This window comes from Hyperoodon ampullatus, assembly GCF_949752795.1.
Source record: "Hyperoodon ampullatus genome assembly, chromosome: 13".
NCBI classification, from domain to species: domain Eukaryota; kingdom Metazoa; phylum Chordata; class Mammalia; order Artiodactyla; family Ziphiidae; genus Hyperoodon; species Hyperoodon ampullatus.
This window is the reverse complement of record NC_136926.1, coordinates 73042835-73103782: the sequence shown is the minus strand read 5'-3', so window position 1 is coordinate 73103782 and position 60948 is coordinate 73042835. Positions and strand designations below refer to the sequence as shown.

Below are 60948 nucleotides of genomic sequence, written 5' to 3'. Positions count from 1 at the left end.
CTTTACAGCTGATTTTTAAAAAGCTAATAGAAAAGTAGAAACTGACAATTATTTTTACACGTTTTCCCCCACCCCCAATGAAGCCCTGTTAGGATGTAGCAATCACATGAAGACGAGGCTTGTCACTTCCTCTATAAATTCTTTGGTTCTGTGGCTTGGGAGAGGATGTGTCACCAAGACCCCTACCCCTGACCCTCACTCCCCTTCCCTCCCCTGATGATGAGACTCTGAACATAGAAGGAACCAAGACTAAGGATTAAGCATAACATTCAAGTGACAATATTATTCCCCACACTCTGCCGAGCAGAGAGGAGAACTGTTCAGTATCCCAACATCTTAAACTTGGATTCCATGGAACCTTTTGAGAGATTCCATGTTGGGTAGAAAGCCATAAAACAAAATGATAGGGAAACAATAAAATCAAACAAACGACCCTTTCCTTTCGTTGCTCAGAAACAAAATTGATTACCTTTACACAGATCAATGGCGCTATTAGTATTTAAGCCAGGCAAGAGGAGATAATGAACTGAAACAAAGGTGTGAGAAATCCTCATCTTTGGTATTGTAGCTGTTGAGGTTTCTGTTGCTCTGTTCCGTGTTCTTTTGAAAAACTGCATAGGCACAAATTAAAGACAATCTTCAACTTTAAGATTACCACATGAGTTGTCAAATGAAGCAGCAGCCACGGAGGCTTTTCCTTATTTCTCTTCCTGTCTCAACCCTTTCTTTAAAATCTGCTTCCAAAAAATGTCCCAAGAGGTCTGTTTGAACACAGTGTGTCTCGCTGTTTTTCTGTTTCTGTTTGTTTTTTTTTTTTCTTTTCTGGCGAGCTTCCTTCTCGTTGGTGGTGATTTTCGGTGATTTACGTTTTTATTTATTTATTCATTTTAATGGGACAGTTTTGTTTGTTGCAGAAGTAGGTGCAGAAAAAGTTTCTTTGGTTTCGATTAAGTAATTCATAAAAAAGTCAGTCTCAAGTGTCTGTAAAGAATCATTGCAGTGTTTGGCTTGCTTTGAACACCCCCGTGGTGCCCACCTGGGGCCATTCACTGGTAAATATGCACATGGTGACCTTTGCAATCTCCCAGGGTTCTGTGGGTGCTCTTCCATTTGCCGTGGGAAGGTGACAGCCAGGAACCAGAAAGCCACTCGTTGGGTGGCTTGGCTAACACCCTTGGCGTAGCCGGTCCACTCAGCCCAATGATGAACCAAATGCAAGAGCTGAATGCCATTCGGAGTTGCAGAGGTTTTCTGACTTCTAAGAAGTAATCACAGTATTTTTCAGGCTAGAAAATGGCAAGTAATAAATGTCTTTGGTTTGCAGTATTCTGCTTCTTTGGTGTGCTGTGTTTTCTCCAGATTTATTCAGCTGTTTTGCTAGATGATTCAACAATGGAAGAGATTCAGGACTAGATGACGGTTATGAGTAACATGTATGGTGGTTTGAATTATTTATTTTTCCCTTGCTATGAAACACTGAAAACATCCCTACCGATGGGATGGACAAGGGAACAACCCAAATCTGAAAGAGTGAGAATGTATTATGTGGTGGTCATAATGCACAACAGGAGGAACCAGGTGACAGATAACCAAGAAGGATACATTTATGATCTAAAAAAATCTAGATCTTTAAAAATGCTGCATTTGCTCCGTGTACTGTAACAGTTAAATTGGCCTCCTGAGTGTGCATCTGCATTATGTACAAACAGAATTTGTAGCAAACTGCAAAATGTGCTTGAAGCCATATTCCCAATGATTCCCTCATGACTTCCTAACTGGTGTCTTGAAAATCGAGATGCGGTGAATCCAGAACCTTCCTTACTTCTCTGTTTATCTTCGTTGTGCTTGATACTTTGAGCTCAAGTGAACTGATCTGGTTTTTTTTTTTTTTTTTGATGGATCCAAGACCACGTGAGATTTCCAGGAGGTAAGGAAAAGAAAACTGTAAACTGGATCAACTTAAAGCTTTCTAAACCATTCCATGAAAAAGATGCCTGAGTTGGAAAAACAGGTCCTCGGATTCTTTTTTAACTTCCGTATTTAAAACTTGTGCTCAGTAATTGTCATTCTGATGTTTTTTTATGTTATGGCTGTGAACGTTGGTGAACTATGGTATGATGAGGCTAAGCACTTGGAAAGCAAATGAGGTCATTCTTGTTGCTAGATTCTTCTCGTATTGTAGCATCTTGGGAACCCAAACTCAGAGTCCTTACACAGGCCAAAGTCCCGCTATTACTCATGGGAACTTTGACCGCAAGAGGTTGGCAGGACTCAAAGTGGGACCGTTGACATTCTAAGCAATCCTGAGCTTGATTGACACCACACTGAAACTGACTTGCTGCAGAAAGGCCCCATTTGGGTTTCTGAGGTGCTTAGCACACTCGCTCAGAACACAATGTCCGGTTCAAAGAGATTAGTTTTCAGCTTGCACTTGGACTCCATAGCCACTAAAAACCAATGAACAAAAAGAACACCTGGCCTATGATTACAGCTAGAATAGAATTTTCTTTTCAAGAGAATTGTGCTTTCAAATCACCAGTGAAGGGCCCCAGCTAAGAATCCAGCGTCTTTTTCCTTTGCATTTTCTTTTGGTATCTGTTGTCCTCATCTGGAGGTGACTTGTGCCCAACTGAGAGTCCTTCCATCACGCTTTGGTACAGGTGCCGGAGGTGGACGAGGAGCCCCCTGTGCTCAGATCGTCCTGCCACTTCTCCAGGCTGCGGCGCCGGGCATTCATGAAGAAGTTGCTGACGGTCGTAAGCTCCAGGCCCAGCTGCTGGGAAATGGTGATCTGCATCTCCTTGGATGGGCGTTTGTTCTCCTTGAAGATGGCGAAGAGTGTTCGGCGTTGGAGGTCGGTGAACACCAGGCGGGATTTCTTCTGGGAATTGTTCCTGTCTTTGTTTGGTTCTTGCTCTTTGCGTTTGCATGCTTGAAGGGGAAGAGAAGAAGGAGAGAGTCAGTGCGAGCGTGAGAACCGAGAACGGGATCCATTGAGAACACTGACAAAATCAATGGGGATGTAAAGTCAAAGGGGATGTAAACTGTTAAACTTTATCGTGCAAATTGGCCAGCTGTCAATAACCAGCCTTCCCAGTTCATCTACGGGTGATGGAAAGCATCGGTTAGTGGGGGAAGGGAGAAAGGAGAAAAGAGCAGCGCTGCCTACACAGTCTGGTTTTGAACCAAATGCTTTCTCTTTCACTCCCTACCGCCCACTGCCACCCCCTTAAAACTCTTTACCTGTGAAATCAGGTGCTCTGAAGGGATCGGTGACTTCCCCAGGGGGAAGCCTGGGTACTAAGTTCCTCTTTCATGGTCACCCTCTGGAATTGTTTACAGATGAGCCACAGTGACTTTCTGGAGTCAAAACTTAAAAGTGTGTAATTTCTCAGAATCAAAGCTTCCACCCTCGTGACTCAAAGAATTGTTAACAGAATGAAATTAGAAGTGACAGAATGATGGTATCATCCCGACCCCAAATCCCCTTCTTCTAGACTTTTGAAAAAAAATAAAATCAAATCAAACAGGGAGGGAAAGACTGTGAAAAAATTTGTTTAACCAGTTTTAATTTGGCTGGTCTGTACAAGAAGCCAGTACAAGAAGACCAAGGCTGAGGTTGGCAAAAGAACCCAAATTTACAGTGGATTATTTTAGGGCCCTAGATGTGTCAATTAGTAGATGCAGAGTCTCTGATTCAGTAGATGGGTATCCACATCTGGGGTGCCATATGCAGCCAGGACATTAATTTATGTGTCACTACCTCTGCCTTACCCTACAAGTTTCTAGAAGGCAGGGATCAGGTCTGTGTGATATTTCCGACTGGCTCTTTTTGGAGCCACGGACATAAATGAATGCTTGGGATGCTGATGACAAGTGGTGTCTTGACTCTTTCAGGAATTTGCACACTTCACAGACAGATTGGGTCTCAGAAAAGTAACTTTTAAGGGCTAAATAATATTGTGCATACAAATCACAAATTTAAACACGGGAATATGTGTTAAAATCACTGGACAGAAACCACAGCTCATCCAGGGGTTTTGTGCCTCCTCAACAGAGCTAATCCAGGAAAGGCGAGGAGGGAGCAGAGAGCCGGCTTTGAGCATCCTTCCCTGGATCAAATCCTACTGGATATTCTGGCTCCAGGTTGAGAATTTCTTTGTACTCAACTGACATTCCCCTAAGGCTAGCAGTCTTCTGGAGTGCTGTCTGGAAGCCTTTTCATACTTCTCAAAGCCCTGATTTGTGAGTTTTGCTTCTGAGCTTTAGGGTCAGGACATTTTCTACTCTTTGCATTCTGCAGGGAGCATTCAGTATAGTGGGGCCACTGGCTGCAGTTTGAGTATCAGGGGAACATCCTTCAAACTGATGGGTCTTTGGATTTAACTTAAGGACCAACACTCATAGAAAAGATATTCTGGAAGCTGAACTTCCCCCTACCCAACTGGCCATCCTCCCCGGTGGATGCTATCCGCCATGAAGGATCACTCCTGAAATAAGTGAAGAGCCATGATAAAAAGGGCAGGAACAGGAGAACCTTCGAAAAGGAACACTGTTGGGCTACGTCAGCTTTGCGGAACCCTCTCTTCCTAACTTTTCCTTCTCTCGTTTATCAAAGTAAACATATTACCTTTGAAAATTAAACACAACACACACATACACACCTATAAAAACAGTATGTTTCCACCCCAAACCCCATTCTCTTGGGAGGTTTGGACGTTTTCAGATAAGGGGCGCTTCCCCCGAAATGGGAACTCAGAGAGAAAGGGCTGAAACGGCTTACAGTCACCCGTCTCCCACAGGAATTTCCCGGTAATGATTTCTTCTTTGATTATCCCTGGGAGGATCTTACACTTTTGTTGGATTTTTGGATATTTACCATAACCTCCTCTGTAGACTTCCTCTCTCCAGTGCAATCCTCTACAACAGTGCTTCTAAAGTTCAAGGTACACAGGGATCATCTGGAAAGCTTGCTCAAATGCAGGTTCTGAGGCAGTCAAGCCAGGCGGGGCCTGAGAACCTGCATTTCTAATGAGCTCCCAGGTGATGCTGCTGCTGCTCGTCCATATGCCTCGGTTTGACTAGCGAGCATCTACCTGATTTCTAAAATCTCAGAGGAGAACCCTGATGGAATGGAATGTTCTGGAACCAGACGCCTGGATTCTCTCACCTGCACTCCTTCACCTACAAGACTTGGGACCTCGGTAAATGACTTAACCTTTCAGTGCCCGTCTTCTTCACCTGCATAATGGAAATAAGGTGCTCACCTCTGTAGAGGCGTACGTGAGGCAAAGTGTGTGAATGCTCCCTCCCCACCTTCCCTCTGGCTGCATCACCCCAGTAACCCTGAGGAAGATAAGCAGAGAATTATTCTCATTTTAAAATGAAATAAATGGAGACCTGAGGGTGTAAGCGATTGACCTGAGGCCACATTCCAAGTTGGCTGCAGACCCAGGGCAAGAATCCAGCCCTTGGGTCTGTCCATCTTTCTCCCCTACAGAAATGGCACCCCACGCCATTGGCACCCTAGAGGGACTCTATCTGCACGGCAGCCTTGGAGGTTCTACCCCCCAGAGATTCTGACTTTTACCTGGAGGGGCAGTGTTCTGGAATCTGGAGAGATATTGAATATAGTTCCCTGTGCTGTACAGTAGGTCCTTGTTCTTTATTTTATATACAGTAGTGTGCATATTAATTCCAAACTCCTAATTTATCTCTCCCTCCCCATCCCCTGCTATCCCCTTTGGTAACCATAAGTTTGTTTTCTACGTCTGTGATCTATTTTTTGTTTGTAAATAAGTTCATCTGTATCACTTTTTAGATTCCACATATAAGTGATATCATGTATTTGTCTTTCTCTGTCTGACTTACTTCACTTAATATGATAATCTCTAGGTCCATCCATGTTGCTGCAGATGGCATTATTTCATTCTTTTTATGGCTGAGTAGTATTCCATTGTGTGTGTGTGTGTGTGTGTGTGTACCACATCTTCTTTATCCATTAATCTGTCAATGGATATTTATGTTGCTTCCACGTCTTGGCTATGGTAAATAGTGCTGCTATGAACATTGGGGTGCATATATCTTTTCAAACTAAGAGTTTTCTCTGGATATATTCCCAGGAGTGGGGTTTCAGGGTCATATGGTAGCTCTATTTTTAGTTTTGTTTTTTTTAAAGTTTTTGGCATGGGGGATCCTAGGTTCCCGACCAGGGATCAAACCCACACCCCCCTGCATTGGAAGTGTGGAGTCTTAACCACTGGACTGCCAGGAAGTCCTATTTTTAGTTTTCTAAGGAACCTCCATACTGTTTGCCATAGAGGCTCCACCAATTTACATTCCCGGCAACAGTGTAGGAGGGTTCCCTTTTCTCCACACCTTCTCCAGCATTTATTATTTGTAGACTTTTTAATGATGGTCCTTCTGACTGGTGTGGTGGTGTATCTGCACTTTTAATAGGGAGTTTAGACAGTATTGATGCAGGTCCATGTTGGCCTGTCAGGTTATATCTGAAGATATATCTACATATGATTTAAGAAACAAATGTTAAAAGTTTAACGTTCAGCAACCTGCAGAGAGAGAACAGATCATCAGATCCTGTGTATGCTTTCCCGACAGCTCTCCAAAGCCAACAGACTCTACGCCAACAAATGCAAAGCTGCAGCCTGTGGTCTGCCAATGTACGGCAAGTCCAAAAGCCCAAAATAATGAGGCTGCAGGTACATAACCTGCCCCAAGTCCTCACAGCTGGCAGTTGCCACCTCACGATTCTTACAAAAGCAGTTGGTCAGGAGCTGAAGGAAAATACAAACAAGAGGGCAAACACCTGCTTTGAAAGTCTAAGAAAAAGTAGACAGATTGAATGATATCTGGAAGCTGGCAGGAAGGTGGGAACCTCAGAATTTCTCAGACAAGGTGTGAAGCCAGCTTTGCCCAGAGGCACAGTCAGAGTGTAAATGGTACTGGTGTTAGAACATTATACGCTACAAATGCCCATTTCAAAAGAGCTAGGGAGGGCTTCCCTGGTGGCGCAGTGGTTGAGAGTCCGCCTGCCGATGCAGCGGACACGGGTTCGTGCCCCGGTCCGGGAGGATCCTACATGCCGCGGAGCGGCTGGGCCCGTGAACCATGGCCGCTGAGCCTGCGCGTCTGGAGCCTGTGCTCCGCAACGGGAGAGGGGAGAGGCCACAACAGTGAGAGGCCCAAGTACCGCAAAAAAACAAACAAACAAACAAAAAAAACAGCTAGGGAAATGCCAAGTAGCTCCCTACGGCCCAGGAATGTTTGTTAGAAACCCAACAGACGGTGTTCATCAGTGGTGTGGATGGAGTGAGTTCCCGCCAATCACGATAAACTCCAGGAGGGTGAGAGGTCAGCCCAGACTCCTGCAGGCACTGGGATCTGCTTCTCCCCCTCCCTTCTAGGAAGGAAGCAGGGAGGGCGTACCATGGGGTGATGTGTATGTTGCCTGACGGGAAGATTCTCCATCTTCCTTCCTCTCCCGGGGAAGTGGTCCCTGTGTGGGTCCTGGAGGTTTGAGGGCTCATTTCTATTTCAAAGACAGTTTTTGCCCACAATGAGGCCACCTACTGGGGCTACAGTGCCTTTTCCCTCCTTTTGGGGGCAGGAACAATATCAGCTCATATGGAGAAGGCTGCCTGTCCCCCGTGGACCAGGACCTGAGACTGGCACGTATATACAGTTAGAGGTATCTGTGATTAGTAAAAGAGGTGACAGCTACTGCCTAAGTAGGGGCCTGGGTAGACACATTTTTCAAACCACTGGGTTCCCAGGGTGAAATAATAAGAAGGGAAGCCCTGGGCTTCCCTGGTGGCGCAGTGGTTGAGAGTCCGCCTGCCGATGCAGGGGACACGGGTTCGTGCCCCGGTCCGGGAAGATCCCACATGCCGCGAAGCGGCTGGGCCCGTGAGCCACGGAAAAAAAAAAAAAAAAAAAAAAAAAAAAGGGAAGCCCTGGTTCAAGGCACAAGCCCTCCCCGCCGAGATCGCGAGATGCGAATTCACCTTTTCCCAGGTGGCCACCCTCGGAGGGTCAGAGACGAAAGTGCATCTCCAAGCATGCGCCACTTCCCTGGAGCTGATCTTCCTAAACCAGGAGAGAAAGAAGAACTTCTCTCTACCACGGGCCCTTTCTCGCTGCTCCGCACACGGTCAGGCTGCTCCTGGGTATTCTCAGGAGCCCAGCTGTCCTCGGGCGTCCAGGGGAACTGGCCACAGCGCTGTCCAGCGCCCGCACATGGGCAGCACGAAGGCGCGCCCCGTCAGGCACGTGGCAAGGTTGTAAAGCCAGAAGACATTCCCATCAGGAGGGGGCTCACAGGCAGGTGAGGCAGGGTGAGGGGCGGTGAGAGACTCAAGAAATAATATTAAGGAGGCCACGGAAAGCAGTGCGTCACCCCGGGGAGGGCCCTGGCGCAGACCCCAGAGGGCAGTGACTGTGTCGTTTCTCTGATGGAAAAGCCTCATTTTCACCCACCCCTAATTTTCCTTCTTGGGACAAAGGTCTTTGTTATTTGCCTGCTAGGGGTGGAGAGCTGTGGGAAGCCAGGGCCGGAGCCGCGGGGAGGGGAAGGGAGGCAGGCGGGGAGGGAGGAGCAAAGCTGGGGAGGGCCGCCACCTCTGCGCCGCCCGCCTGGTTTTCGCCCTGGTCTCCTCTGGGAGGGCCCGTGCCTAGACGCGGGCGGGCGGAGCGACCTCGGCTGTGGGTGTCTGCAGGGTAAGGGGGGTGGTAAGGAGCTAGTTCTACGAGGCAGATCCAGGCCGGGGGTCATCGGAACCACGCTTCGCTTTAACGCCTGGTCCCACAGCCGCAGGGGCTTCAGCTCTTCAAGGCCCCTGCGCGTCTCCCTCCGCCCATAACTCCATCCTCACGCCTGAGTCACAGAACGTCGGCGCTCCTGTCGGGTCTGGGGCTGTCGGTTTCATGTGGGGTGCTAGAGGTCAGTGAGGTGAGCCTGAGAGGCACGCAAGGTCTGGACCCCCATGAGCACTTTCTCTATTTATTTTATTATTACTTTTCTGTGGTACGCGGGCCTCTCACTGTTGCGGCCTCTCCCGTTGCGGAGCACAGGCTCCGGACGCGCAGGCTCAGCAGCCATGGCTCACGGGCCCAGCCGCTCCGCGGCACGTGGGATCCTCCCGAACCGGGGCACGAACCCGTGTCCCCTGCAATGGCAGGCGGACTGGCAACCACTGCGCCACCAGGGAAGCCCTCTCTATTTTTTTATTTTTGGCCGTACCCCGTGGCATGCGGCATCTTAGTTCCCCGACCAGGGATCGAACCCGTGCCCCCTGCATTGGCGCGTCTTAACCACTGGACCGCCGGGGAAGTCCCAGCACTTTCCACAGGCTCTTTGACGGGAACGTGGGGCAGAGGTGTGGATCCCCATTTTGCAGTTGGTGAAGGTTCAGTGACTTGTATAGGGTGACACGACTAGCGTCGGGGCTGAGACGTTGGCCTGGAAACCCCTTCCCAGCCTCCCTCGGTCCTGAGGGGCCGGGGAAGTAAGAGGCACCCAACACCGGCCCGACTCCTCGGTTCTCCCTGCTCTGGAGCTGAAACTACCCACGCTACTGGGATTTTGCCCCAAGAACTCAGGTCCCTGTTGAACAACTTCTGCTGTATTGGGCTGAAACGCTCCCATTTGTTTTTGGAGAATCCGGCCCCATCTCATGATTTGCTACAGAGTTACGAGTACTGGAAGGGTCCCTCGGGCTCCTTCAACAAGCTGACAGGAAAGGAAAATGTCTCATGGAAATGAATTACAGACTTGAAAACAAAAGCCTTTGTAGTTTTATTTTTCTTGAGGCAACTGACGGGGGGGAGAAAACTAAAATGGACGAGGGCAGGGCAGTTTCCATCCAACCTAAGTTCAAATTCAGCTCTGCCATTCACTAGCCGTGTGACCTGGGTATGATCACTGGGCCTCCCTCTCCCTTGTGGTGACTGGACCAGAAATGATTTCCGGGTCTATTCCATAATTCGGATGGATTTGCCCTCCATGGTGCTCTCCCTCTGCCTGGTACCATACAAATGCTGTCTTCCTCAGTGACATCTCCCGGAGGGATCAGAAGAATTAAGGACATCGTTGGCTGTTAACCTGCGAGCTGTTATACACAATCCACTCTGACTCTCAAGTCCCATGTTGGGCAGGTGCCTCTTTGGGGGATACTTACCCCACCTGCCTTAGTGGGAAATGGAATCGGGGCTTTTCTTTCCTTCTGGGCTTGAAGCTTCTGGGCCTTTAACCTCCAGGACCGCCTCGCAGGGGTCATGAATGATCTGCTGGTGAAGGTGCTCTGAGTAGGTGCCGAGCGTGAGTTAGCGGCAGGGCCGTCGTGGTACAAGGTGGTGTCGAGGTCTGGAATCGTCGGCCCCCTTTGGCTTGTCCTCTCATCTCTGATCTTGCCGATTTGTTTGCTCTTCTCTGGCTGTCTCTTTCTCAAGAGCTTTCTGGCCCGTCCCAGTCCTCCAGGAATCCAGCAGCCCTTCCCTCTTCTGCCCCCGTGCTCCACGCTTCTCCTTCCTCACAGCCCAGCATCACCTCCCGTGTCGACCAGTTAGCCCTGGTGTCCTGCGGAAATGGACCTTTCCTTCCAACCCTCCTCCCTGGAAACCACAAACACACAGGCCGAAGAGAGGTCCTTGCAGAGGCCCGTGGGGAGGTGAGGGGCCGAGCCCCCGCAGAGGAGGGGAACTCTGGCTCCACGAACATGATACCATGTCCAGAGATGCTCGAGGATGGGCAACAGAAAGCCACCCTCCAAGAGGTATCTGGAAGAAGCACCAAAGTCTCAGGGGTAGGCCTAGAAGAATCTTTCTCAGTGTGGTTTCTGCCCTCAGGCTGGCTGCCCCGCCCCCAGGCTCCCCTCCTGTGCTGGCTGATGCTGAAAGCCTCCTGCTTCAGCTTAAACCAGTCAGTGGAAGGCTTAACCCCTGCCAGACTGACTGCACCCCTTCCCCTTTGGCCGTTTAAATCCCCCTCCGCAGTCATTCTGTACAGCGTCCTCAGTACAAATGAGAAAGGGCTCTGAGCACAGGCTTGGAGATGGGGCAGCTGAGGCTTCCAGGAAGCAGGTGCTCCCAAGGAAGCAAGGCAGCCCCACAGTGGGAAGTGAGGCTGACTAATTGCAAAATTGGCCCCAATTCTTCTCGTCCCACCATCCCTATCTCCTGCAATGTCACTCTGCAGCTCCCCTCCAGCACGGGATGGAGTTTGTCTGTCTTTCCTGGATCTGGGCTGGTCTGGCGATTTGCTTTGGCCAACTGGATGTGGCAGAAGGGATAGCCCAGGCCTCGAGAAGCCGAGTGCTTTGTTCACGCTCTTGGAGCTCTGGCCGCCACATGACAAGCCCAGGCCAGCCTGGGTCAGCCCACCCCAGCTGCCCCAGCAGCTGACTGCAGCGAGCCCAGCTGAGACCCCTCAAGCATGGCCTGGACCAGCAGAACTGCCCAGCTGACCCATAGACTCCTGAGCAAAAATAAACGTTCATGGCTTTATGCCACCGGTTTTGTGGTTCTGTGTTACGTGGCATTCCTGTGGTGATATACAGCCGACAAAGAAGCAAAGAACGGCTGTTGCCTTTCTGCCCAGGCAGGGAGTCAAATGTAGGGTAAGAAGTCTCAGCTTGAAGTCATGACCTGGTTTCAAATTCCACGTTAACCACTTATCAGCTGCATGACCTTGAGCCTCAGTTTCCTCATCTGTAAAGTGGGGATACTAATGCAAACCCCTCTGGACATCAAGGGGCTAGCTGTAATGTTGGTGTGCACAGTAGGTGCTCAGTAAATGTAAATCTCCTTCCTTCCATCATAGAGAAAGAAGAAAGAGGAAGGGGGGTGAGAAAGTGAGGTTAAGAATTCATCGTCTGAAATGATTTGCCAAGACCTACTCAACGGTAGATGAACTGTTCAGAGGGCTTATAGCAAACAAAAGGTTAAAGATTTTTGTTTTCCTTGTGAAGCTGTCTCAGAGCCAATTCCCAGCCTTGTAGAAAAGGTAAGACTGTGATGTGTTTTTACATACGTGTCAGAGATCCTAATAGGTTTTGGACCCCTGGCGTTTCCTAACATAACTAATTTATGTCCAAATACATTCTACATATGATGGGTATTGTTGGCCCCTAATAAATAATGCAGACATGCTCTACTGCCCTTGCGTTCAGTGAATACTTTCCCTGAATTGTTCAGTGTGATCTCGCCAGGGCACCGGGTGAGGTGGTGAAGGAAGTCATCGGGGTGTGCATTGTTCAGCGTGGTCACTTAACCTCCGAGTATATGGGTTTGAAAACGATGCCGAAGGAGAATCGTTTCCAGCTTTCAGCTGGAAAGCCTGAAGCTGCCGTCTTCCAAGGGCTGGGCAGAGCGGGAGAGTAACCCTCTCCAGCCACAAGGGCACACCCACAGGGGCTGGAGTCGGGTTGGAAAGATCAACTGAGGCAACCAACTGGGTTATGCTGGAAAAGTCAATGACAAAAGTAAGGTCGTATTTGTACCTCCAGCCTTGTTCGGAGCATTCTGTGGGGTTTTGAGGTAAGAAGAGGGGAATCAACTCCTTTCACTTCCCTTTGTTACTGTCAGGATGGGAGGAGTGATGGCGGCCAGGAAGGCTCCCTTCCTCTGGAACTAATTTGCATATTCAAGAGCTTTTAAAATAATAACAGCATCCCTTGCATTCAAATAGGGAAGCAAGAATAGAAGAGTTACATACTCTGATAGTACATACTTAATGTTCAGGAAGCCATGAGTGCTGAACAATGCCATCGATGCAGGCTTCTCGGGCCAGCAGAGAGGTGCTGGCACACTGCTATAGGGACCTGGAGAGGAGGAGTGTGACACACAGGACTTGGGGCTCAGGCTCTGAGCACTGGCCACTGAGGCCAGAAGGTGGCGCACCAATCACTCACCGGGGAGGCGGGAGGGCTTGATGAAGGGGGAGGGGCTGCAAAGGACACCATCTTTTCATCATCATTTGATTATCTTGTGCTCTTTAAAATTTGGAAACTATAAGTAGTTTGCAGTTAGATGCTTTACAGTTTTCCCTGCTTCTCTTTGATTCCTGACCTTATTATTGAACGCCACCTTGGTCCAGATGGTCACAGAGCCGGTAGGGTGAACTTGGCCCCTGAGAGCTAAACTCCAACTTCCCTCTTGTTTCTCCAAACATCCATGGCCTGAGTCAAATGGGAAACTTAATGGCTTTGTCTCCAGATTGGAGCTGGCTTTTCTCACAGACCAGATGCCCATCCGCTCAGGCAGCAGAGCCAGTGACATCCAGACCAGCGTCCATTTGGGTGGCCAAGAACAGAGACAGGGAAGTTGCACTGCGCAAATGGATTTGGAGTCATTCCTGGTCCCTGGGGTTTTATCCCTCCTTTCAGTCCCTTCTAACTCCCTTCCGTGGTGAGAAAAACCTCTAAACCATTTAGCAAATTGTCCTGGACAGCCAAGGCACTCTGGGCTGAACAACCCATGTGCCAGTGAGGTAGCTGCTGCCTGGCTTATTAGAGCAAATATTATGGGCGGGAGATGCCAGAGCAGGAGGGAAAGAGGAGAGAGGGCAAAGAGAGAGGAGGGAGAAAAAAACAAGAGAGCAGGGGACCACGCATGCGTGAGCACACACCCCTTATTCTGGAGGCTCTGGAAGGGGTCGCATCCAAAGTGCAGAAAAGTCAGGAACCCCAGGAAGCCTGGCATTGCCCGGAACGCTTGAGCCCCACCTTAAGCTTCACTTCTGACCTGGGGCACGTCTCTGCCCATCTGGGTATCCCTGTGGTACCCTCTTCCTCCCATTTGGAAATCATGGGTGATAAGTGCTAACTCTCTGCGCTCCCTCAAAACCCCGCCACCGGTGACTTCACTTGGGTTGGGTTATAGACACGTTGGTTGTGACAAACCAGCAACTGCCAGGTCTATTTATTGTCACAAGAGAGACAGCCATCTGGTCACCATTCGCAGTTCCCTTGCCTCAAAGACATCCTCTGAAGAAAACAAGTTTAATTTCCTATCCCTATTTTCCCTTCAATACAAAGCCACTGAAGGGGACTCAGCAAATGGGGTCCTTTGATGCCTGAAACTTGCTTATATACAGGCCCAGTGTGGCCACAGAGGGCGGATCTCCAGGGGAGGGTCACCAGTCCTCTACACCCGAGTTGCCCACTCCTCCTACTGTCCCTCCCAGCAGGTTCTGCCTGTAGCTGGGGCTTGCTCACCCAGCGTGGATGTGCCTTCTCCTCCTCGGCTTCCCTTTCAGCAGAAACTCTGGGAGTAAAAGGGGAGCCCCAAGGAACAGGTTTCTAACAGCAGATGTTCCAGGCCAGCTGGTAAAACCACCAAGTCCTAGAAGGGCAGGATGTTAGAGACCATTTGGTCCTATCCTTTATTTTAGATATAAGGAGTCTGGGGCTCTTAGAGGCGTCATGATTTGCCCAACGCTGACCACAGGGAGTCAGTGACCGAGCCCTGAGAACCCAGATTCCCTTATTACTAGTTCAGTGGTGTTTTTATTTCCCCCTTGGCTATTAGAATAAATCTTTAGGGGGCACTCAGCCTTTGAAATCACGATTCCTGGTCATCTATTCTGCCTACGAAGAAGCCTAGCAAAGACAGACCTTTAGATCTGCTGCATATCTGTACTTGGCAAGCTATCCAGGAGGTTGTGAGTTGCTAAAACAAATATTCAATTCTGGATAGAACATCTCACTAAAAGTGGTTAGGAGAACCCAGTATAGCCTCTCCTAACTTCCCACTAAAATGATCTCGAAGACCTAGAATGAAAGGTAAAACTCACCAAACTGAACACTAGGACTGCCGTCCACCTGCACAGGGGCGTTTCTGAGGAATTCTCATCTAAACACAAGGCCAGTGGAATTGGATTGAAAAAATAACACCTGAGTCCTCCAGCTGTTCAGAAATTCAAATTAAGCAGCCATCACTCAACTTGATAGGTGATGCCTTTTGAAACAGCCAGAGTGCTATCCACTCCTTTCTACCTACTAACTGAGAACTGCAACTCTCAGTAGACAACTGGGCAAAAAAATTGAGGGTGGGGTGGGTAGAAGAGGGACTCCAGTGGTAGATCGAACCCTGGGAGGTATAGTTTCCAAAGAGTGCTCCAGGTGAGCGTAAGGACAAGAGGAAGATTTGGCGCTTGGTATCTTGGGGATTGATGCACTTACACCATTTGACCAGCTTGTCAGCAGCTGAGGAATGGACGCAGGAGATGAATCCATGTCAGTCCAGCAGGGCCAAATTACAAGAAAACTGGTTAGACTGTAGGAGCTGGGTTAGGTATATCAATTGGCAATTTAGTGTAGGTCTACAAGGGTGAGGGCACCAACATGCAGAAAGGAGGCTGTGAGGACAACACACACCCTTCCTATGAACTAGATCAGGCCTGACTGGGTTTTTCTCATTTGAGTATGAATACATAGGACAAAAGGAAAGAGATGGAAAATATTGGAAAACAGACCACCAACTGAAATCAGAGAAAATTCATCTGAAAATATCTTATAGAAACTTAAAGAACATTTTAGAGAATCATTCAGTATCTCAAGATAATGCAAAAAGAGATGGCTTCTATGAAACAGGAACAGAAAATGATTAAGAAGAAAACAAGACAGAACTCTATAAATAATAGTAGGTAATAAAGAAAACACAATTAAGATAAGAGATGGGAAAGACAAAAAAAATTCTGCAGGAAAATAAGAAATACATAGCATTGGAGGAAATTAAGAGCAAAATTGATACCATAGTTGTAATGTTAGAATTTATGCAGTTCAGGTGGTCTTTGCTGCAGGGAAGCACTCTTAGTTATATAATGACTCAAAAAGTGTATCTGTATACTCTTTATGAAAAGAAAACTGAAGACATGCTCCAGCTTCCTTGGAATATAGCAAAATTAAAAGCTCAAGAATGTGATACTGTCCTAAAAAAGGACTGGCCAACAGCTCTGTGTGGCTATGAATACTCTTGAACATATCCCAAACGTCCAAAGGGGTATCATTACATTAACAATCAGCACCTTTTTGGAAAGGCTACACCAATGAATCTTCAGGAAGGTAGAAGGGTTGGTGCCTCCTTTTGTAACAGGATTTCAATGATGTTTAAAAAGAAATAATTCCATTATTAATGATTTTCATCATTATGTAAACAGCATAGTTTAAAAAAAGGAAATTCTACTGGAAAATATCTCCCCCTTGCAGAATTTAATACCAGATTCACAAGTGCAGTTAAAGATGATTACATATATGTCAAATTATGAAAAACAAAACAACTAAAAAAAAAAACCTAGAAGGAACATTTCAATGTGTTAAGTTTCAGGTGAGGCCTGAAATTACCAGTATCATTCAGTATTATCCTGGAAAAGTAGCCAATGCAATAAAATAAGAAAAAAACAATAAGAAGTGGGAATTTTAAAAGGAATGAAACTAATTGATAAAATGACAAAATTCGACATAAACTGAGTGCTCATGATTTGATGGGCATTTTTGAAGTTGTACTAACTCATTTAATTTTTAAAATCAACGTATGAGGTGGTTTACAATGAATTATCCTGAGTCACAGAGGATTAAGCAAATTACTTAAGATTACATAGGAAGTAACAGAGTTGGGTTTCAAACTCGGGTAGTCAGATTCCAAACTCCTTGGACCTAACAGCTACCCTATCTTGCTTCTCTAGGCAGAAACAGAACCCTCATAAAAATAAGTTAATATGATTTTTTAACCGAGAAAACCCAAAAGCTTCAATACTCAAATTATTAGAACTAATAAGAAAGCTCAATAAGGTGGTCAGTTTTAAGATGAACATACAAACATCAATATTGATTAACATCCATAGAAAATCCAAGATGATACACAGATAAACTATTAGAATGAATATGAGAATTTAGCAAGGTTCCTAGACTCAAGATCCATAGACAAAAATCAACTATATTTCTATATAACACAACAAACAGAAAACGAAGACGCTACCATTTATGATAGGATTAAAACATCAAGTACATAGAAATAAATCTAACAATAGGTATGTAAAACGTTGACAAAGACAACTATAAACTTTGTTAGAGAAATTAAAAAGTACTAAATAAATGGATTGGAAGACTCAATATTGTAAAAAGTTTAATTCTCTCCACGTTGATCTATAGATCCAACCAAATCTTTAATAAAAATCTCAGCAGATTTCTCTCCTTCCCTTTCTTTCTTCTTTCCTTTCAGTTTTTGGGATTTGACAAGCTGATTCTAAAATCTATGCGAGGACTTCCCTGGTGGCACAGTGGTTAAGAATCTGCCTGCCAATGCAGGGGACACAGGTTCGAGCCCTGGTCCGGGAAGACTCCACATGCCACAGAGCAACTAAGCCCGTGCGCCACAACTACTGAGCCTGCGCTCTAGAGCCTGCAAGACACAGCTACTGAGCCCATATGCCACAACTACTGAAGCCTGTGGGCTAAGAGCCTGTGCTCCACAACAAGAGAAGCCACCGCAATGAGAAGCCAACACACCACAATGAAGAGTAGCCCCCGCTTGCCCCAACTAGAGAAAGCCCGCGCACAGCAACAGAGACCCAAAGCAGCCAAAAGTAAATTAAAAAAAAAATACAATCAATGTGAGGATGCAAAAAATCAAAGAAGAGTCAAGCTATTCTTTCTGGGGTTTTGTTTGTTTGTTTTGGCCACACCGCATGGCTTGTGGGATCCTAGTTCCCCAACCAGGGATGGAACCTGGGTTTCCTGCAGTGGAAGTGCAGAGTCCTGACCCCTGGACTGCCAGGGAATTCCCTAGTCAAGCTATTCTTGATGAAGAAGAGCAGATGGAAGGACTTGCTGTATTAACTATCAAGACCTCTAATAAGACTCTAATTGTGTAGTATTGGGACAAGGATATACAACTAGACCAGTGTAACAGAACAGAAAGCCTACAAACAGATCTATACACCTATGGATATGGGATTTAATGAGAAGATTCGCACGTCAGAACATGAGGGAAGGTATTCTTTCTAATAATGGAGCTAGGGTAATTAGATAGGCATTGGGGCAGGGCTTAATTCTTGGCCCCCTACTTCATGTCATACATAAAAAAGAAGTTCTGTATGGGTCACAGACCTTAGTGTAAATGGCAAAACAATTAAGCTTTTAGAAAATAATATAGAGTAATATGTTCATAATCTCAAGAAAGATTTTTTTAAACAAGACTAAAAAAAATACTAACTCAAAGGAAAAAGACTGAAATATTAGAGCACATTACAATTAAGAACTTCTGTATATCAAAGGACACAAATAAGAGAGTGGAGAGAGGGAGAGAGAGAGAAAGGAGAGCCATGGATATTTGCAGCACATATGTTTGATAAAGGGCCTAAACTCGGAATATATAAAATCTTTTGGAAATCAACAAGAAGTCAAGACATCCCAATAGGAAAACAGGCAAAGACTTGAACAGGCACTTTACAGGAGAAGAAATCCAAATTTCCAACAATTATATAAAAAGACCCTCAAAGTTACTAGTAATCCAGAAATTATAAACTTAAAACAACAACATTATACATCTACCTAAATGGCTTAAATGTAAAAATCTCTCAATACCAACTGCTGGCAAAGATATGGGAACTCTCCCAGGCTGCCAGTGGGAGTGCAAATTCGCATAACAGGTTAGAAAACGGTTTGGCAGTATCTGATATAGTTGAATATATGCATGCGCTATGACTCAGAAATTCTGCTCCTAGATAGACTGCCTCGCTGCAGATGCTATCATAGGCTGGCACTCTCCCTGGGCTTTTTGATAGCTGCCCTCCCAATGGATGTGAGGACAAATAAACATTTTAAGAAGAGAACTGGCCGGCAGAGGTCTGAAAGAGAACCAGACTTCCAGAATCTAGCCCGTACCTAGCCACACGTCTGCTAAAACCGAAGAAAATTTGTTTTCCTTATTCCTTCCCAAGTACAAGTTCTCAGGGCAGATTTCTCTGAGCACTATCCTGTCCTTACCTCACGGTCCAGAAGAGGCTAAAGTGATGCTCACCTCCCACCGGGAACTCGGCCCCCTCTGCTGCCCTGGACCCCCTCCAGAGGACCAGTCCTGAGTGCAGGCTCCCTTCTCTCCCTGCATCCAAAGGGCAGGGGCAAGGGTGCAGCTGTAACCAGACCCCATCAGAGCCGCTGAAGATGTGCCTGTGGATCAGAACTAATGGCATTAGGCGAACACTCAGGGAATAGAGCTGCAATTACTCCTTGGATGCCTTCTCCAAGATGACCACATGCAGAACACCAAGAGGGGAGAGAGTAATGAATCACCAAGTGAATTAACCGGTAGCCGCTCTAATTAGTTTTATTATTTTTCATGAAAACACTAATGAATATGAAATAATGTGGCCATGAAACCACTAAGACAATTAATGCTTCGGAGTAATTTGGGGTCAGAAAAAGATTCTAGAGACAGTTTAAATAGTCTCAACAATCGTGTGTTGAGAATTCAGAGGAAGCCCACAGCTTCAAACTCTTCTATTAGCAGATAAGTTGCTACTTCAGGAAAAGCAACAGTGAGGTGTCTGTGGGTTTTCTTTCCTCCCTCTCTCCCTCCCTCCCTTCCTTCCTTCCTTTCCATGTTAAGGCTCCTGGTTTTGGGAATAAAGATGATAGCATGAACCAAACAGGAGCCTGCAGGGAGTTAGATGAGAACCAAATGAATGCACAGTGAGTGCTGGCTCTGGGCAACAAGAGAAAGAGGCAAGGTCCAGCCATACTGAAACCAGAAAAGAGGGAACAGTAGTCAGCACGTTTTGCCTCATCGCTACCTGGACGTGGGAGAAAACAGCTTTCTGAAAGGACTCCCAAACCTGCGATCATGATGCAGATATAAGATAAGCTGACGGCTTCCCTGGTGGCACCGTGGTTGAGAGTCCGCCTGCCGATGCAGGGGACACGGGTTCATGCCCCGGTCTGGGAAGATCCCACATGCCGCGGAGTGGCTGGGCCCGTGAGCCATGGCCGCTGAGCCTGCGCGTCCGGAGCCTGTGCTCCGCAACGGGAGAGGCCATAACAGTGAGAGGCCCAAGTACCGCAAAAAAAAAAAAAAAAAAAAAAAAAAAAGATAAGCTGAGCCTTGCTGGTGGAGCTGTAATTTTTCTATGTACAACTGTACAATTCTAGCAAATGTAGAGTTTGTGCTTAACACATACCACACTCTCCAAATGGACCTTATCCCAGCATAAGTCAGTAAGGATGCAGTCAGAACCTACCGTGAGCACAGCAGACTTCCGTGTTCTAAGCACGAGCTTAGCGAAATGTCTGTAATTGTTAAGAGTCTTAAAAGGACATGGGGGTGGGGGAGAGAGGGAGTGGTGGCAGGAGTGAATAACACTGCTGCATGTTTGACCAGTTTGCAAGGAGAGCACCCAAAGACCAATGTTGTGTCTGGCAATCTCTCTCATCACAAATGCCACTGGTGAAAGTGACAAAAATTATGCTGAAGGGTAGACCTGTCCATGTGAAATAGGAGATTATCCTGGGTATGAAGGAAATAAGATGTAAAAGTGCCAGGTGCAAAAAAAAAAAAAAAAAAAAAAAAAAAGTGCCAGGTGCAGTGCTAAACACTATGGTATCTCATGTAACCCGCACACCAACTATCTAGTCGGCACCAACCTTATCCCCATTCTACAGAGGAAGCAACCGAGGCTCTCTGAGGTTAATGACTTGCATGAGGTCACACAGCTAGTAAGCGGTGTAGCTGGGAACTAAACTGGATCTGTCTAACCCTGAAGCTCACGCTGTTGATGACAATGCCAAGCAATACTCTTTTTTTTTTAAAAAAATATTTTATTTATTTATTTATTTGGTTGTGCCAGGTCTTAGTTGCAGCAGGTGGGCTCCTTAGTTGCGGCATGCATGTGGGATCTAGTTCTCCAACCAGAGATTGAACCCGGGCCCCTTGCACTGGGAGCTTGGAGTCTTAACCACTGTGCCACCAGGGAAGTCCCAAGCAATACTCTTTTTTTTTTTTTTTTTTTTTTTTGCGATATGTGGGCCTCTCACTGTTGTGGCCTCTCCCGTTGCAGAGCACAGGCTCCGGACGCACAGGCTCAGCAGCCATGGCTCACGGGCCCAGCCGCTCCGCGGCATGTGGGATCTTCCCGGACCGGGGCACGAACCCGTGTCCCCTGCATCGGCAGGCGGACTCTCAACCACTGCGCCACCAGGGAAGCCCTTGATCTTTTTGATATCACCTCCAAATTGCTTCTGTATTCATTGGTAAAATGAATAAAGTGCTGGCATCGTTTGGATTTTGCCTGCACAGAATAATGTAGATCTGGATTGGATGGCTTAACTTCTATAGGCAACAGATTTGGACTTTTTTTTGCGGTACGCGGGCCTCTCACTGTTGTGGCCTCTCCCGTTGCGGAGCACAGGCTCCGGACGTGCAGGCTCAGCGGCCATGGCTCACGGGCCCAGCCGCTCTGCGGCATGTGGGATCTTCCTGGACCGGGGCACGAACCCGTGTCCCCTGCAACGGCAGGCGGACTCTCAACCACTGCGCCACCAGGGAAGCCCAGATTTGGACTTTTGTTCCTCAGATGGTTGGTGGTTCTTTCAGTGAAAAAAAACAGAGAAGTTTAAAATGAAGTCTTATTTTAAAATACATGTAGAGGTACATGTGGTCATCTGGTGAGGCTAGAAGGGACCTCCTGTTAGGACACCAGAGCTGTGTGACCCTGGGGATCACCTGCACTTACTGAGTGCCAACTATGGCCAGCACTAGAGGGAAGATGAAGGAGAGCAAAGCCGGGCTCCCTGCCTGCTACCATCTAGAGGGAAGGTCAGGCATGGCCACAGATCAGCCTAGTACGAAGAAACATGGCTTCTAACAAGCTGGGCATAGTTTGTTACTTGTATAAAGTAATAAAGGGTTCTGAAATACTTCCACACTTATTTCCTATTTGTTGCCAAATCTGCTGTCCTTATCCTATCCCAACCATAGGAATGACTTCCTGCAAGAATGGAAGTGAGCTAAAATACGTGGTAAGAGGTAGATGGCAAAAAAACCAAACAAAAAACAAAACCCCTCAAACTCCAATTCACCCTTTCCTGTACGAGGCTCCGTGCCATGGCATCTGGTAGTGCCCCCCTACTCTGTCTCTAGGCTCAGCCGTGTGACTTGCTTCTACCAGTGGAATGTTATTGCTTGTGCTTTCCCCTTTGTCATCGTCGTTGTGAGGACATACCCAGGCTACCCCAGTGGTCCCAGGATAGGAAACATGGAACAAAGCCACCCACAAACAACATGATCAAGCCAGCCAAACCACAAAGGGAAACCCAGCTGGGATCAGCCTAGATCAGTTGAGTCCTGCAGATATGTGAGAAAAAAATGTTTATTGTTTTTTAAAATTAATTTTTATTGGAGTATAGTTGATTTACAATGTTGTGGTAGTTTCTGCTGTATAGCAAAGTGAATCAGTTATACATAGACAAATAACCACTCTTTTTTAGATTCTTTTCCCATATAGATCATTACACAGTATTGAGTTCCCTGTGCTATACAGTAGATTCTTGGTAGTTATCTATTTTATATATAGTAGTGTGTATATGTCAATCCCAATCTCCCAATTTATTCCTCCCCCCCCAAATATCACTATATCGCTTATATAAGGAATCTTAAAAAATGGTACAAATGAACTTATTTACAAAACAGAAATAGAGTCACAGATGTAGGAAACAAACTTATGGTTACCAAGGGGGAAGGGGGGTAGGGAAAATGTTTCTTGTTAAACACCATGAGTTTTGGGGTGGTTTGCTACTTAGTATTATTATGGCAATAGGTAACTGATACATAGCACATAATAGATGTTCAATAAAATCTGTACCTTATTTCCTTTCTCTCCTCCTCCCCAACATCCAAGGCCGTCTTATCCCTCAGATCATCACTCTAGGCAAGGAATTCTGTGGGAAAGTCCTGAAGACAGCTGATCAGCCCATTACCTAACAATGATTTTATACAGATCATCTCTCACACTTACATCGTTCTCCGAGATGAACATACTATTCCCATTTTATAAAGGAGGAAACTGAGACTCAGAGAGGTTAAATCAGAGCTAGTAAATGGAAGAGTTATAATTAATACCCAAGCCTGTCTGACTCCAAAGCCAAAGATCGTTTGTTCTGCTGTGCTACCCTGCTGCTACTTCTATAAGATCAGCTCTGAAAGAGTCAGGGAGAAAGGAATGCTTGGTGCCTCCAATCCCTTCCCAACAGCCTAGGATAGAAGGATCTGGGTCCTACAGACACTATTCCCAGGACCTGTCACAGACACCCTCTCTTCTTAGCTTGGGGCTCCTTCCCCATCTCAGATAGGGATGCTCATACCCTAGGGACTTCTGGAGCTCTAAGGAGGCAGAATACTTGGGCTCCTGAGTTGGTGTGGCTTCCAGTAGAAAAGCCCACCTATCTCTACTGTAGATTTTCCTCCCTCTCCCCTCCAATCCAATCCCTACCTACCCCCAACTCTGCCCTTTTAACTGACTTTCCAAAATCTGTCTATGGAAGCCCAAGTCCAAGGCTCTAGGTGGAGAACTGGTCAGGGAGGGTGAACTCAGCAGTTCTCCTCCACATCCCACCTAATTCCTTTGGAGGATGGCAGAGGAGGAAGATGAGGCAACAGGAAGAAGGGAAAAAAGGGGTGTGTGGTCTTTCTTTGGTGCCAGGCATGGCCAGGCCATGGTACCTAGCCAGAGAAGAGGGCAGCCTCTGAATAAGGGCTCAAGGCTCTTCAGAGAGGCCTCAGAGCTGCCTCCTGCTCTGCCTACCCCTGCCTGTCTCTGCCTCTGTGTCAGTGGAAACTTGGTTTGGCTACACAAGGCACACAGATGACAGTCACTGAAGCCAACTGCTTACCAAGCATACCTAATTATCATGCAGCACAGCAAAGCACTCAGTTAAAGGCATTAAAAAAAAAAAGGCCTGGAATGTTTTAATTTAAACATTCTGTTCATATATGCCTGGTCTTCATAGTTTGTTACTCATGTAATATGAATGTCAAAATGTAACTGTAAAAAAAAAAATCTCCAGGCAACGTATAATTTCCACCTAAGAGGTACAGCAAATTATCTTAGTTTCAGTTTCTCACTAAAGTTGAGATAATGGTAAAACCTCTTTTCACTCAATCCTGTATGGATATTATGAAGATAAGTGAGATTTATCCACTCAAATCTTAAAATTCCAATAAAATCAAAGGTGAAAAAAGCTAGTTAATTTTTGTCCATGTGTAATTACTTAGTTCAGTACTATGTAGGCAGAACTATGTATATCCCTGAAAACCTTTGAACTACTGGGTTTCAAAGACCTCAAATAACTCTACGTACTCATTTGCCAAAATAAAAGGAAATGAGAAAGAAAAAGGGTAAACTTACAAAAATGTTGACCTCTGGCTTTTTTCTTTACAGGTAAATTTAAGTCAATAAAAATCTAGGAATTTGTACCGTATTAAGTTACTGCCATTTAAATACAAATTTGGTTTACTGATAATTAAAATGACTTAAAAGAGGAAAATAGTCCCTCTGATTTGCTGATGTGTTTGCAGCCTCAAATATTCTAAAATGGGTAACATTTTCAGCTGTCTGTGGAAGCAGAACCACCTTTGTTATTTACCAAGCCATCATGAGCACTGTTTTCCCCATATTAAGCTTAGGTGTCATTTCAGGTTAACTCAGGAATCTATTTTTGACTGTGTAAGCAAGTATTTTTGTCAACGATCAAAATATTTACAAAAAAGAATACTCCTATTTGAAGAGTAGAGGCTAAATATGTAAAAAAGAAAAGAAAAAAAGAAAAGAAAGAGTAGAGGCTAGAAAAGAATGCCAGCTAAAAGCAGACATACAAAACCTAACTCCCACACCTCCCCAACCCAGTGACTGAAATTAGGCGAGTCCATAAAAATAGGCAGGAATACATCAAATGACTCAGTTTAAAAAAAGTGCCTATTCTGTGCTCAGCCATGGACCAGCAGCTGTGGGAGGCACAAGGATATGGCATCTCCCCTCCAGAGCAGACTAGAGTCAACTGGTTAACACCCTAGTCTAGTGTTTAGTGATCGTTTCACATCCCTCACCTTACTGGAGATACTAGTCTGAAACTTTGGATAGGAGATTTAACCCCACTTCAAGATTCCCTTTAAAACTCATACATACCTGTAGTATCTTAGCTTAGGAGGAAAATGACATCAATGAGAACTCAATATCATGAAATATGAAATACTATCTCCAAATGATGCACCAACACTGATGATTCTTTTTCGAATGCCATCCACTAACTTGGGGGAGTAAAATGGGCAGAAACAATGTCATATAAAGGTATTAATTAATTTATTCATGGATATTTACTGGCTGCCTGTCACACGCTCTATCCAATCTTTGGTCTCATAGAACCTACAATCTGGGGCGGGGGGAGGACACTGACAAGTAAGCAGGTGATACCTATCTGTGGTCTATGTGAAATGGGATAGGTAGTCCAGGGAGATCCCAATTTAGGAGACCAGAGAAAACTTCCTAGACCTTTAAGCCCAGATTTCGCTTAAAGACAAGGAACTTTAAGCCAAGATTTTGAGGTGAGGTTAGCTGAGTGAGGGAAAAAGTGTTCTAGGCTAAAGGAATGGCCTGGTGTGTTTGAGGAGCTAGGAGTACAGCATGTCTTGCACGCAGAGTAAATGGGTGGAGTGATGGGAGATGAGGCTGGAGGTGAGCAGGGGTTAGTCTATCCTGCTCAGGGATATGTACCTTCACCAATGGTCAAAGGGAGCTAACAAAGAGTTTTAAACAACAGTGTACTGTGGTCAGATTTGGGTTCCAGAAAAATCACTGTGGCTTAAGGTTGGAAAATGGATGGGAAAAGGCAAGACTGGAGATAGGGAGACCAGTCAGGAGGCTGCTGAAATTGGTGATGCCTCCAACGAGGGCAGCAGTGGAGGGGATGGAGACAGATATTTAGGAGGTATAATCCACATGGCTAGTATGGCTGACCTGGGGGAAAAGCAGAGTCTGAGTTGACTTCCTGGTTTTTGGCTTGAGATTCTGTGTACAAGATGATATTACTGAAAGAGAGAGAGAATAAAAGAAGAGACTCATATTTGGTGGTGGTGGTGATGGGGGCTGGGGGTTAAGAAAAATGAGTTCACTTTGAGATGGACTGAGTTTGAGGACACCCAGGCAAAGATGTCCAGATGCAGGAGGAAATAGGGACCTGGAACTCAGGAGAGATATCAGGGCTGGAAAGAGACCTAGAAGTCCTCAGCATAGCAAGATGACAACCAAACAGATGCAATCTTCTGGGGTGCGTATGACGAATGAATATATAGAATAGCCTAGGCCTGAATGCTGAGCTAGATGGAGAGAGCCCAGAAAGGAGACCGAGAAGCAATAGCCAGAATTCCAGAAAGGAAAATAAGAGAGTACAGTATTTCAGTAAGCATGGTCAGGAGTGTGTCACATGCCATGGAGAGGCCAAGTTAAGGTAAGAACTGAGAAGTATCCATTGGATTTAGCTACAAAGACCTCAACAGTGACATTGGTAAGAGCAGATTTAGCAAACAGGAGTGGCCAGAATGAGACGGCAAAGGGCTGGGACTGAAAGGGGAGGTGAAAAACAGATACTGAGTTGTAGCAACTCTTTCTAGAAGTGAAGGGAGGGAAGAGCTACAGTTGGAACAGGTGTTGGGGGAGCATTAAAAAAAATATAGGAGAGTCTGGAGCACAAAAATTCGGATGGGAAAATGCTAAGAGGTTATAAACACAGGAAGGGATTGGGTCCTGAGAAGGTAGGAGAGGCAGCGGCCCAGAATAAGGTCAAAGAATTGGTTTTCAACAGGAAGAGTGTCTCTTCCTTTTCAGAACAATAATTTTAAAAAAAGGATGAGAAGGGTTAAACATTGAGAGTGACTAAAGAGTTCACTCTCATGCCTTGAACATGAACTGATATAAACTCTGGTATACGTTAGGAGGCATCTGAATCCAAGACTTAAAAACAAAAAAAAACCCTTTAGATTTGGAAATCTGTCGCTCTGTTTCAGAAACACAAAAAGTTCTTTTAATCCACACTTTTTTTTTTTTTTTTTTTTTAGTATTTGGAGTCAAAGAAGACTATTGGGGAGGTACTGTTTACATTGCAGTCTTGTCAAAATATCTTTTAAAAACCACATTGAGTTCACTAGAAAGGAAATGCATTTAGTATAAGGCCTTGCAGAGTGCACGGCCTTATTTTAATAAGATGCGGTGATGCATATAAAATAGACTTCAAAAAAAAGGCTTTGCTTACTGTCAAATCCATGTTTTACCGGAAAAGGTTTTGATAGTGTTACCCAACAACTACTAGGAAATGCATGCCTGCAAATTCAAAGATCATATGACTTGAAGAAACTGCTTTAATCAGTGTTTATCAAATAGATTTAAAACTAGTTCTTGGGCCTCCCTGGTGGCGCAGTGGTTGGGAGTCCGCCTGCCGATGCAGGGGATACGGGTTCGTGCCCCGGTCTGGGAGGATCCCATATGCCGCGGAGCGGCTGGGCCCGTGAGCCATGGCTGCTGGGCCTGCGCGTCCGGAGCCTGTGCTCCGCAACGGGAGAGGCCACAACAGTGAGAGGCCCGCGTACCACAAAAAAAAAAAAAAAAAAAAAAAAAAAAAAAAAAAAACTAGTTCTTAGATCTAATTCAAATATGTTCCTGCTCATTTATAGAGCAAGAGTCTAGGTATTTAGACACAGAAAATGATTTTTTTCAACACTGAGAGTGAATGCTCTACCAGATTTGTTTTGTTTGGGGCTGGATTTTCTTCCTTTCATCCAAGAGCCACTTGGAATTTAAAGATGAATTGTCACAGGGAAGAAAATCTCATTTATCATGCCCTTGACTTTCTGTTTAAAGGGGATACACTTGTCTGTTCCTATGCTCCACCTGCCCGAGAACCACTTTAACAATAAATTGGGCTTGACCTAAAGTTTCTTGATGTAAAGCAAAAGTTTTACATTTTAATTAGCTTTGGGAAGTCAAGGGCCATTCTACTAGAAACCTAAAGAGATGGGAGTTGTGCTTAATCACAGACCAAAAGGACCCACCTGCCTCCTTTCTCTGTAATAAAAACACAAATAAAGCAGAGCTGCTGAATGAAAACAGCCAGAGTCAGGGGTCAGTGCCTAATGTCAGCTCTCACCGTGGCCAGGGCCATGTGACTCCGTTGTGTGGCCTCGTGGAAGTGACACAACCCTTGGCCCACAGAAGCGGTGGAGAGGTTCCCCTTAAAGAGAGTCCCATTAAGGAAAACCCTCAAGAAATCAAACCCACTTTCTAGATTTACTGGAGGTAGCCTGGCAACATTACTGCTGATATAATGTGAGGATCTCGCTTCATATAATGAAAACCATGTTTGCAAAACTCACGTGGAGGCAGGGGTGGGGGGGAGGGGAAATCCGTTTTTGTATATTTGTGCGTAGGGCAGTCAGACCGTAAACCTTGAAAGGAAACCCTCCATCTGAAATACTGTGCTGAGAGTAGCTAGCAGTCAGCGCCTACAGAAGCCAGGAACATGGAGAAAAACATTTCAATCCCTCCGCCCCCGACAGAGGTAATGTTCTTCCCCTTGGAAAGGAAAGGGTCCTTTAGCATCTTTTGTCCTCTCGCCGCCATCGCCTCCTCTCCCTTTATTATCGCTGACCTCCCACAGAGAAACGAAGCCACGGGCCGAGGGAGGAAAATCTGAGGCCCTGTTCTGTCCGGGGCTCCTGAGATCTAGAGAGCTGGAGCTACTGATCGGGGTCCTGCCTGGATTTAACCCGGTAGAGGACCCATCTCCCTTCTCTGGGGGTGAGATGCAAACTTGCTCAGACCCCGGACTGGGCGCGCTGGCTGCCAGGGCCCTCCGTGGCGCTGTTCGTGGTGCTGAAGCCTGCATCAAGGCGTGGAGGCAGCAACCCACGCACAGGCGACCGCCTGTCAGGGGCTCCGGGCCCAGATCCACGTGAGGCAAGTCTGGAAACAGCTGCCGCCCACAGAGCTACAGCCAGCGCCACAGTTTGGCTCCAAGTGTAGCTCACTGACTTACTTCTTTGCAACTGCAAAATGGCTGGTTCCCCTTTTCTCTTCCCAGGGGCTTTCACAGAGCCCACCTCTGGCTCACCGATCTGGCATATCTCTTTCCTCATGTCCTCCCTGCCCATAGGAATTCTCTCACCCCCTCTCCTTCGTACAATACTTTGCCTTTGCAGAGAGCACCTTACAGATGGTACCGCCCTCCCTGGCACCACCAACTGAGCCATTTCGCTTACACACATAACCATTCCTCTTCTCTCCCACAGGTAGTTTTTGCCTTCTCCGCCCCTCATCTCTCAAGCAGGAGACTATGACCTCAGTGTGCAGGGTGGGCGGAACACCTTTACCCATCACAGCGAAACCGCTGATTTCTCCTTGGCAACGGATTCGGAGAGGCAGAACTTAGAGTTCCAAAGGACCAGGAGAAAGTCCCCTAAGAAATTTCTAGGAAAATACGGGTAGTGGTCAGTAGGGTGGGGAATGGAGACACAGACACTAGAAACAAAGTGAAGAAAAGAGCCTGGGCCTTAGAGGTGCAAGGCTTGTTGCAGTTAGAAGACTCCCGGCAGGTGGCACTCTAGCTCAAGGTGCTTTTGGTAGAAGCCTTGACTGTGCTCCTGGTTCCACCTCAAACCTCCTTTCTGCTGAACAACCCCCTAGCCAGGTTTGGAGGTCTGTCTTCCTCTTGATCCAAGCACTCTGCTAAAAAGCACCGTTCGCACAATTCTATTTACTGTAATACACAATGGTGAAGGGAACATAAATAAGAAAGAGAGGGTCAGTGGGAGGATTTTTTTCTCATGTGTGATTGATGGTGCTCAGATCAAAACTGTGTAATCATCAATAACATGACTCAGCAATTGGGAAATGTAAACAAGTTGTGCAAGTGCTTGCTTTGGTCAAAGCCCTGGAGGGGCTCATGGGGCTGGGCCAAGCTTGAGGAGGGCAATGCCAACAGGATGCCCTCCCTCCCACCAGGGCAGAGCTGGCTGTGCCTACAGCCTGACTGGCGTGACCTTTGCCTTTTGCAACACGCATGCGGTTGGGCCGGCGTTAATGGCACTTTGCAGGGAGTTCCAATTGAGTAAACAAAAAATGCCTTGCCCTGTTCTAATGGAGCACATTATTCTGAGGCCTAAGCCTTCATCCAGGCCCCTGCAGCTGCTCTGCAGGTCAGTGCTACCAATAAAGCAATTAGCCAATGAGAAAACTCTTCTTCCCTGAGGGGGACTCGGAGGCTTTGTTGCAGTTGCTGTGCTTTGCTTTGGGTTTTTAAACAAGCAATCCAAGTTGATCTGAGCCTCTTACATCAGACTCCAGGATGAAGACACTGAAATTGTGTGTTTGCTGAGTGTGATATTTTAAGGAACTGGTCCCTTGTTCAACACAGACGGGAAAGCTCACTGCTTCCTGTTCAATTAACCTGAACCATAGCTGAACTCTGCCCTTTGAACTCACTCAGCAGATAAATACATTAGCTCACCTAAGGAATCATTAATATTTTTCAATCACATAAAACAAACATGAATGTCTGAACACAACCCAAGAAAGAGACAATTAGGAAGAGCACATGGAACATGTTGAAAAAAAAAATCACAAATGGATGTTATTTACAGAACAAAAAGGGTCAAGAAATAGAACGGATCATGCCAACGGTTCTGGAAACAAAGGGGACTTTCATTTTCATTTCTGCAAACACAAAGGGTACTGAGCAATATTTACCAATTCCTGTTCCATCTACACTGCTCGATAAGAAAAAGTTGTACCCTACTCCTGGTCTGGTTTCTACCTAACTTCCATCAGAACACACAACTCCAAGCCCTTCTCTTGGAAAGTGACTTCAGTGTTCATGCTCATATACAGAGCCCAAAATATTGCATTTCTGGGGACAATTTTATTCCCAATTTGCTACAAATGAGCCAAAATAATTTTTGTGGAAGTATCACTGCCTTTAAGTGAACCAGTGTAAATGAACCAAGCTAGTGGCTTGATTGAAATAATTTTACAGTAGAAAATGATGTTCCTGTGATGTTGTTACTCTAGCATCTAAAGAGATTTTGTTTTGGGGGGAGGGAAAGAGAGAGAAGAGAAGAGAAGAGAAAAAAGGAGATCGCTAAATGCATCTGTTTTGTCCTTATCCCTGCATGTCATCTTAGAGGAATGAGAAAAACATTCCCCAACCAAGTCATTACACATTTCAGTTTGATTCAGTTTCACTTGCCACAATTCTGCCTCTTGACTCCTCCCCTCCTTCCCCCTTTTCATTTTTGTTTGGTTTGGAGTGTGGGCTTAATGCCCAGCTATCCTAGATGAGAACACTTAAAGGAATAACGCAAGCGCAAAGGGTAAATCTATTGAATGAGGGTCTTTAACTATGTGGTTTCCTTAAAGGGAAAGGTTGGATCAATAGGATCAATATGAAAGGTTTCCCTGGCCCTGCATAAAAGGGTAAGGGCTTCTCTTTTCACTGGTTTAACTTTACTCTCTGACAAATGCAAATCAATGGATCTGTGTTTACAACAGATTCCCTAACAGACCCAACCTGGGTAAAGCCCAGAGCCTCGCCCTGGGGGTGGGGAGTCCAAGCTTGCTCTAGGGGGATGCTCTAGGGCAGAGCTTAAGGCTCAAGGCCCTGGGGGTGGAGTGGGCTTGCTGCCCACTGGGATCCTGCGGCTGCCGCCTGTGGTCTCTCCAAAGAGGATAGGAAAAAAATGGAGCAGTGGAGCTCCAGACTCTTCCAAAGATGCCTCAACCCAACATAAACATAAAGCCCAAATTCCTAGGATCTGGTGAGCCAGTCAACCTTGTTTCCTACCAGTATAGATCTGGGAGGTTGACTACACAGAGGGAGCTGGAGTGGGATACCTACAATTGGAGCAGCCCATGCATTTCAGCTCTAGAATTCTCCTTCTGTGCTTTCTTAGGTGGTAACTGGCTCTCTTAGCTATTAAAAAGGCAAACCACTGAAACCGTGGGTTCTTTCCCCCTTAATTTTACCTGTCCCTTTAAAAATGTGATGCTTTCCAGAGATTACATGACTTCAAGTCAATACCAGTTACAGAGAAATTATTTTTCTTCCTGCAGGAGAAAGTATATGTATATTTGATTACATGAGCCAAAGTCCAATGCTGATTAAATTACATTGGAGGTGTGCTTCCAACCCAAACAAAGTCTGCTTTCTACAGAAGAGTAATGGATCTTCAAATGGCGAGAGAGGCGCCAACGTGGAACGCAGAGCCTCCCTTCCCTCTGGGACAATTTGTGTCGGACAGTTTTTCACAACAATGTCCACTTCTCCCCCAGTGAGACTAGCTCTGTGTGCACAGCCCACAGCCTGCTTCCACGCCTTGCCATGCCTCAGGTGGGCTGAGCTACCCAGTCTACCTCCCTGCCCCTGCAAAAACCTGTGTACATTTCTCAGGGTCTTCACCTGGAGTGAGACTTGGAAGTCAAAAATCAAGCTTTTCCCAAAGGCACTGAAGTGCATTAGGGGGACAGACTGGGTGATGAAAGGGGATGCTGATGGGCCCCCAGCCCACCTTGAGCAGGCTCTGTACCTGACAGTATAAATGTCCCTATTGGGTACCCTCATAATGGTCTCTCCCCACCAAGAAAAGTATCCCCTCAGATGAAGAAATTGTCCCTAGGTCAGGAAAAACAAGGCTCTCTGATAGGGTGGGGGACAACGATAATCCAGAATCTGTAGATGAAGTTTAAGGCCCAGGGTTCCTCAATATTCACCCTTTTCCCCAGGGCCCTTTATCCAGACAATTATTTCTATTTACTCCCTCCTCATTTTCCTTCCTTTGGTAAGAGCCCAGAAACTAAATCACTCTGCTTCTCCTCTAAGGTTTTCATTCCTCCAGGGATACCCTGACAGGATACCACTTTCCCTCAACAGTTTCTACCAACACCAGCCACCAGCAATAGTGTGGTGGCGTCCAGTACTTTCTTCCTGAGAACTCTCCAACCCCCTTCCTCTGATCTTCCTTTAGAAACAGGTTCTAAAGCCCAGAAAACCAAGAGGCGACCTTGAAGTGAAATTTTGGATTGAAAAAAGCTGGAGCGGAATTCTCTTTCCCCCTCAAGGTTCAGGCCTGGATCTCTAGAAGGTAAACCCTGCCCAGGGTCCCCTGTTACTTCTGGGCAGACACGTGTCTCTAGAGAGAAGTGGGGCCACTCTCAGAGACACTGAGAATCTGGGGGGCTCGGTTTCCCCTCTGCCCCACCCCCACCATTCACAGGAATCCAGCCCTGTTTTGGGATTCTAAGATGGGGCTGGAGGAGAGTCTAAGATTCCACCCTCCAAAAGCCCAGTCGCCCCTCCCAGAGCCTAAGAGCCCTTCACCGGGAGCTTGAGGGGAGGGGCCCGCTGTCTGCCTCACCAAAAGGAAACCTCGCACCCTTTTTCGTTTCTGTATCTGATCACCTGACCTAGTTCACTGCAGGTTTTCAGAAGAGGGGTAGGGCTCATTCTGACTAGGAATCAAGGAGCTGTATCAAAGCTCCCTTCTCTAAGGAAACCCACTGGAAGGAAGACGACCCCTATCTCTGGGGAGGACAGAAAGAAATGACTGCTTCCCCTTTGCCACATGGCAAAGCAGAATAACGCAAGATTTGGGGTTTTTTCTCTCTCCTTTGCTTCCTCCTTTTTCTCATTTCGTTCTTGGAGAAGGAAGGAAGGAAAACACTCCTTTTCGTCCAGGTTGAAACCTTCTGTTGAAGGAAAAGCTCAGTATTTCTAAAACTGGAGAATGTATAGTTTCAAAAAAAACCGAACAATTTAGTTCTTATCTCACCCCCACTACCGTCCCAGCTCTTTCTTTCCTTCATCCACCTTAGTGTTCCTTCTGGAAGCATAAGCCATTTGGCAAAAGGAGCCGTTGGCAGGATGTGGGGACAGCTCTGAAGTCCTTTCTTTTCCAGTCAAGGCAGGTGCCTCAGAGAAAACCTCTCTACTAGGGCCAGGCCTGAGTCCCGCGTCTCGGAGGGGAAGATCTCTCCAGCTGGTGGGAAGGCGAGCTGGGGCGGGACAGTTCCCCAGGCTGGTGTTTCTTACCAGCCGGGGCAAGAAACAAGATTCTTCTCTGGTTGACCCAATTAGCCCAGAGCAGACCATTCTGAGGGATGAAGCCCGGGCCATTGTCACTGGGGCCTCGTTTAACTGTCCAACTAATGCACCAGTGTAGAAAGTGTAGAAAGTCTGCGAATGTTTTCTTAATGAAAACAAGGACGGAGCGGATCCGCGGATCAGGAAGCTGCGAGGTTAGCAGGCAGCTTTAAAGACGTCGTTTCTATACGTCTGTGTCTCTATCTCTGCTTTGCAAGGAAGTTCATCTGTACCATTTTGTTCTAGGATCCCACATATATGCGTTAATATATGATATTTGTTTTTCTCTTTAGAGACGTCGTTTCTAAAGTTCGGCTTGGACGTTCCCGCATATGGAGAGGAGACCAAATTTCCCGGATGGTTTCCGTGGAGGAAAGAAGTTGCCCCCGGCCCTGCTGGACCAGACGCGGGCCGCGCGGGGCAGAGGCGAAGGCACCCTAAGCGCGAGAGGACTGGGAGGGCTCGGGCGCCGTCCCGTGCGACGCCTTCGGTATACCAACCACCCGCAGAGCCCGCGGCAGGGAGCGCAGAAAGCGGCGTTGCGCGCGGGGGCTGGGGGAGAGGGCAGGCAGCCTGGCGACGGCAGGAAACCTCGAGGAGGAAGCGGCGGGCTGGGGCCGCGCGGGGTGAAGCAGCGGCCAGACCCGAGAACCCGCCTGGAGCTGGGGAAGCAGCGCGGCGGGAGCGCCGGGGAGCCAGGCCGCTGGCGAGCGCTCTGCTGGGAAGAGGGCGCCGTCGGGCTTACTGGAAACGCGCCGGATCAAGTTCCAGATCAATGAAATCTGGGTCCACGCGTTAACGTTATTGTTGCCAGCATTAATGCTCTTTTAATCTTCTAAACATTATCAGCATCGATCTCCCTCCATATACACATTTGTTTGAGAAAGTGACATAACCACATGGTGGAAAGCCTGGAATAAAAATAAATGCGCAGCCCCTCGCATCGAGGGCGCCCGTGGACCCAGGCTACTTCTCGCCCGCGGGTTCACCAACCTCCCTCGCGTCGCGCCGGCTCGGCCCAGCTCCCGCCCACCCTAATGCGAGTTGGGAAGGTGTTCTCGAAGCACCGGGACTTGACCAAGCAAGGACGGTAGTGAGCTTTTCAATTATTAATCCGACCAGCCAGCAGGAGAAAACGTCTTGTGTTCCGTACCGACGTGGGCTACATTCGACCTCTCCGTCTCGGATCCCGAACTAAACCTTCGGGAGAGCCCGGCTGAGCCCGGCCGAGAGGCTGACCAGAGGGAGGGGTGGGAGTCGGGGTGCGGGTCTCTGCCGATGAGGTCCCCGCCCCCCGTCCCTAGGCCTAGGGTGGCCTGAGGACGTCCCCTGGCGCCAAAAGGAGCCGCGCACGCACGTGGTGCCCCTGGCAGGCGCCGCAGCGTTCTGCCCTGGCCACGCTCCGCTGCCGCGGGCGTCAGGTGGCCCAGGCGACATCCCGTTGGGTTGGTTAAGGGCCCGGCCCTCCGCTGCCTCAACAAGACTTGGCTCCGGACTGGCCGCTGGGAGCTGCTGCCTGGGGAGGGCCGGGCGTCTGTTCGCCGCGGGGACGCGAGGCAGGCTCGGGGCGGGTCGCCCCGGGAGCCCGGCTCACAGAAGGCGGAAACCTCGGCAGGGTGTGTCGTCGGAGGGTCTCTGCTGTCTTTCAGGTGTTGGAGGAAACCACTCCCGCCACCGGGGCCTCGATCTTCCTCCGCGAGGCGCCCATCCACTTTCTTGCCCGGGTTCTCTCGGTCCCTCCTGGTTCGTGTGTGCTGAGTTCGGAGGCCTCTTGGGCTCACAGCCAGTGAGGGTTTGTGCTCGAACACGCTGGCGTTTGTCCTCGCAGCCTCTTGCCGGGTTCATAAAAACTGCTCTGCCGGAGCCAGACCCGGGGACCGCGGAAGAGACCCAAGCCCGCATGGTTGCAAACAGTTCCGGCCCTCGCCACCCTTTATGAACGAAGTCGTGCACTTGGAGCCCATTTCTCTGAAATCTACTGTTGAGGCAATCTGAGCTCCCCCATCTTCTCCCTTCCCTTTTGAAATGCTATCCCGGGCTGTGGATACACCGCGGCGGTCGGCGCTTCTGTTGTGACGGGGTGTACTTCACCTAAGGGTGAGGTTGCCGACACTGGCCCACATCAGGCATCTTAACTCTGCGGTCCCTCAAACCCCTATCTGCTAACCTCTGGCAAGACCCAAAATGAGAAAGAGAAAGGGAAATTAAAAGGGGAGAGAGGAGGAGACAGAGAGAGAGAGAGAGAGAGAGAGAGAGAGAGAGAGAGAGCGAGCGAGCTGGTCTCGATGAGATGCGGGGCTGGTCGGTCTTGGCGAGGTTTGGGCCTGGGAGTCAGGCAGAGCTGCCCTGTAGAGTCACTGGGATTGTTTAACCCCCAGAGCTCAACGGTGTGGGCCCTCGGCAGCGTGCTGGCGAGATTCCGATCTATACTCCTGGAGGAGAAGGCCTCAGCTTTTCTTCTCCCTTTGCTCCGGTCCCCTAGCGCTCCAAGCACATAATACCAGTCCCAGCTTCTGCATCAGTGTCTGAAGAGACTGATCTACTGACCCCAAACTGAAAAGCTTCCTATGTAATAATAACCACTCAACACACTTGTACTTGCTGATCGAATGGCCAGATAAAAAGGCTAAAGCTCTTGTCCCTTTTCAACTCTGCGTAATGAAACAGACACACATTTGAATGCTTGAGCAAAGCGGGGTCCCTCGCAGGAAATTCCCAGTCGCTGAAGGAGGCTTTCAGACTCCCACTGAGGGGGCTTTCTTGCTCCTGCTCTGAAAATCCCCGGTGCTGCCTGAGGCCAGCCCCTGAGGAGTGGCCCCGGGACTCTCCCGTGGTGGGTGGTGGAACTGGGGTCCCCCAGGGATGCCACACTCTCCCCCATCCCAGCAATATGCTGTTGCAAAAATCCTTGAGACCGGCTAGCCAGCAAAGCATTACTTTCCAAATCACGTTCAGACATACATTGGCAGAGGGCACACGTTTTAAAACTCTGTCTTTTTCGGGACAGGCGTGAGGGGGCGGCAGCGCTCTGAGGTCAGCCGGAGTAGAATAGCTGTCATCCTGCCTTTACCTTACCCTGGTCCCCCCTCCCCAAGACCAGCTGCCAAGCTTCTTCTGGCTGCCTGTGCCTAAGAAGCCAGCCCTTGCTAAAACTCTCCCGTGAGGGACTAAAGGCATTTTCAGGGGCCTAAGACAAAGGGGTACCACACTGTTTGGAATTGTCAGTAAGCTTCCAGTTTTTCACGGATGCGCTCTATTCACTGCTTAATCTTTGCGAGGAACCGAGAGCAATCAGAGAAAACTGTAGGAGAGGATGAAGAGTAAGCTAAATGAGGAGAAAGATAACGTAGGTTTCTAAATCCATGCAAAACTCTTTGGAGTCCACCGACGTGGGGAAGCCCTTGGTGTGGTCGGGGGGGCTAGTTTCTTTACCTTTTCAGATCAACACTGCAGGGAGATTACTGACTGGAGATCTGAATCCTCCAACAGCGGGCAAAGGCGGAGGCTGTCAGAGTGGAAACGCCCCCTCCCCAAGCCTGGGCGAACACGCTGCCTGTCACATCCCCCAGCCCTGTCCGGCGTAGGCAGAGTGCACCCTACAAGCCAGGCTCAGCGGTGCGAGGATAGCCCCGGGGAGCCGGAGAGGAAGCCTGAGCTCACAGCTCCGGAAGCGCGTTGTGTGCGGCTCGGAACCGCGCGCTAACCCACTACCCGCACCTATGTAAATCACTGCCACCACGAATTGTCCGCCAGATAATCCGACGATCGGGAGAGATAGCCTCAGTCCAAAAGAAGCTGCCCATCTCGGCCTGCAGTCGGGTACCGTGCGTCCTCCCCAGTGGGGCGCCTGGACACTTTGCCCCTCTTGGCCCGTGGCAGGGTCCTGGGGGGCAGCGCAATTGCCACGCGCACCGCGCTGGGTCTGTGCGCACTAAAGCGCGCAACTGTGAGCGCAACTGTGTGCCGGTCGCAGCCACGGCTGCGCCTTTCTCTCTGGTTCCCGCCGCCCACACAGGAGGTTTCTGCGCTCCTAGAACAATAGAGGGCTGTACCTCGCGGCTCTGCCGCTAGAGGAGGCACAAAGAGCCAAGCCGGCTACAGAACAATGTAACCAATGCGTCGACCCGTCCTCCCCGCCGGCCGCCAGCCCTCCCCGTCGCCGAGCTACGCGCACAATCAGCGTCCGCTTAATGCAAAGGCGGAGCCTGTAGCCCGCGGCCAAGATGCGTTAACTAACCTGCATCTTAATTTTTCTGCACCTCTTCCCGCGAGCTCCCAGTCTCTCCCGGAGGCCCCAAACCTCGGCAAATCCTGGCAGACGCTGGGAGCCGGGCAAGGGCGGCCGGCGAGTGAGGCAGGACGCCCTCTACTCTTAGTTGCTCCTCTCCCGTCCTCCCAGAGAGGTGGATGTGGCAGTCCCAACCTTCGCCCTTGTACCCTCCCATCACTGTGGGCAGTGACAAGGGAGCTGGCCCCAGCCCGCTCTTTCGATCATAAAGTCCCCGTGCCAATGTCAAGGCCGGAAACGGGCTCGGGAAGCGCTGTTGTACCCTGGTCACCCGTTCTCCGCGTGGGCAAGGCTGTGACTCTTGTCAGTGACCAAACAAGTTTGCCTCCCGCTCCCCCCCCACCCCGCGCCCACCAACTGCCTCCATATAGGGAGACCAGGCAGCTTGGAAAACTGAAATGTATTGCCTAAGCAAGCTTGGAAATGTATTGTCTAAGCAAGAGTTCAAGTGCACAGGGTTTCCAATAAAGGCAATCCCCCTTTCCTGTGAGTCCTGGAAAGAGAGGGCTCCTAGCGGACACGGCGCACCCCCATCGCGACTCCCACAACTGGGTAAGGTCGGAAGGAGAGGGCAGAGTTGGCACGCTGACCAAAGTGCGTATAAAATGCGGGTGGGGGTCGGTCAGGAAGCCCGGGAGACAAGGAGGGAGGAAGGAAGAGAACGAAAAGAAAGGGAGAACAGAAAAAAGAGGAGAGGAGAAAGAGGAAACAGAAGAAGAAATCAAGTAGAGAAGAAATAGGAAGTGTGGAGAGGAGAGGAGGCGAGAACCCAGAGACATGGCCAAGCGCCCTCACCCGGGGCCACAGGCACCCCGGAGCGCCCTCCCAGCACCCTGGCTCCAGGAGACCCTCTGGGCTTACCTGCCAGGCGTAAGGCAGACATGCGCTGGAACTCGGGCTCCTGCAGCCACTTCCACATCCTGCGGAAGGTCTCCCTGCCAGATTTGAGTTTACTCCACGGTTTGGGGTTCCGGAGCAGGTCGGAGAGGGTCCCCTGAGACCGGCACAACACCCTCTGCGCGAAGATCGCCTGTGGGATGCTGTAGCGCTTCAGCTCGGCGGTGATGCGCTGGGCCACCTCTTTGGTGTTGATCTCCTCCAGCTGGCCTGACGTGGCCACCTGCGATCCCGAAGAGGACGAGGGTGGCCTCTCACGGCTAGGCGCCAGCACCGGCCCATGGGACTGAGCGTGGCCCGGGTGGTGTAGGCCGTTGAGGTGCGACATCATGGCCGCGGGCGGGGTGCCCAGACCGCGGGACAGGTGTTGCTCACCGCGGGTCAGCATGGCAGTGTGATGCGCGTCGAAGTTGGGGCTGAGCATTTTGTCGTGGCCCGGGGGCCCGTAGCTGGGCAGGCTCTGCTGCGCGTTGTGGAGGCCGCCCAGCCCGTTGCCCAGCGGTGTGGCGGCCAGCGGGGACAGGCTCTGGCTCATGCCGGGCATCTCCTTGTAGGGACTGTAGAGGTTGTTCATGGTCGGGAGCCCTCGCTCGTCGCGCATGAGGGTGAAGCTGCCGCTGACGTTGCCCGACAGGCGCTGGTGGTGGTGGTGGTGGTGGTGGTGGTGGTGGGGGTGCGGGTGCGGGTGGTGGAACTTGTCCGACACGGTGGAGATGGGCGGCAGCGGCTGGAGCGGCGTCAGCGTGGTGTAGGTGTTGCTCATGCCCATGCCGGGCGGGGACGAGTCGCAGGACATGCTCATGGCATGATGGAGCGGGATGGAGAGCTCGGGCCGGTAGTCGCCGCCGTCCAGGATCGAGGCCATGCTAGTGACCATGGCCGAGCGCGACGCCGCCGCTGCCGCCGCTGCCGCCGTGCCCAGCTCCTGGTGCGCCGTTGGCGGCGGCGGCGGGCCCCGCAGCGAGCCAGCGGCGCCGCGGCCCGCGTGGTGAGGGCTGGTGCTGGTCAGCAGCTCCTGCTCATGGCCCGGGCCCCCGCCGCCGCCCCCGCCGCCCCCGCCGCCGCCCCCGCCGCTGCCGCCGCCGGCCGGCCCGTGTAAAGTGCCCAGACTTTCCATTGTCAGCTCCGGGTTCATGGCGCAGCCTTCTAGGTCTTTGGTGAGGCATCGATAGGCGGTGTAGGCAGCCTTCATTCAGTCCATCGGGGCCCGGGGGCGGCGGGGGCGGCGGGGGCGGCCGGCGGGCTGGCAAGGCGCGCGTGGCGGAGCTCTGCCGCGGGAGCAAGGGAGGGCGCGGGAGTGCGTGAGCGTGTGGAGGGGGAGCGTGCGTGCGGGTGTGCGCCCCGGGCTGCGGGCGGGCGGGCGCGCCCGGGGTGGGGGTGGGGTGGGGTGGGGTGGGGGCAGACGGGGCGTGTGTGCGGGAGACGGGAGGGGGCGGGGAAGGAGGGAGGGATCACCGAGTCCCGCCGCTCGGGGCGGCGCGCTGCCTAGCCATGTCCGAGCCCGCTCCGGTGCCGACGTCTTCTGTTTGGGTGAGCGGGAGCTGTCCAGAAGGGCTCTGCCGCTCGCCGGGGCAGCCAACCTACCTTCCCGGACCCGGGGCGGGGCAGTACCCGATGGGCGCCGCGAGCAGCCACTGCGTGGCCGCGACTGCCCCGGGAGGCGGGCCTCCTGCGCACAGCTGCCAATGGCTGAGGAGGGGGCGGGGCCGCGCGTTTCACGTTTGGCTGACGGCTCTGTGCTTTTTTTTTTTTTTTCTTCCTTTGCCACTGGAATCAAACGTCAAGGAGAGGAAGAGAGGGAGGGGAAGAGAGGGTAGTGGGGAGAGAGGCGAGAGAGCGAGTGAGGGAGAGAAATTACGTTAAAGATGCTGCTCTGTGTCTCTCCGGAGCTGCTGCGACCTGGGCTAAAGGGCTTTGCTTCAGTTCCCCTTGCTTCACCCCAAAGCTTTTATCGAGGCAAGCCAGGAGGGAAAACTCTAGCTACGTGCTGGTGTAAAAACAATCCCACGTCTCCTAACAAGCCACTTCCCAAGCGTCCCTAGCTGGGAGCCAGTAGTTTAGCCTTTAAAAATGCGGGCGCTAATGTATTCTAATGTAGGGTAAATTCCCGAGACTGGGGAGTGCGGAATCTACGGGGCGAGGGAACTCCAGCGCCCTCGCTGCCTGCTAGCTGCGGCCGGCGGACGCAAGCCCACCCGCGGCGCGGGCCGCAGTAATGCCTGCAAAGTTAACACAATAACATCATTTAATTACCCGGCGAGCCCATAAATCTCTCAGTTATGAGCCTTCAGAAGGGCCCCTGCTAGATTGCAAAACAAAACTAGAACACCAGGAGCTACGGTTTCAAGGTGACCAAATGCTTGCTGCGCGAGCGAGTTGGAAAGGAGTGGTGGGAGGGGGCGGGGGGGTAGTGTACAGCAGGGTTGTTGCCTTAGTTAGCAAACTTCTCCTGGGGGTAGGGAGTATGTAAACGTCCGGGACGTTACTCTCGGATCTTCCCCCTAACACACACACATACACACACATACACACACACACACACACGTCTCTCGAATCCCGGGAGAGGAACGCCCTGGGTTACGGCTGTGGATAGATGACATGGAGCCCATATCTGTATATCCAAACCTTGTTTCTGAAAAGACCAGAGCCCTGGTGAGTTCTAGAACGCTCGCAAGCCGCAGCTTTGAAAAGTGTACCTTCATCTACCCAGGATTGCCGTTGTTTAGTAACCCCTGGTCGGCGACTGGGAGTGGAGCGGGGGTGTAGAGAGAAGGTGGAGATTTCTGCGGCCCGGGTTGGGGTGGAGGGGGTAGTTGAAGGCAGAGAGCCACTCGGCATTGAAAACCTTACAAGAAACAGATTCTTCCGAAGCAGGTTGCGTTCTGTTTGCCTGCGAAGATTCAAGCTAGCTGAGGTTGCGCAGATGTTGCCTTTGTTTAAAGAGACAGTAATTAAGGACAGGGTGGACATAAGTTGGAGAAGCGTGACCTATTTTCTTTTGATCAGCTGTCAAAAGAAGAGCAGGGGGTCTCCTTAAGACAGCCCCCTCCAACAACTTCCAGCTGTTAGAGAAAACTTGATAAGAAAACAAGGACACAGTCTGGAATACTGTATATGCCTCCCTGGCGCTAGAGAAAGGTTTTATTCATTTGGAAAACAGTTCTTAGTCTTGGTGACCTTTTACGGCTGCCCTCCTCTCTCTTCTAGCTACAGAGCAAAAAAAATCCACCCCCTCCCACATCATGCTGTCACATGAACGTACAGTGACACTATTTCTAGATCACCTTTATTGAGTTCTGGCCAATACCTTGCCAATTATTCTTTCAAATAGCCTCTTCTTGTGATATCAAAGCCTGGGTAAGAAAGTGGATGATCCCCTGCTTTGCTAGACATACTTTTCTAGATGCTCACATCTTTTAATGTCACAGTACTAGACAGGTAAAATCATTCAGTTTTCTGTTTCTCTGACTTTCCTCTCTCCCTCACCGCTCCTACCATCTCTCTTCACCCTCCCCACCTTATATATGGCAGCTGGACATTTGGGATAATTTGAAAGTTAATGTTTGAAATACACACCGAGTTGAAACAAAAGTTCACAAGAGTGCAATCCCGTTGGTCCAGGAGTGCTCAGACACTGAAATAAGGCAGGAGAGGAGCAAGACAGGGGAAAAATCTGTTTGATGTGCCCCAGTGCCGAAGGCAGCCTCCTCTGCCCTGGCTTCGGGCTCAAGCAGTGGCCAGTGACCCCAGGCTGGGACATCTGGTAGGCACTGCCTCTGTTCAGAAACCTAGGCATATAAATTGCCATTTAAATAAAATTTCAAAATTATAAACTCATTTACCGGGCTACCAGGATAAATCTGCTCCTGGGTATTCCACCTCGGTGTGCCTGGGAGCAGTCACGTGCTGGGGAGTTGAAAGGTGAGTTGCATATTCTCGCTGCCTCGCTCCTTCTTCCCTCCCTCCCTCCTCCCCTCCCCTTCCCTCGATCAATATTGGCGATCTCAGGGAAATCATGAAATCGTATTGGCTTCTTTGTGTATAATTTCATTGGGCTAGATTAAAGCAGACTTTTCATGTTGTTTTTCTGATAGCGGTTTGAGATTTTATATTTCAACCCAAAACCCATTTAAAAGAAAAATTAATGTGCTTGTTTACTCAGCATCCGAATTTTTACTGAATTAAGTTTGCATGTTTTCTCCCTTTCTTTTTAAACCGGAAAAATAGTATCTACTTGAAGATAATTTTAAGAATATCAGTACTAATACAATTTTCAAATATGTTTAGAAATACCTTTGATTTTTTTTCTCTATAGTTCTTCGAGAAAATAAAAAGGAAGAGTTGCTTTCTAACCACCCCCTTGTAAAGTACACATGCTCTAACCTTCGGAAGTTCTACGACTCAAAATTTTTTCTTTTAATTTGGAGTTACACTCCTGTTCCCCCTGACCGTATAGAAATGTGGCAGCAGAAGTGCTACTTCACGACTGTTAGAATCTGGACAAACAGTTGCATCAGCCATTATATCAGGAGCAGGATATCCATTACTTAGAATACCCCATTCGCAGGGCCGATTTTCTTCAAGACCAAACACTTAAATGATTCAAAAGAAGCCTGTAAATAAAATGAAGCTTTGACAACAAATATAAGCTATTGTACTGTAAAAGAAAAAAAATTGAATTTGAGCAAGTGCAGAAAAAGACTGGAAAAATGTACTGGACTTTTCATATGTTTTTTCACATTAAAAAAATTTTAAGGGTCTGAGAGGGAGAGAGACGTGAACATTCAATTAAAACAGAGACCCTATAAATTATTCACGAAAAAAAAATAAACACACCACAAGGAAACCCAATCTGGATAAGGGGTCCAACAGCTCTGTTTTTACTAAACAACTGTAGCCACAGCCCAAACCCTCGGTAGAACGGGGGCTGCTTATTTCCACCCAAATGTTCAAAATCCTGAAGAAGGTTTTGTGTTGGGCAGAATGCATTTGCGCTACAACTAGGTTTATCAGAGCAATACAAAAAGACATAATGGTGGGCTGACTTGGACTATTTTATTTTTGTCCTTCCCCAAACCATCTGGCGTGTGAGTGTAGGGGTATTGATCAGGATCTGTGAGCTGCAGACCCCATGCCAATCCATAGCGTTTCTGGCAATCAGCGTCGCCCATGAATTGCAGCTGTCTGTGCAGCTCCCGAACAGAAATCTTCGAAAAAGTCCCCCACTTATCAAACACATCATCCGTTCAGGGGTAAGTCAATATCATTTCTTTGTCATTCCATGAGCAGGGATTATGCAGGAGAAAGTTTTTGTTGTCTGTTGTGTCTGCTGCTGTGCCTTTTTTTTTTTTTAAAGGAAGGAGAGCAATTTTCTAGCCATTGAATGGTAATGGTTTTCCAGAAAGGCCTCAAGCGTTTGTAGGAATCTGACGACAAATACTGTTTTAATATTGTGGGGGAATTTTAAGAGGAGGGGGACATTCTTATGTTGCTATACACAAACAATAATAGTGATAATAGAGGGTTCCTTTTAATGACAGAGGATTTTCTCCCCTTTTCTCGCAGCCCCTGGTGATGAAGACGCCGCAAGTCTGTGATTACACTTGCAGATGGACGGTGGGTGCTAGTGGCGAAAAAGGCGTCTTCGGAATTGTGGCTCTGTTTGATATCTCCATTAGCTGCAGTTTTCTTCTGCCTGATAGCTCGGGCTGGTTGAGCACAGGGAGAAGAAAACCAAAACCGAAGCCTAGCCCCACTAACTCCCTTCGGCCTCTGAGCTCAGAAATTCACTGATACTTCTCAGTTTCTGGGTGAATCTAGGAAAGTCTGAAACTAAGTTTTCTAGGTGTTGAGGCCGAACCGGTCTTTTTTCGTCTGCTTCTGGCTCTGCGTGGATGTTGTTAAAATCGAAAAGGGCAAGTTAGTTAAAAGAGCTGGCGGGGGACTGCCCTGAACTTTTGGGTGGACAGACAGATACTTTGCGCCAGGGTCGGGGGAGAGTTGGCGTTTGTTAGTGTTCTTCCCACCCTCAGCTAGCCTCTTAGGAAAAGAAAAACGAAGCTCCCGGAGCCCTCCCTGCCCCTGCCGGGGGAGCGTTCTCTCGGACCCTAAGCCCTGGTGCCTGGATTCGAAGGTGGGGAGTAGGGTCTCGGGGCGAACCCAGCGGGGTGTCGGAGCCTGGGCTTAACCCACCTAGCCTCAGTAGTCCAGGCGCGGGGAGTGGGCGAGGTTGGGGGAGGGGAGGGGCGGAGGAGACCCCACCCCAAGGAGCTTTGGCACCTGCTCCGGGGCGGCGAGTCTGGACAGGCAGCGGCAGCCGGAATCCCGACCTCCGCAGAGCAAAGCTTCTAGCGCGTCCGCCTGCCTAGTTTTAAAGAAGGATTGGGACTAGGTCGGCCGACCTTGATCGCCTCCCTCCACTCCCTCAGAGAGGGGACTGCTGGAGTTTTGTGTCCTCAAGGACACACACACACACACACACACACACACACACACACACACACGTTTCTGTCTTCCTTCCTCCCTGACCTCTCTGGGTTCCCCGGCCCCCTCTCGGGAGGAGTTTGCGCGGGGTGGGTGCCCGGGCCTCTGATCTGGACCCGAGATGACTGTCGCCAGGGCTGGGTGCCCGGACTGCAGTCCCTGCCAGGGCACTTTCCTTCCTTCGAATTCGGGGCTCACAACAGACTCTCCTCTGGGGCCCCCCCTTCCGGTTCTGTTTTAGAGGCTGCTACCACTCGGGAAGCTGGTGGGAGAAATAGTTTGACTCTTGGAGGAAATTAAAAAAATGAAGGGGAATTTGAGGATTCAAAGCTGCGAAGATCAGAAGGCTGATTTATTTATTTATTTATTTAGTGGGAGGCGGGGGTGCCGCGGGGAGCCGGAAACCTGACTCTCACAAGTACGTAGGATTTTTTTTCCCCCTCTGAAAGAACGTTGAGTTCTAAGAAACCAACTTGTTCATCTGAAAACCACGACGAATTTCCCCCTCCCCGGCCTTCAATTCCTGTCCCATGATTTCTCTCCGCCCACAGCCGCGAAGTCTTGGTTTTAAACCGTGTGGAGCTGCGGTCGCATTTTCTTTTTACAGTGGGTTTCCAAAAGTACCATCCAAGTATACTTAAAGTTTTCCTCTCCTCCAGTTGTCACCCCACAAAAGAATAACTGGCTTGAGGTCCTTTTGTTCAGGTCAACTTGTGCGTGAAATCTTTTTGTTGTCCTTTCAAAGGCAGGCAAAAGTTGCAGTTGATTTTGAAAAGGACGAATTTAACTCTCTGAAAGCGGAGCTGTTTTCAAGTTGCTCTGAGACACTAAGCACGGGGGTCGCTTTTATTTATTACCTTCTTAAAACGATCATTTATTTGCTCTGGACATAACAATTTTTGATTGAGGATTCAATATTGTTTAGACATTAATACAGATACCTAGCACTTCCCCTCTCTATGAAAATGGGAGGGTTTAAAATTTTTTTCGTATAATTTCAATCGTCTAGCTACAGTTGATTTTTTTCTTTAAAGTACAGAGTATTAACAAAAAGAGTTGGTCAGATTTTAAACTTGAAAAATATTATTTCCGATTTCAAAGATAATATTTCTATTGGAAAACTAAAAACCAACCCAGGGGTATAAAATATTTATGCGAATCAGACCATTTCTTTTTTTAAAATAAAATCGCATGATATATATTTTTTAGATTCCTGGGATATCAGCTTCCAAGGATATTAAATAACCAAGGAGTCCGAGCTGATTTTTCAAGGTGATACAATCAAAAGTATAATAGAAAACACACTTGGATTATTTTATGAGCATTTAATCTTTGGAAAATCGCTTCGATTCCACTTTTGACAAATTCTGAATTGTTTCGCTTCCAAATGTGTAAAGAAAAAGCAACTCTGGCCAACCGTAGGGTTCAGGGGCGGCCGTGGTCGTTCGAGGAGCGGGCCACGGTCCCCGCGGGCCACTTCATCCAGCGCCGGGCCGGGCCTGGCCGGGCACAGGTAGTTTGGCTGCTTCTAAAGATGCCGGGCTCCGAGGGCGTCCTGCCGCCGGGGTTGGGAGAGCGATGCCCGCGGCGCTCCTGACTCCGGGGAGACCTGTTGGCCTCGAGGAAGCGGTGTTTGCGTCGACCGGCCGGCTCGGCGCGGAGACCGGCGTCGAGGCCGCGGGCGCGGGGTGGCCGCGCGGGAGGCTGCGAGCGGCTCCCCTGTCGGACCGTGCCCTCCAGCTGCCCGGGTCCTGCCCTCCCGGCCCCGCGGAGCTCGGAGGCTCCGGGGCCCGCGCCCAGCCGCTTCTCGGGGAGGGGGCTGCGCGGCCCCGCGGCTCAGGAGGCGGAGGGAGCCGGCCAGGATTGATGTCTAAATCAATGCCGTTTCTAGGCGCTTCTCCCTACTTCTCTCCATCTTTCTCAAAGGCAGATCGCCTCCCGAGGGTGGATTTCTTCTCCCTTCGCGAAGTCGGGGAGAGGAGAGCGTCCGCACTTAACTGAAACCTCGGCGCCACGCGAGGTCCCTGAGAGGTGGGGGGAATCTGGCAATAAGCACCCACATGGAGGGAAACTGCGGGCCTGGGAGCCGCTCGTCCCTCCTCATCCTCCTTTTTTCCTCAGGCTGCCCGCCTCCCCCATTGTTTCCGACACCTGAGCTCCTGCTTCCCTCGCCCACCCTGAATGGCGCCCCGGCTCGGGCCGCTCTCCCAGCGGTGGCACGTGGCGAGGCCTGACCCCGACCGCCCTTCTATCTCCCAACTGGATCCCCAATTTGACGGGATCCGGAAGGGGAGACCCCTAGTCTCCGACGCCAAACCCGGCCCTGCTCAGGCCGGCCTGGCTGCTTTTGATTTAATTATTCACTGATGAATTAGACAGCTGCAATTGTGAAAAATCAGCGGCCACTATTGATTCCCGGAACGAGTAGGGGGTGGGGAGGCCGCGGGGCGCAGGGGGAGGGCGGGAAGTCGGCTCCGGCCCTCGGGTGCCCTCGACCGGGCGGCCTCACCGGGCCCCCCGGCCCCCCGCCGAGCACGCGGCTTCGTAGGGCCTCCAAGCCTCAGGCTCCCCTCCTCGCGCGAGGCCCGCCTGTGTGTGCGCGGGGCCGACAGGCCTGGTTCACCCCGCTCGGTCCTGCGCTGGCCTCCTGCGGAGGAGAAGGAGGAGAACTGAAGACAAAGGGCAGGACCGGGGGAGGGACGCTCCCTCAGGGCTCGCGGGGGACGGCCTCGGGGGCGGCGGGGGCCTCAGGCTCGGCGCGGATCCCAGGGCGGCCCCGCGTCCTGGAGGCGGAAGGGCGCACTAGCGGCGCTTCCGGTCCCCGCACGCCCGGCTGGGGGGCCTCGTGCGGCCGCCGCCGCCGCTCGGCCCCAGGATGCCTCGGAACACCGGCTCCCCGCAGAGGCCGCCCTCCTCGTGGGCACGGCGGACCACGTTCGGCGGAGAGTGGAGACTTCGCGCCGCCGCCTCCAGAGCAACAAGTCCAGGCGGGCTCGAGGCGGCGGCACCCCGAGGGCAGGCAGTGGATGCCATTTCCCTCTCCTTTGTACCAAACTGAGTCAGAGATGTGTGTCTTGAGGAGGAGTGTCTGTGTGTCCTCAGAACAAGGAGTTGACACAACTGTGTGGAGAATACATGCTAAAGAAGCCGTTATGGTTCTAACTGACCCAAAAAGGTAAAAAGATTTGGTGTATATACATAGCGTATGAGAATCACCGCTTCTCCCCGCCTCGCCCTTGTATCTATATCAGAAAAGCACTGGCAGTCAGAGAGTAGTCCTTTGGCGTATACATTTTATGTCCGCTTCGTTGGGCGTCTTAAAACCATGTGGTTTTCCATTACAACTTGAAATTATTTTCTTATACGACATTTTATAGGAATCAAATTATACAAGAAATATGTAGGCTATGTAGAGCAAAAGTATTACAGGTGTAAAGCTCCTCATTCCCGATGTTTCACTTTTCTATTTCCTTCTAAAACTGCCCTTAAGTATTTTACTGTCTTCCTTTGTTGGAGGAATGTGTGCTTCAGACTTTATCCTGCAAAGAGTTGAGCACTGGCTCCCTGGAGATCAGATATAGAGTCAAAAAGGGCCCTCTCACTGCATTGCCTGCTTCATAATCCATGGGCTGAGTATAGGTCACTGAACACAAAATGGCCTTTCCTCTCTTGCTTACTGAGATGGTTTAATGGATTTTGTAATGGTTTTCCAACTATCAGACTGGGGAAACCTGGTTTGTGGGCATTGTTTTCACATCAACCAAATGCAGTGCATTATGTCAAATTCTTTACCTTATCAATATAAATCGGTGACAAGATAATGGAATTTTCTGGGATAATTTTGAAATATCATGTTTTGAAACACGAGGTTTCAAACATGCTTTGTAATTTTAAATGTGGAAAATCCTTAAAATTTTCCATTAAGTTGATCCTGGGCTTGGCGAAAGTTCTGGAAATCCTTTCAATAATATTCTATATACATCTGCTACAAAACTATGATGTTTGATCTGGTTGCAGTTTTTAGTAGGTCTCTCCCTTCCCACTTTTTTTTTTTTTTTTTAAGTAGGAGACTTTGTCAGGGAGGGAGTGAATTAGGGTGAATTTCAACCTCCAGTAAAATAGAGGTGGGGTGAGTGGAAATATTTTTAGGAATTCACAAACCAACTAAGGTTACCTAGATTCATATGATTAAGGCAAGGATTTTGTGTTTTGGAAGGACAGAGTTTTTGCCTTTGCAGATGCTGTTCCCAGTGACGAACTATGTTCATCCCCAGTGAACTTGGCTAATATCAGCTCATATCTGAAGCTTCAGTTGCCATTTTTATCTTCTTTTTTGAAGCTATTTGCATATCTGATTTTCTTTGGAATTTTTTTTACTTTCTTTTTTTCTCATACTTTGGTTTTTCTCCCTGTTATTCTAAACTTCTCTTTTTAGAGTTATTACTTAATTAAATTACTCATTACTTAAGTGATACCACTCATAGTGGTAACTAATGCTATGAGATATTGTGGCATACTTGGGGAAATGATGACTAACCCTAGTTTAGTTAAATTTTTTTTTTTACTTGACTCTTTCATCAAGAAGAACTTGCCTTTGTTAAATATTGTAATTTAGATATTGAGACATAAATGGGGATAACTTTGTAATGATTAGCTTCATATTCCAAAAGCTTTCAGGCTTCTCCTTTTCAAAAATGAATTTTCTTTTAGTTCTAATTCCAAGTGACGTAATTCAGTGAGTGGGTTCTGGGTTTTTTGGTTCCTATCTGTAACTAATTTACAGACCAAGAAAGACAGAAGGAACAGAAAACAGAATGAGAGAACAGAAACTGTCATGATTTAAAGTGATTCATGAGACCAGAATGGCTTCAGAGTTACATCATTTTTTGGAAAGTGTTACAAATTTTTGATTAAGGGATTTCTTCTGAAGGGAGTTTTAAGTTTTATGTGGAAAAATTGCTTGTTTAAGTCCTGTTTTTTCAAAGGGGAACCATAGCAATATTTACTATATCATCAAAGTGTCCTGGCTGGAGAGATGTGGGAAGTTTCAAGGGTCATGTTTAACATCAGGTTTGTTACACAATATAAGCAAACAGTAGCAACACTGGATATTTTGTATTCCTGATATTCTGAAAAAAAATTGGGTGTCAATCAAATGAACATATATTAAACCAGGGTCACTTACCTTGTAAATGAACCTTCTGTATGTACCCATTTTAAAAGTGAATAATCCCTTGGAAAACCAATTAATCATAATTATATATATATATATATATGCTTAAAATATAGATTTCTGTAAGTTGGGGTTGCTTACAGTAGTGAGTAGTTAGGGTGGGGTGGGTGGGGTGAAGCAGGCAGTGGAAGAAGTTACATCTATAGGAGTTTATCCATAACGGGGTAAAATTTTTCCCCTTGGTTTATTCTCCCCTTTATGACACTTCAAATCCTACCAACCTTTAATACTGTGTTTGTAAACTTTCTGGGTGATATCCACAGTAGGAAATGGATTTTACATTGCAACCCTAGTACATATATATGCACATTTCAGGAAGGAGAGACATCTTTTTTTTTTTAAATAAATAAATTTATTTATTTATTTATTTATTTTTGGCTGTGTTGGGTCTTAGTTTCTGTGCAAGGGCTTTCTCTACTTGCGTTGAGCGGGGGGCCACTCTTCATCGCGGTGCGCGGACCTCTCACTGTTGCGGCCTTCTCTTGTTGCGGAGCACAGGTTCCAGACGCGCAGGCTCAGTAGCTGTGGTGCACCGCGGCATGTGGGATTTTTCCAGACCAGGGTTCGAACCCCTGTCCGCTGCATTGGCAGGCAGATTCTCAACCACTGCGCCACCAGGGAAGCCCAGAGACATCTTTTAAAGTGCCCTTATGTAGCCAAACTTGTATTTGAAATTAATTACTAAATTTTAGAACCTTGTCTGATTGTTCTGAGAGGTGTCATTTTCTTCTCTGTATACCATGTGTTTTTCTTGCTGCTCATTCAGTACATGTCATCTAAAGCTTGGTATTGTTACTTGTGTATTTTAGATAGTGAGCATTTGAGGATGCCTTCCTGGAGGTGAGTCTCTAGTGGTATGCCACAGGGCTCTTGACCCTATCTTGTTCAATATTTCTTTTGAGGTCTTTACTGAAGGTTAGAAGGTCTACTCATCAAATTTGTAGGTGACACAGAGCTAGCAGTCATAGCTAATATATTGAAAGACAAAATCAAGATTCAAAATGAAACATGAATGTTAGAATGAAAACCAACATGATTTAATCGAACAAAGACCAGTATGAAAGCCCTTTATTGAGGCTGAAAATATAAATCAAAGGAGGTTCCTGGATTGTCACAACAGTGCATGTGCAAAAATGGAGGTATTAGTTTACTCTAAATTCAAAATGATACAAAAGTATTATGCTGCATAAAAAGCTAATGTAATTTTAGGCTAAACTACTAGAAATATGGCATATAGCTTACAAAGAAGGTAACAGGTTCCCTGTATTCTGGGCTGGAGGCTTATCTAGCTCTAGCTACCTCATTTTAATATAGCTATTGATAAGCTAAAGATTGCCGTGGGCTCTCAGGGTGTGAGGGAAGAGGAAACCATGCTTTACGTGGAAGAGTTAGAACACATGTTTAGGCTGGAGAAGAGGCAAATGGTGTGGTACATGATTGCCACTTCAAATATTTGCCTAGCTGTCATGTGGCAGAGGGGATAGAGTATTTTTTCCTGATCCTCGGGGCAGAGTTAGGACCAAAGGGTAAAAGTGACAGGGGCGTTGACTTTGATTCTAATAATTAAGGTTGTCCAAGAGTACAGCAAGTTACAACATGAAAAGGGAATTCTTCATCCACAGGAGTATTCTGCACAGGCTGAGTGAACATCTGGCTAGGATGCTATTAATAGGGGTCAGCTGAATTAGGCAGCAGGTTGAAATAAGTGATCTTTCTGGTTGAATTCCAGAATTTTCTGAATTAATTATTTAAAAATATTGTGCAAGTGATTTTATATAGATGATTTTAAGAGATAGATTAATGTTAATACGCTTGTAGGAACTTTAAATGTACATCGTAGAGCATTTTCTGTCTCAAAGTGCTGTAAAACCAATCCCTTATTTATGAAAAACACAACTTCATTATTTCTTGTCTGCATTTTTAAAATCCAAAAAAAGCTCCTAAAATCAAAAGTTTTTCTAATCTCATGTTGAAATAGCCTTAACTGAACCGATGTGAGACTATTTCAGGCTTTATCCCACTTAGAATGAACATTTGTACATACCTCTGCAGAAATATTATTGTGTTTAATTACAAGGTGCTTTCCCAGACCCTGTTGGGGGTATGTAGTATGTGATTTTTTGCTGCTAACACGTTTCAAATATCTGAAAAATTCTCAATTCTAAACCATCTATCTCCAAAGGATTTGGTTAAAGGATTGTTATTGCTATCCATACTTACCTTATAATTAGATAGTTCTTGTTTTTTCAGAGTAACTTGAATCCATTGACCAGAAATCTAGACAATAAGCTACATTACTAACCTATGTTAGAATGATTCTCAAGAACTATTACTGAGTCCCTAAACCTTGTCACAGAAGGAATTTGCTTTATAAGCCAAATTTATACTAGCTAATGAAACGATAAGTTGCTCTGCTGTTTCCATATTTATTTTATGAAGAGGTTAGTGGCAAAAATGATCAATGTCAAAGGTCTTCTCCCAAGCATATCTGATATACCTTAAGGCTGGCTCTGGGTGACAATATCACACTTTTCTGGCCTAGGTGGAGGATTTAGCAGGATCACTTAATTAATGGCTTTCATTTTACCAATCATTTCTGTAACTATTACTCATTCTGTAGACATTTATGGAACACCTACTCCAGGCTGGCCCTCAACTAGGCAACAGGCAAGATGAATGAGATGAAAATAGTATCCTTAATATGCCCACATACTAATTTGATCCTCAAAACAACCTGTAAGGTAAGCAAGGCAGACATTATTGTTCTTGTTAAAGATGAAAAAATGGAGTCTCAGGGAAATTAAGTGACTTTCTTAGGGTCACACATCCAGTAAGTGGTAGAACAGGACTTGAATCCAAGGCTTTAGTTCAGAATCTACTTATTTTTCCATCATATTAACATAATTAAGGACCTGTTGTTCACCATACAAGTTGTATCTTCTCCTCACCCAAAATTTATCATCAACTTTACTTTTACGTGGCTGCTCAGAATTTGTAGCCCCTTTTTATGTTTGGAGAAGGCATTGTGAAATGAGTTTTTATGGGAGATTGGCTTCCAACTTCTTACTATGAAAGCCCAAATGCCCAAACTCTCCCTTTTCCATACCCTGGTAGTTGGGACTCAGGAACATCAGCCAAGCTCAGTCAATAAGATATGCCTCCCTCAAGGTTGAACACCAAAGAACAAAGGAGTGGGAACAGCCTAGAATTCATGCTGGTGAAGCTGGTGTCCTCTGCGTCCAGCAGTGTCAGCTGGTTCTTTGGCTATGATTCCTTATGCCTAAACTTCATTGATTTCAGACCATTTGCTGGACTTGGTTCTCATCCCTTTTGGGCTATTCTGTGAGCCATCTGATTTCCTTTCACTAAATTTGTTGCAAAAGTCAGCCTGAGTCAGTTTCTGTTGTTTTCAAGCAGGAACTTTAGAGAACCATTTTATAGACTAGGTAGTGAGAATTGGTCAGATTGTGGACATATTTTGAAGAGAGACCTGACAGCATGCATTGAGGCATTGGATGTGGAATGCGAGAGAAAGAAAGAAGTCAAGGATGCCTTCAAAATTTTTGTTCTGAATAATGAAAGAATAAACTACCATCAGTTCCAGTTCTCTATTACCTCAAATCGCCCCCAAAATAGTGGACTAAAACAGCAACCATTTTTATTATCTCTCCATTGACTTGGGCCTCTCACAGCATAATGGCTGAGTTTTGAGAGGGAGCAGTCCCTGACGATGGACATTCCAAGAGAACCTGGAAGAAGCTGCATGGTCTTTTATGACCTAGTCTCAGAACTCACATTGTGTCACTTCCCCCCGTATTCTATGGCTAGAATTATTCACAGGCTCATCCAGATTCGAAGAGAGGGGACTCTGGAACAACAAAGAATTTGGACCCATGTTTTGAAACATTTATTAGGGAACTCTAAGAAAGGTGGGGAAGACTGGGAGAGGAACAAGTTGAGGGGGGATATCATGTGTTTGGACTTGTTAAGTGTAGATGTCTGTTAGGCAATCAAGAAGAGACAGTGAGTAGGCAATTGGGTTATGAGTCAGATGTTCAGGTGAGAAGTTGAGGCTAAAGATATAAATTTTAAAAAACATTCTTGTATTTTTTTCTATAGTTTTGTTTATTTATTTTATTGGACACGCCGTGCAGCATGTGGGATCTTAGTTCCCTGACCAGGGATCGAACCCATGCCTCCTGCAGTGGCAGCATGGAGTCTTAACCACTGGACCGCCAGGGAAGTCCCTAAAGATATAAATTTAAGAGTTGTATGTGTGTACCTGGTGTGTAAAGCCATGGGACTGAGATAGATCAGCTAGAGATGTAGCCTTATAATATGTTTTGAAGTCAGGGAGTGTGATACCTCCAGCTTTGTCATTCTTGCTCAAAATTGCTTTGGCCATTTGGGGACTTCTGTGGTTCTAAATGAACTTTAGGACTGTTTTTTCTATTTTGGTAAAAAATGCCATTGAGATTTTGATAGAAACTGTGCTGAATCCTCAGCTCACTTTGGAAAATGTGGACATTTTGACAATGTTAACTCTTCCAATGCATGAACCTGAGATGTCCTTCCATTTGTTTGTGTCCTTTCTTTTGTCATTGTTTTGTAGTCTTCAGCCTACAAGTCTTTCACTTCTTTTGTTAAGCTTATTCCTAAGTTTTTTCTTATTTTTGATGCTATTGTAAGTGGAATTATTTTAATTTGCTTTTCAGGTAGGTTGTTGTTAGTGTATAGAAACACAATTGACTTTTGTATGTTGATTTTGCATCTTGTGGCTTTACTGAATTTGGTTATTAGTTCCACGGTTTTTGTAGAGTCTTTAGAGTTTTCTACATATGAAGATCATGTCATCTTCAAACAGAGGTAGTTCTACTTCTTCCTTTCTGATTTGAATGGCTTTTATTTCTTTTTCTTGCCTAATTTTTCTGGCTAGGACTTCCAGTGCTATGTTGAATAGGAGAGGTAAGAGTGGTCATCCTTGCCTTGTCCTGGATCTTAGGAGGAAGGCTTTTGGCTTTTCATTGTTGAGCATAATGTTTGCTATGGACTTTTCATAAATGGCTTTTATTGTATTGAAGTAAGTTCCTTCTATACCTAATTTGTTGAGAGTTTTTAATCATGAAAAGATGAATATTGTAAAATGCTTTTTATGCATCCATTGTGATGATCATGTGATTTTAATCCTTCATCCTGTTAATGTGGTGTATCATGTTAATTGATTTATATGTGTTGAACCATCCTTGTATCACAGGGATAAATTCTACTTAGTCATGGTGTATGATTTTTAAAATATGCTGTTGTATTTGGTTTGCTGGTATTTTTTTTTAGGATTTTTGCATCTATGTTCAGCAGGATATTGACCTGTAGTTTTTTTTCTTGTGGTATCTTTATCTGCTTTGGTTTCGGACTGACCTCATAGAATTAGTTTGAAAGTGTTTCTTCTTCTAATTTTTGGAAGAGTTTAAGAAGGATTGGTATTCTTTTTAAATGTTTGGTAAAATCCACCCATGAAGCCATCTGGTCCTGGGCTTTTATATGTTGGAAGTTTTAAAATTACCCCTTCAGTCTTTTTATTTGGTATGTGCAGAGTTTCTGTTTCTTCTTGATTCAGTCTTGGTAGGTTGTACGTGTCTAAAGAATTCCTCTACCTTGTCCAATTTGTTGGCATATGCTTGTTCATAATAGTCTCTTATGATCCTCTTTATTTCTGTGAGATTAATTGTAATGTCTCCTCTTTCATTTCTGATTTTTATTGAGTCTTCTCTCTTTTTTTCCCTTGTCTAGCTGAGGGTTTGTTGATTTTGTTTTACTTTCCAAAAACCAGATTCTAGTTTCATCAATTTAAAAAATGTTTTTCTATTCTCCATTTCATTTATTTATGCTCTAATATTTATTAGTTCCTTCTTCCTGCTAATTTTGGGCTTAGTTTCTTCTCTTTTTCTAGTTCCTTGAGGTATAGATTTAGGTGGTTTATTTGAGATCTTTCTTTTTTTTTCAATGTAGGTATTCATTGCTATAAACCTCCCTTTCTGTACTGTTTGCTTTGGCATCTCATTAATTTTGTTATACTGTATTGTTGTATTTTTATTTTCATTTGCTTTGAGATATTTTCTAATTTTCTTTTGATTTCTTCTTAGACCCAGTAGTTTTTTTTAGAGTGTGTTGTTTAATTTCCATATATTTGTTAATTTTTCCATTTTTTAAATTATTGATATCTAGTTTTATTCCGTTGTGATTGGAAAAGATACATAGAATTATCTCAGTATTCTTAAATTTGTTAAGATTTGTTTTGTGACCTAGCATGTGATCTATTCTGGACAATGTGCTTCTGTGGGAGAATGAGGGCTGGAGGTGTCCTATTCTGCCATCTTGCTGCCCTCCATTTTAAAAAAGTCCTAGTCCCCTTCTTAACCCCTGGAAACCACTAATCTAGTCTCTATTTCTCTAATTTTGTCATCTCAAGAATGTTATGTAAGTGGAATCATATGGTAGGCAACCTTTTGAGAATTGGCTGTTCACTCAGCTTAATTCTCTGGAGATCCATCTAGGTTGTTGTGTATCTTAATAATTTACTTCTTTTTATTGCTGAATAGTATTCCATGGTATGGTTGTACCACAGTTTATGTAACTCTGCAGCTGTTGAAGGTTTTTTTTTCCAGTTTTTGGTTATTTTATGAATAAAACTGTCATGAACATTAATGCACAGGTTTTGTGTGAACATATGTCTTCATTTTTCTGGAATAGATGTCCAATAGTGCAGTTGCTGGGTTGTCTGGTAGTTGCATGTTTCCTTTTTTTTTTTTTTTTAAGAAACTGCAAACTTTTTCCCATAGTGACTGTACCATTTTGCTTTCCTACTAGCAGTGTGTGAGTGATTGAATTTCTTTACATCTTCACCAGCTTAAGTATTGTCAATATTTGTGTACTAATGTTTCATTACAGTTTTAGTTTGTGTTTTCTTAGTGGCTAGTGATGTAGAAAATCTTTTCATGTGCTTATTTGCCATCTGTATATACACTTCAATGAAATGTCTGTTCATATGTTTTGCCCATTTTTTAATTGGATTGTTTGTCTTTTACTGTTGAGTTTTGAGAGTTCTTTTTATATTCTAGATAGTAGTCCTTTGTCAGATAGGTGGTTTGCAAATAGTTTCTCCGAGTCTGGACCTTGCCTTTTCCCTCTCTTAAGTAGGACCTTTCACAGAGCAAATATTAATTTTGGTGAAGTCCAATTTGTAAATTTTTCTTTCTGTGGACCATGCTTTTGATTTCAAGGCTAAGAATGCTTTGCCTAGCCCTAGATCTATTGTCTCACATACTTATTTTTTCTAAAGTTTTACATTTAACATTTAAATCCAAGATCCATTTTGTGTTAATTTTTGTAAAAGGGTGAGGTTCAGAACAAACTTCTTTTCACTTTTATTTATTTGCCTGTGTATATCCAGCCACTTCAGCTTCATTCATTGAAAATGCTATTTTTCCTCCATTGAATTATGTTTGTACCTTTGTCAAAAATCAGTTGGGCATAAACATGTGGGTCTACTTCTGAGTTCTCTATTCTATTCCACTGAGTTATGTGTCTGTCTTTCCACTAATATCACATAGTCTTGGTTACGGTAATTATATAATAAGTCTGGAAATCAGACTAATTCCTTCTCCTTTGTCTTTCTTTTAAACAATATTTTAGATATTTTAGTTCTTTTGCTTTTCCATATACATTTTAGGATAATTTTATCTATATCTACAAAAAATCTTGATTGGATTTTGATAAGAATTGTGTTAAACTTGAATATACATTTGGGAATAATTGACATCTTTACTGTATTGTGTCTTCCAGTCCATGAACATGGTATGTCACTCAATTCATTTATGTCTTCTTTCATTTATTTTATCCTGATGTGTAGTTTTCAGCATACAAGTCCTATACACATTTTGTTATGCTTTCCCTAAGAGTTTCATTTTGATTTTAAATGATATTTTATTAAAAATATTGGTATCCATGTGTTCATTGCTATATATAGAAATACAGTTAATTTTTATGTTTATCTTGTCTCTTGCAGCCTTGCTGAACTCACTTATTAGTTTTTTTTTGTTTTTTTTTTGGTGAGGTTCTTGGGATTCTTCTATGTAGACATTCATTGTCATCTGCAAATAGGAACAGTTTTATGTCTTCCTTTATTATCTGTATAAATTTTATTTCTCTTCTTGCTTTATGGCACTGCCTAGAAAACTTCTAGTACTGTGTTGAATAAGAGTGGTGAGAGTAGATATCCTTGCCTTGTTCCTGACCTTAATGGGGGACACATTCAGTCTTTCACCATTTAGTATAATGTTAGTCATAGATGCTCTTTATAAAGTTGAGGAAGTTTCCTATCTTCCTAATTTTATGAGTTTTATCATGAATGGGTGTTGAATTTTGTCAAATAATTTTTATGCTTTGATTGATATATATGATCATATAATTTTTCTTCTTTTTTTAATGTGGTGGGTTATATTGATTGATTTTCTAATACTGGACTTACTGTGAGTCCCTGGAATAAACATCATTTAGTCATTGTGGTGATTACTTTTATGTGTCAACTTGACTGGGCTAAGGGATGTCCAGATGGCTGATAAAACACTATTTCTGGGTGTGTCTGTAAGAGTGTTTCTGGAAGATATTAACATTTGAATTGATGAACTGAATAAAGTAGATTGTTCTCCCCAAAGTCAGTAGGTATCATCCAATCCACTGAGGGCCCATATAGAACAAAAAAGCAGAGGAATAGCAAATGTGCTGTCTCTCTGTGTTTAAGCTGAGATATCCATCTTCTCCTGCTTTCAGACATTGGTGCCCCTGGTTCTTGGGCTTTCAGACTCATATTGGGACTTACACCATCAGCCTCCCCATTGTAATTCTCAGGCCTTTGAGTTCAGACTGAATTACAGCTTTCCTGTTTCTCCAGCTTACAGGTAGTAGATTGTGGGACATTTCAACCACCATAACCACGTGAGCCAGTTCCTATAATACATCTCCATATATATATCCTATTGGTTCTTTTACTCTGGAGAACTCTGACTAGTACAGTCATGTGTATAATTCTTTGCATAGACTGTTGAATTTTATTTACTAATATTTTGGTAGGGAATTTTGCATCTATATTCATGAGGGGTATTGGTTCATAGTTCTTTCTTCATATTGTCTTTGTCTGGTTTTGGTATCAGGATAATACTTGCCTCATAAAATGAATTGGGAAGCTTTCCCTCATTCTGGAAGAGATTGTGTAGACTTGGTGTTAATTGTGGTAGAATTCTATAGTTAATCCTCCTACCTGGGGAGTTCTCTTTTGGGAGATTTTAAATTGCAAATTCAATCTCCTTAATAGTTATAACACTGCTCTATCTATTTCATGTTGGGTGTTAGTTTGTGCTTTTTGGGGAATTGGTACATTTCATTTAAGTTGTCAAATTTATATATGTAGAATTTTTCATAGTATTCACTTACTATCCTTTTGATATCTGCAGGGTTCCTTATTTTATTCGTGATATCAGTAATTTGTGTCTTCTCTCTCTATCCTTCTCTCTTCAGTCTGTTAGGCACTTGTCAATTTTACTGATCTGTTTTTATAATTAATTAATTTTATTTTATTTTTGGCTGCATCGGGTCTTCGTTGCTGTGCACCGACTTTCTCTAGTTGCGGCGAGCAGAGGCTACTCTTCATTGTGGTGCACGGGCTTCTCATTGTGGTGGCTTCTCTTGTTGTGGAGCATGGGCTCTAGGTGCAAAGGCTCAGTAGTTGTGGCTCATGGACTCTAGAGTGCAGGCTCAGTAGTCGTGGCACACAGGCTTAGTTGCTCTGCGGCATGTGGGATCTTCCCGGA

The 60948-nt window shown here is 46.7% G+C and overlaps 1 protein-coding gene across 1 annotated transcript; it reads right to left on the bottom strand.

The window, feature by feature from the left end:
- Positions 1 to 2644: 2644 nt before the first annotated feature.
- On the bottom strand, positions 2645 to 40561 carry ONECUT2 (one cut homeobox 2; the record flags this gene model as incomplete). The annotated part of the gene is made up of 2 exons (XM_079717086.1): positions 2645 to 2931; positions 39334 to 40561. The coding sequence occupies 2 exons, from the start codon at positions 40559 to 40561 to the stop codon at positions 2645 to 2647; spliced, it is 1515 nt and encodes a 504-aa protein (XP_079573212.1).
- Positions 40562 to 60948: the final 20387 nt, after the last annotated feature.